Source organism: Hevea brasiliensis, unplaced genomic scaffold (genome assembly GCF_030052815.1).
Source record: "Hevea brasiliensis isolate MT/VB/25A 57/8 unplaced genomic scaffold, ASM3005281v1 Scaf1, whole genome shotgun sequence".
Classification (NCBI taxonomy): domain Eukaryota; kingdom Viridiplantae; phylum Streptophyta; class Magnoliopsida; order Malpighiales; family Euphorbiaceae; genus Hevea; species Hevea brasiliensis.
In genome coordinates, this window is record NW_026614585.1 from 4,973,790 (window position 1) to 5,045,878 (window position 72,089).

General features: G+C 33.3%; 3 protein-coding genes across 3 annotated transcripts; 2 read left to right on the plus strand and 1 right to left on the minus strand.

Moving 5' to 3' along the window:
• The first annotated feature begins 21,885 nt into the window (after positions 1-21,885).
• On the plus strand, positions 21,886-22,712 carry LOC131176355 (uncharacterized). The gene is made up of 2 exons (XM_058141446.1): positions 21,886-22,645; positions 22,708-22,712. Exons 1-2 carry the CDS (start codon positions 21,886-21,888, stop codon positions 22,710-22,712), a joined length of 765 nt encoding a protein of 254 aa, XP_057997429.1.
• A 6,508-nt stretch (positions 22,713-29,220) lies between these two features.
• On the minus strand, positions 29,221-29,921 carry LOC131176356 (uncharacterized). The gene is made up of 2 exons (XM_058141447.1): positions 29,909-29,921; positions 29,221-29,759 (listed from the first exon to the last, which is right to left on the minus strand). Exons 1-2 carry the CDS (start codon positions 29,919-29,921, stop codon positions 29,221-29,223), a joined length of 552 nt encoding a protein of 183 aa, XP_057997430.1.
• Positions 29,922-33,220: 3,299 nt separating this feature from the next.
• On the plus strand, positions 33,221-56,321 carry LOC131176337 (rust resistance kinase Lr10-like). The gene is made up of 4 exons (XM_058141410.1): positions 33,221-33,295; positions 35,753-35,791; positions 40,985-41,035; positions 55,058-56,321. Exons 2-4 carry the CDS (start codon positions 35,788-35,790, stop codon positions 56,197-56,199), a joined length of 1,197 nt encoding a protein of 398 aa, XP_057997393.1. The 5' UTR covers positions 33,221-33,295; positions 35,753-35,787; the 3' UTR covers positions 56,200-56,321.
• The last annotated feature ends 15,768 nt before the right edge of the window (positions 56,322-72,089 follow it).

Consider the following 72,089-nt stretch of genomic DNA (forward strand, 5'->3'; position numbering starts at 1 on the left):
CATACATGCATATTTAACTAAATTGATTCCATACAAACTCAATCACATTCACACAAGAAGTAGAAAGAATTATCTAATCTAAGTCTTGTATACGTATTATCTTTTTAATTTACCAAATTACCCTATATGCATCTTTTATGTGAAAAGTTCATTTGAAAACATTCAAGATGATTAAAATAAAATTAAAATCCTAAACTAAAGAAAGAGGGAGGAGAATAGAAGTAAAACTTTAAAATGGTCTTTTATAACCCATAATAAAAAAATAAATAAAAATAATTTTAAGATTATGATAAGGCCTTAGACTCCTTAACTTCATACAAGAGGCCTTAGAGTTCCATCTTGAATTGGGCCAAATCCATCAAAGAGTCCAATTTGCTTTCTTTCATTGCTATTCGGTTTTGGGTTTCTCCTTTTGGGCTTGGGTTTATTTATTTTTGTTTGTCATGCATTTGCTCAAAATAATATAAAACATAAATGATTAAATAAATATAAAAAATTAATTCAATAAAACAAAAAAAAAGTCAATGTAAAAGTCAAAATTAAAAGAAACCTACTCAAATTAGGATTTAATTAAGAATTTTGGCCAAACCAAATGTCCAACCTATCTTCAATTTTAAAATATAATCATTGTAGGTCCAAACAATGCAATAAACACTAAAAATTAAGAAAAAAAAGTGGATAATGGATAAAATTATGAAAGAGACCTAATTCAACTAAAATATGAAAATCTAGAAATTTCCATATCTAGATAGAAATAATGAAAAATTTGAGAAAAAATAGAAAATAAATCATAAAATTGCACAAAAATTGTCACATAACCTTGGCATGCCAAAATAAAACATGGAAAATGGAAACTTGCAATTTGAGTTCATATGTTGTATGCATAAAATGATAAAATACAATATAAATGCAATTAACTTGATTCTACATCGTAAAATTGAAAATATATTAAAATAGCAAAACCACATAAAATGACATGATATTTTATGAAATAAAAGTTAACATGCCATATTTAGTCCTAGGGAAAAATAAACCAATCAAAGCGATATGGATTTGCATGAAAACATCAAATAAGACACAATTTTCAGAAATAGAATAGATCTCACAACAAAAAATAAAATAATTACGCATGCTAAAATGTATGAGATCATTCAAATTAAAAAACATGGATTTTAAAAGATAACATATTAAGGTTAATTTAAAAAAAGAGAATCAAATTAATTGACTAAGATTAATCGTAGAAATAGATTAAACAAAAATGGGTCTATGTAGAATCAGTTCAATCAAAGTTGAAAATTAGAAAATTATAACTAATTCTAGAAAATTGATTTTGAGATGGTTCGAAAAATAAAAGTTAAAGTAAGCACCTCTGTCGACACCATATTTTGGCCGATCCCCAGAATCAATCCCCAGCACTAAGTCTCTCCTTGCCATTTAACCATATTTCCGATCTCTCTTTACAGAGAATGGAATCAATGCTAAGCCTCGTATCAGTTAAAGCCTTGCCAGTCTATTAAGTCATTTACCGATCTCTCAAACTCATTGTCCAATCTCCTGACCAGTCAACTACATTCCCGATCTCTTTTGTCAAACAAAATTGAACTGACACTAGATCTTTGTTACTAATTTTATTGTCGATTTCTCTTTCCAAAGTTTAAGAACAATCAAAGGTTCCGTTCCGGCTTAATAATGAGCCCGATCTTAAATGTTCAAGCCAAATTTTTAATCTTAATTAAGTCCCGTTTAGCGTAGGTTCCTTACCGATCTCATGCTCATTGTGTTTGCCGATCTCTCACACTTAGGTTAATAATCATTTTTAGTTATCTCAACATACTCAGACAATCAAGTGTTTAGAAATTTTCCGATCACAACTATTCATCGAACAAAAGAGGCATTTCATTTCATTTCATTTCATTTCAAGAATTTGTACAAGTCATTCAACTAGAGGATCACCCCCAGCCTGATCTACATTTTGTCCGTCTCCCCTCTCACCCTCAGCCTCCTCCTCACTCTCCTCACCTTCATCCTCGGGAGCCAGGTCTGCCATCCAAGAGAAGTCCTCTTCCGGGTAACGCTTCTTGAGTTCGGCCAAGAGGTCCTTGTGAGCATTCACATAAGCGCCGGCCACTCCAGTCACTATCTCTTCTTCTTTCGCCTTGAGCTCCTCAGCAAGGTGAGCGAGTTGAGCAGCTTCGTCGGCCCGGAGCGCCTGAACTTCTCCAAGAGCATGATCCCGTTCAGCCAGAACATGAGCTTGCTCGGCGAGCTTGTCCTCATAGTACTTCATCCGCCCCTCAATTTCACATATGTAATCCCGAGCGGATGAGAGTTGGGATCGGAGAGAAGACATCTCGTGACCCATCTTCTCGACTTCCTTGCCCAGGCGATGAGCTTTCTCCCGAACAATGTGCTGGTTCACCAAGCACTCCACGTTCAGGCTCATGGATCTGGTCAAGATGTCATCAAGAGTATCCGGAGACAGCCTATCCCGGTCTTCCCGAAGGCAGATGGATGACCCCAGGACCTTAGCAAAGCCTGGATTTTCTCGAACTGTTCGGTTCTTCTCCAGTGAAGTAAGCAGGACCTGAACGCCCCGGGAAAGGGGCCTCACAGGAGGCTGAAAAGGACCCCCTTCGGTGGTCGGAACAACTGGAGGAGGTGGAGGCGGTTCTTCCCGGCGAGGAGGAGATCGGATCACTTCCACCTCGGGGATCGGCGATCCCGAAGGTTGAGACGAGCCTTCTCGTATTTCCCCGGGCTCATGACGAGGTGTCTGCATCTCCTCAGCCCGTTTCATCTCCCGTACCTTCCGAGAGATCTCCCTCTTACGTTTTCGGCTCTCCTTGGAGGCTTCGCCGCTAGCCATACCTGCACAAAAGAGAGGTCAGTGAGATCGCTAAGGTCCTGAGATCTGTGATTTAGAAAATACCGATGCCGAGGGCAGAGAGCGGAAGCTCGTGATCTTGGCCGGTGATCAACTCCATTGTCCAGTGATGAAGTTCGGTAGTCACTGCATCCAGACAAGAGAACTTCTCCCTGCTCGCCTGTTCTTTCAGCTCCATCACCATCAGGCCTTCCTCCCTATTCAATACGAGACGCTTCAAAATTAAGGGGCCTTGGTGTAGCCAGCTACGAGGGAAACCCTCAAAGCCGTTCGGAATTTTGCTTCTTAAAATGAAGAAGCGGTTCTTCCAATTTTTCAGGGAAGAAGGCAGATCGGTGAAAAGCCCGCAACGTGGCTTAGCCTGGAAGAACCAGTACTCATCGTCCTTTCGACGGGTTAATCTATACAGTTCGGCGAATACTTTAGGCGTAGGACGGAATCCTTTATCTCGGCAGATACCTCGGAAGGCTACTAATATCCGCCATGAGTTCGGATGAACTTTGGCAATGCACACTTGGAAAATTTTAGAACTTCTTTGAAGAAGTCATCGAGAGGAACCGCAGGCTTTTAATTGTTCCTCGTAGACCATGATCATATCGTTCTCTTCAAAGAAGTGATCGGCTTGATCGCCATGACACCGGATGAGTTCATATGAATCGGGCCGATGTTGTACTCGGTGAACGATTGCGGGTCGGTTTCTTGCAAGATTGACGGCAGCTCGTCCATAGGAAGGTTCTCTCTCCCTGAAGAAGGCGTGTGCCTTGATGATGATGCTTGCCCCTGAGCTGGAACCGAGACCCTAGGAGGTTCGGGTCGCACGCTCGGCCCAACCACCTCTGCTTCATCCGATGACCACGAAACGTGAACGGAAAGCGGGCTTGCCGCTCTCTGACCTTCGGCACCACTCATTTTCAAAGGAAGTAAAGAACTTAAAGTAAAAGAAGGATCAAAACCCTTACCGGAGCTTGATCGGTGTCGGAAGAGCTTGAAAAATCGAGAGAATTTTGAAGTCGCTCACGAGGTGCTGAAAAGGACGTAAGAGAGCAACTGGCTAACCCCCACCCCTATTTATACTAGTCCGAGCATTTAATGCTCACGATGTTCCAGGTGGTGCATCGGATAGCGGGACTCGCCAGCTGTTCTGACACGTCTCACGAATATTCCCAAGATTCCATGAAGAGATCGGTTAATTATAGAGCGGCAGATCAAGGTGTTTTGAATTAAGGATCGGATAAGTGTCATTCAAATGAAGAATCAGATCGGATAATCACATAAGAAATCGGAAAATAATTAATGCAGTAATAATAAGATGATAATGGATAAAATAAAATCTTTATTTCCAAAAGATCGGATTACAAAATTTGGGCGATCTCAAGAGATCAGATTACATAAACAAAAGTCAGAATACATCATTTGGTCGAACTAAAGATCGGATTACATTAAAGATCTGATTACATCAAAAGGCCGATCTCTAAAGATCAGCGGAACATCCTATCTAAAGGGGCCTATGTCAAAGCCCAGATTGTGACTGATCCAAAGGGTGTCATCGACTCGAACCGAGCCGCTGTCGGAACACCCAATGTGGAGGAAAGCCGCTGTCAGAACACCCAATGTGGTGAGAAGCCGAAGGAACTTGGAAGAGCAACCGCCAAGGGTCAGTGGAACATTAGCAGTTTTCTCGGCCGAAATTGGTTCGCCGATTATACCGGTCGAACGACTCGAGATCGGCACGGTCGAGGTCCGCGATCCAGATCGGTTAATTGGTCCAGTTCTCTCACCATCATTGGATAAGGTTATCACGATTATTCGATCACCGGGATCGTAAATTTTCAGTCGGGGAATAAAGCGGTCCATCGGAAAGGGATCAAAAGCCACAATCGTGGGTTTAACTATCACGAGCAATAGAACAGAAAGTAAGAAGGGAGAGAGGAAAATCGAATGAGGGAAGTTTCTTCCGCTGGGTATATATAGGAGAAATCAGCATTTATTGCTAGCGAGAAACGGCGGACGCTTCGAGAACCAAGGAAATTAATGCTTTGACCGACCGCCCGATTAAGGAAAGGATCGAATGATAGAGATCGGAAGAGGAGACCGTATGAAAGATTGAAAAGGAGCGTGTCAAGAAGATCAAAAAGAGGGAGATCGGAAGGCATAAAGAAAAGACAAATCCCAATAACCGCCGAATCGTAACCAAGGTAGTTAAAACGTTGCAGACGAGATCTCCACCGCACGCCTGAGAATCACCCACAATGCTGACAGGTGCCAGAGTATGTCATGACAGTCCTGTATATCCCAATCTCCACCGTTGATCTCACTTGCAAGGACGAATCCAGAGCCTTTAGATCAAAGGAGAAGACGACAAGACCGGCGCCTTTTATTCCCAGCCCTTGGATCGCCCAGGTCAACGAAGTTTCGAACCGTCAGATTAGAAGAGGAAAAGGACATATATTCGAAGAGATCTCACCGTCTGCTCGATTCTCTTTAATTCTCGAGCCTCAGATCATGTCCTTTGAAATCCTGACCCTCCATCCCCCTCAAAATAGATCTTGACCCTTCACGGAGAGCACCCGATTCCTATAAATACCTATATGAAAACTGTTCAAAAAAAGGAAAGGACGAAAGGAACGAAAAAAAGGGGAAGTAGTTACTATAGCGGAAAAACTCTGAAATTTAATTCAGATCGTTATTCTGCTTTCATAAGAAGGACTTTTGGAACCAGTTTCCTGAAGTGTTTTCTTAAAAGATTTTGAACACTGAAACTCTCCATTTTCAGCTCGTTCATTATCCCGTAGCGTTCACATTCTTTGGTTCCTGGTTATCTTTATTTTCACTTCCGTCGTCCATGCTCAACCTCATTTAAACTCGGGTACAATTCTGACTCGATTGCATTTAGTGAAGTACTCTTTATTCCAAGGCGAACCTTAGTCCCCCGGCTATCAACTTGCAATCTTATTATGTTTTGTGGTTCTGTAATTAGTTCACTAGATTCAACTCCTTACAGGTCAGTGTTCATATTGCCATTTCATTAAGTTTAGTTCTTGTTTTACGTATTTCCTTTCTTCTCTTTATGCATGTTATTTTCTTTAAGATCATATTACGCTTAAAAAATGCAAAGATAGGTTGTGCTCTAGTTTGCTTCGCTACCAATCCATATTTTTGTTAATCTTTATTATTTCTGAACGAAAGTCATCTAGTCCCGAGTAATGTATAAGTGGTTGGAGGAAATATAGGTAACAGCAACTTAAGAGTCCCTTTGAAATAATGAAAGGTCTAAATAATAAGACAGGAAAATGGTTAAGCCGAGTCACTAGAATAACTCAATAGGTCATTGGGCAAGACGTCATAAGACAGAGTAAAACCAAGCCCTGGATAATTAAATGAAATAGATCGGTTATCAAAAACGCGGGTGAGGTGATCATGTAGGAAGGTCGGAGGATTCGGTTTGGTATTCCCTGCCCAGTCCTAAGATACCAACAAGCCAAAGAAGTCTTGCTCAGACCCCCTGACACCTTTGAACGTCAGAACCCTTAGCCTTAGGTCCTCTCGATAGGTAAAATTTAGAGAGATCGGAAAAATCCTTATCCGACTACCTTTTAAATAAAAGAGAGCGGAAAGGAGTCCTTATCCGATCCTCAACCCAAAATTTTAATAAATATTAAAAGAGATCGGAGGAGAGTTCTTATCCGATTCTCAATCCAAAATTTTAATTAAAAGAGATCGGAGGAGAGTTCTTATCCGATTCTCAATCCAAAATTTTAATAAATATTAAAAGAGATCGGAGGAGAGTTCTTATCCGATTCTCAATCCAAAATTTTAATTAAAAGAGATCGGAGGAGAGTTCTTATCTGATTCTCAATCCAAAATTTTAAAAAGTGATCGGAGAAGAGTTCTTATTCGATCCAAAATTCGAATCTTAATCTAAAAGAGATCGGAGGAGAGTTCTTATCCGATTCTCAAACTGAATTTTAACCAAATAGCCCCTTCAAACAAAATTAACATACAACAGTAACTCACTAAGGTTGTCTCATTTACTTATGTATCTGGGAAATCCGAATTTAGTGAAAAATCAAATATTCCTTTTTGTTAAAAGGATTAACATTTCCATTCAAGCCCTCCTAACTAACTTATAAAGAATGCAAAGTTAAATCTACTTACCCTTATTAAGGGACGAGGTGGGGTGCCTAACACCTTCCCCACCCGTTTACGGACCCCGAACCTAGAATCTCTGTTTTGAAGTGGTTTTATTTCAATTTATTTTCACAAATGGTTTTTTTTAGTTTCCCTCAAAATTAAAGTGGCGACTCCTCATTCTTTTCCACTTCGGTGAGGGTTTGTTCAGGCGACCACAAAATCCCTTGCGACAACCTTTAAAAATCGAATAAAATATTTCTAGATGTGAAAAATGATTCTTACAATGATATTTACAAGAAACAATATAAAAGACAAAATACATGCACATAAGAGTTATTTTAGTGCCCAATCAAATTTACCTTATTTTGGTGCTTCAATTGTTGGATCAGAGGTCTTCTAGGACACCCAAAGACTCCTTGGATTGGTGGAAAATAGATATGAAACAATGAGAATGCAATTGGAGGTAAAGGGCATCCAAAGTGAACTTAATATAGTAATCAGCTAGGGCTAGTTTTTGCTAAAGGGTAGCAGCTGAATAATGGCTTCAATGGGACTTTAGGAGTGTTCTAATTAATTTAGAATCTTCCTAAAGTGCTTAGCAAATTAAAGTTGATTAAAAATCTTTTAGGATGGATATTTATAGGAAAACTTAGGCTAGTGTGATAAGATTAGGTTTATCATGTTTAATAGAAATTAAATTACTTTCTCCCTACCTTTATCTCTGAATTTTAATTAGCCTAAGATAATGGCTGACAAAAATTATTTTATTTATCTTTTTAATTAATTTTGAAGATAATAAAGTCCAATTTAATCAAAATAAATATTTTATTTTAATTATCCTATCTAACTTAGGCTTGGTGGTGAGGCCTAGTGTGCTTGGTCATTAATCAAGTCTAATCCATTGCTTCCTTGGCCCTTTAAGGATATTGAAGACTTTGGTCTATGGCCTGATCAAATGGCTCAAGCTCTAGGTCTTAGTCTAAGTCAATTTTGTAAAACACTTTAACCTTATTTTCCACTTTATTATTTTTTAAATAATTTTCAATTATTTTAAATGTCCTTAAAGTGTCACAAAATGCCTCTAAATCCTTACATTCTTCATTATAGGGCTCTTTACTACCTCTATATAGCATGTATTCAAAGGAGTTAAAAAGGTAAGTGTCCACAACTTTGTGTGAAAAAGGAATGTCAACCACCGCAAACTCAATATACATCTCTCTTTTGAATTGTTCATCCCTAATAAACATGGTCATATTGTTAGTGTCAAGTACAGTAATGGATTTATCACCCAAACTCATTAAAGGATATGGGACTTTTAACAAATCTTTCTTTTGGAGGCCAAGTTTATCATACACATCCAAGGTAAATTTAACCTAGCATACGTTCGAGTATTACATGTGAAATGCCTCAAGGTTCCATCCCTGACCAATCACTTAATTTTATCTTGTAACTATCTACAATCATTAGTGTTATGGCCAAAATCATAATTAATTCTACAAAACTTATTATGATCCTTACTATCTGCAGTCCTTGGATTTAACCTCTTTGGGTATTTGATTAATTCTCCATTCTTCTGAATCCACATGAGCACTTTAGACCGATACTCATTTAAAGGTATATAATTCCTGAACTTATCTCACCCTCTATCCCTATCACTAATGGGGCTAATTTTTTATTTTCAATGTTGTCCAGGGTAGTCTTTTTCTCCTAAACCCTAACCTCTTTATTTAATTTCAATGATTGTTTCTCACCATCCAACCATATAAACTTTTAGGCATGCTCCATGAGCTGATAGTAATTTCAAGGTAGATTTTTTCATTAGGAAATCAACAAATTTAACATTGTTTGATCGCCTTCTTAATTGCTTCACACGTGGTCTCATGAGTTAGATTTGGATGGCCTCATCATTAAAATGGTTCACATAGCTTCTAAGTGACTTGTTTTCTTTATGTCAGACTTTCTACAAATCATTTGATAGCTTTTTGAGTGGAATGCATGTGATGAATTTTTATTTAAACTTGATCACCACGTGTTGGAAATTTGTGATTAAATTGGGAGTGAGATGTTAATACCACTTATAGGTGAGTCTAATTAGGGTGGATGGAAAAACTCTACACAAGATGAGGTCATTCACATTTTGCAGTTGCATGGTGTTTTTGAAATTAGCCTGGTGACTCTTCAAACAGGACTTGCTATCATACTTGTCCAAAGAAGGTAATTTGAACTTTGGTGGGAAAGGTTCTGCCAAAATTGCATCTGATTAGGAGGAGTAATCACCCACACCAAAGTCATTATTAGGATTGTAATTGGGCTAAAATTTAGAAGGTACTTTGACTTTTCCCAGTCGATAGCTACTCTGGTTGAATTAACTTCAATATCGCCATTTCTTTGCCTTTTGATTGCTGGGCATTATTAGGATCTGGAATTGCACTATTCTCAAGAGCTTTTCAAATTTAAAGTTATATGTTCTGGTTCTTCAAACTTATGTTCTTTGCTTCCAAATTCGTGTTGTGTTACTGTAACACCCTAAAAATTTTAAATTTTATTATTTTATGAGTAATATTGATATTTTAATTTTATTTAAATTTTAAGAAAATTATTTGAGATTTTTCGGATTTTAAAAATCGGATTCGATTTTTCGAAAATATAAACTTTGATGATTTTTAAAAATTAATTTAAAGACCACGTGACAAAACTAAAAATATATTTGGATTCTACGAATTTTTCTGAGTTTTTTGAAATTTTTTCGAAATTTTTGGACCTCGTTTTTGGTCCCAAGGCAGTGTAAAAATTCAAAATTTTGTATTCCGAATCAAACCGGACAGGATCGGATCGGTCGAATCGGACCGGCCTTTCTTCTTCCTTTTTCTTCCTCTCCCGCGCGCGTTTTTCTTCCTCTCTTTCTCTCCGCTTTCTCTCTCCTCCCTCCTCCCTTGCGCCGCCCTTCCCTGCCACCCAGCCGGCGCCCATTCCCAGCCTGACTCGCCGCGCCGCGTAACGCGGAAAAAGGCGCGGCGGCGCGACGCGCAAGCGTGCTGCTTCATCTTCCTGGCCGAAATCTGGCCGATCCAGCCACCAATCAGACCGGGTCTTGTGTCTAAATCCGTCTACTCATCGAGAGCTTTCCATAGACACCAAAAACACCGAAATCCATCGAGCGGTTTGTCCAATTTTTACCCGGGAAGTTTTAGCCCATTTTGACTTTTGGGCTAGATTTCTCACAAACCGTGAACCCCACTAGAAAATCGAGGGTACCAGAGCGCTCCACTAGTCGAGAGCTTCGCAGCGATATAAATTTCAAATTTTTCCAACACTGTTTTCGGTGGGTCCCACGGAACTTCGCAGTATTTTTCCGAGCATTTAATGAGCTTAGAAAATTCCAAAAAATTTATGTACTAACCCCCGTGTTATGGGCTTCATGTAGGTATCTTCAATTCGCAGAAATTCGACAGTTGTCCAGGTCTGTGAATTTCCGGCCAGACAGACCGGCTACAGGAAAAAGTCTCCCAATTGAGTCGAGGTTTTGGCTACCCCACCATTATCAGACGTCCCGAGCGCATCCCATAAGTCGGAATCGGTAAAGGTAAACCCGAACCTTATTTTTTCGTAATTTTCTAGTGCTTATATATGATTTAAAATCCATAAAATATTCGTGGTAGCTCAGAAAATTATAATTCTTTTTGCAATAGCCTAGTAATATTGCTAAGGACTGCGGGGCAAAGTTTTAGAACTTTTAGAGCTTGTTTGGGCAATTTTTGCAAAAATGATCAATTATAAGGACTAAATTGAAATTTTACATATTGTGATGGATGACTGATTTGATGGGCCCAAGAGGGGCTGTGTGATGTGATTGAGTTGTGGATATATGGGTTGTGAATATAGAAGTGTGTTTTGAGCTCTTTTGCAGGTTGGGTAGGTCCTAGGTATAGGGGAGACTCTGCCGGATTTTTGGCACGACTTAAGACGTATTTAGTCTTTTCTTGATTTGTATTGAGTCAATTGTATTAAATAATTGTAATGTAATTATCAGGTGAGCCGGGACAGTCTTCTTCCTCCGCCCAGCCGCCACAGTGATTACTATCAAGTCTGTGAGTAAAATATTAATTTTAATTATAATTTCGATATTATTATATGTTCAAGCATGCCCATGCATCACTTATATGCATATATCTATGTAGTTAAAATCTAGGCACGATTTATGTTGCATTCATAACTGTTAAAGTGCCATGAATGTTGTTGTGGTAATTTGGAGCAGTGTGCGTGCGTTGGCGTGCGTGTGATGTGGTGTGGACTATGGATAGGACAGGTAGACACGGCTTGAGATCTTCGCTGGGACCCGGTCCTTCGGGGTAGACACGGCTTGAGTTCTTTGCTGGGACCCCGATTTGGTATATTAAGCGAAAGTCCGGCTTGAGTTCTTCACGCACAGTTGGAATTAAGAGAGTCGTATAGGATCGGCTCCATATATTATGATTGATATTATTGGGTGTGTGAGTGCTCCAAATTACCTTTTTGCTGTTATGATGTGAATTTATTGCTGATGTTGCATTTCATTCTACAGGGTGCATTAGTTTTAGATAGTTATAGAGATTATGGTTAAAATTGATATTTTACTCTCTGAGTAGAATGCTCACTCCTGTTCAATATTTTTCCAGGCCACAGGAGGATATTTTGAGGTTAACCTGCTTTTCTCCCTCACAGGTTATTTATTCATGTTTGTGTAATTCTATAAATTTGTAGAATTTCCACATGTGTTAGAAACCTTCATTTAAATTGGGTCTGTAATATAAATTCTTATTTTGGACCTGTAAACTTATTATTTTATGCATGTTGATGGACTGAATGAGGGAGCAGAGCTCCCATTTATTTTATGTTGTTATGAGTATGTGGAGGGTGAGCTGAGCTCCCCAAATTGATATATATATATATATATTGTGTTTACAGGTCGGGTGAGTCAAAAACTCCCCATTGAAAGGTCCATTTTATGGTTGGATTCTGTCCGGTTGATTTTTTGAAATTGGGCCCAAATGGGCCTTAGAGTTGGGTTAATGAATAGTTAGGCTTACTACGGGCCTCGGGGGCTTTAGGCTGGCCCAGGCCCTAGTGCCGGTCCGGCCCATAGGTTGGGTCGTGACAAATGTGGTATCAGAGCTTAGGCTCCAGATTCTTAGGGAATGTTTGTCTAAAATGTTGGGAAGAGTCTACTAGGAGTCACATGCGAAAAATAGGGTCCACATTCGTCTTGCATTGTCATCTTTGCTTTTAGTTTCTGCTTCATATAATTATGTATAAATATGAGTCTATAGAGCTGTGTAACATGTTGTTTTGAATATTGTGGGCTAATGCTGCTGAATTTCAGGAAAATGCGTAGAAGCAGGAGAGCTGCCACTGCACCAGAACCAGATGTGCCTGACGAGGTGTCAGCACAGGATGAGGCGCCTGCCCCGAGGAGGTAGGGTAGGAGGCCTAGAGCTGCTCAAGTAGAAGAGCAGCTGCCGCCAGTTCAGGATCAGTCTTTTATGGCACAGGGTCCTATGGACCCAATGGCAACTTCTCTAGCTGGTTTGCAGAGAACCATCGACATGATGGCACAGTATATGGTCCACCCTCCACAGCAGCAGCAGTCCACCGCACCAAGAGGAGAACCTTACAAACAGATCATCAATTTCAAGAAGTTGGTGCCTGGTACTTATGATATGTCAGACGATGCATATCGATTTTTGGATTCCTGCAGACAAGCAGGAACAGAGTTGCAGTTGACTGATAGAAGACTTATAGAGTGTATGCAGCATGTCATGGGGCCTATGTTAAGACAATGGATGAATGACTACGTATTACCTCGGATGGAGGGTTTGTCGTGGACTCAGTTTGTGGAACTATTCATCAATCGATTTGTACCAGAAAGTTTCAGATACCAAAAGAAGTGGGCCTTTGAAGCCTTAAGACAGAATGGCAGGTCTGTAGATGAATATGCTACAGAATTTCTGGAATTGAGCAGGTATGCCCCTACAGCAGTAGCTATAGAAACTATGAAGGTAAAGAGATTCCTAAAGGAGCTTGACAGGAGGTATGCAAACCTGTCTATGATGTCTGATCAGTCTTTTGATGTGGTGGTTGATCGAGCCAGACAGATTGAGATTAGCTATGATGTGGATGACAGCAGAAGAGCAAAGAAAAACAGAGCAGAGGGTTCTTCAGGTGTTCCCCACTTGGGTGCTCCGGATAGTGGTGGCCAGAGTAATTACAGAGGGAGAAGTAAGAACAAGAAGAGTGGTTTTAGACATAAATCCCGAGGGTTCAGACTAAGGTACAGATCCAGCAGTGGTCACGATTCGAGCGGTTACAGTGCAGTTCAGATCCTCCTTGGCACCTTGTGCATGATGTGAAGAGGACATTCAGGACCTTGTATGATGGGTTCAGGAGTATGCTTCAGGTGTGGCCAACCAGGTCACTTTGCTAGGGAATGCCCCATTTTCAGTGAGCCACAGATGGGGTCACAAGGTTCTATTGCAAATGTTCCTCGTCAGTTGTATCCGGTGCTTCGGCATGGCGGTGATCGATTCGATGGCTGAAGTGGAGACAAGGGGCGTGGATTTGGAGGCGGTCGGAGGTAGAAGTCAATATCGAGTTACGCCACTCGGGGTAGGTCAGCTCGGGTTTTCACCCTGACCCATCAGGATGCTCAGGCTTCAAATGCAGTTGTGGCAGGTATTCTTTTGGTCTGTTCCTATGAGGCTCGTGTTTTAATAGATCCGAGTGCTACGCACTCATTTATCTCCCCTGTGTTTGCCATGAGATTGGGTAGGAGCCCTACAACTTTAGAATGCCCTTTGTCTGTAGCTACCCCACTTAACGACAACATAGATGTAGATATGATTTTTCCAGGTAGTCCAGTAGTAGTGGATGGAAAGATCCTTCCAGCAGACTTGGTTCCTCTACCAGTAATGGATTTTGATGTAATTTTGGGGATGGATTGGTTGGCAACTCACTATGCCACTTTAGACTGCAGGAACAAAAAGGTGTATTTCCACATACCTGGTGTGGAAGAGTTTAGTTTTGATGGTGATAGGAGCGTGGCTCCATATAATTTGGTGTCAGCAATTAGTGCTAGAAAAATGTTGAGGCGTGGATGTCAAGGGTATTTGGCATTGGTGAGAGATACATCTGTAGAAGGTGTCAACATGGAAAATGTTCTCGTTGTCAGAGAATTCATGGATGTCTTCCCTGAGGAGCTTCCAGGGTTGCCACCAGAAAGGGAAATAGAGTTCTGCATTGACATTGTTCCGGGTACAAACCCCATATCAATGCTGCCTTACAGGATGGCACCAGTAGAATTGAAAGAGCTAAAAGAGCAACTACAGGAGCTTTTGGACAAGGGTTTCATACGTCCGAGTACTTCACCCTGGGGTGCTCCTATTCTATTTGTGAGAAAGAAAGATGGGTCATTGAGGTTGTGTATTGACTATAGACAGTTAAACAAGATGACTGTGAAGAACAAGTATCCACTTCCTCGGATCGACGATTTGTTTGATCAGCTCCAAGGGGCTAGATTCTTTTCCAAGATAGACCTGCGATCAGGCTACCATCAGTTGAGAATCATGAATGAGGACGTGTCCAAAACGGCATTCAGGACAAGATATGGTCATTATGAGTTCTTGGTGATGTCTTTTGGACTTACTAATGCACCAGCAGCCTTCATGGACTTGATAAACAGGGTGTTCAAGCCATGTTTGGACCGTTTTGTCATCGTATTCATAGATGACATTTTGGTATACTCTCAGACCAAGGAAGAACACGTGTGGCACTTGAGAATGGTGTTGCAGACTTTGAGAGAGCACCAGCTATATGCCAAATTTTCAAAATGTGAATTTTGGCTAGAAAGCATCTCATTCTTGGGACACGTGGTTTCTAGTGAAGGCATTCAAGTAGATCCCAAGAAAATTGAAGCTGTAACTGATTGGCTTAGGCCTACAACAGTCACTGAGGTGCGAAGTTTTCTGGGTCTAGCTGGCTACTATAGGCGTTTTGTGCAAGATTTTTCCAGGATAGCGGCTCCCCTAACTAAGTTGACTAGGAAGAATGTTCCATTCATTTGGACAGATGACTGTGAGGAGAGTTTCCAGAAGCTTAAGGAGTGTCTAACCACTGCCCCTGTGTTGACACTACCTACGAGCGGTGAAGGATACACCGTGTACTTTGACCCCTCCAGAGTTGGCCTAGGGTGTGTTTTGATGCAGAATGGAAAAGTAGTGGCTTATGCCTCAAGGCAGCTGAAGAGGCATGAGCAGAACTACCCCACCCATGATTTGGAAATGGCGGCTGTAGTCTTTGCACTAAAAATCTGGAGACACTACCTGTATGGTGAAGTGTACGAGATATACACCGACCACAAGAGTTTGAAGTACATCTTCCAACAGAGGGATTTGAACTTGAGACAGAGAAGATGGATGGAGCTTCTGAAAGACTATGATTGCACCATCTAGTACCACCCTAGGAAGGCCAATGTAGTAGCAGATGCTTTGAGCAGAAAATCTTCTGGCAGTTTGGCGCACATTTCAGCAGAGAAAAGACCATTGATTCAGGAAGTACATGAGTTGATGGATCAAGGTTTAATCCTAGATCTTTCAGATGAAGGGGTATTGTTGGCTCATTTTTCAGTGAGGCCAGACTTGCGAGACAGAGTTAGAGTTTCCCAGCACAGAGACCAAAAATTGATGAAAATCATAGAAAGAGTACAGTAGGGTGAAGGTGGTGAGTTTGGATTTGCCAATGATGGTGCCCTAGTGCAAGGTTCTAGGATATGTGTACCCGATGTGGACAATCTCAGAAATGAAATCATGCGAGAGGCACACTATACACTGTACAATGTCCACCCAGGCTCCACCAAGATGTACCATAATGTGAAAGATAGCTATTGGTGGAATGGCATGAAAAGAGACATAGCAGACTTTGTGTCCAAGTGCTTGACTTGTCAGAAGGTGAAGTTTGAACACCAGAGACCGTCAGGGAAGCTGCAAGAGCTCCCTATCCCAGAGTGGAAGTGGAAAATGATTACCATGGATTTTGTGACTGGGTTGCCTCGTACTACGCGAGGATATGATTCGATATGGGTAATTGTAGACCGCCTAACTAAATCAGCTCACTTTTTGCCTATGAAGATCACATATTTTGTTGCACAGTACGCCCGGCTTTACATTCGAGAAATAGTCAGATTGCATGGAGTTTTGGCTTCCATAATATCTGACAGAGGGCCCCAGTTCACTTCTCAATTTTAGAGGAAGTTGCAGGAGGCACTTGGTACACAGTTGAACTTTAGTACTGCTTTCCACCCTCAGACGGACGGACAGTCCGAAAGGACAATCCAAACACTGGAAGACATGCTTCGCATGAGTGTTTTGGATTTTGGAGGTCAATGGGATGATCAGCTAGCTTGGTGGAGTTTGCCTACAACAACAGTTACCATTCCAGCATAGGGATGGCACCCTACGAGGCACTATATGGAAGAAAGTGTAGGTCTCCTTTGTGTTGGACGTAAATGGGAGAAGTGAAGGTGCATGATGTAGACCTAGTGCAGTACACTTCAGAGATGGTTCCTTTAATCAGGGAACGATTGAAAACAGCTTTCAGTAGGCAGAAGAGTTATGCAGACCCCAGACGGAGCGATGTGGAGTTTGCAGTAGGCGACTATGTATTCCTGAAGGTTTCTCCAATGAAGGGAGTCATGAGATTTGGAAAGAAGGGCAAGTTGGCACCTCGGTATATTGGACCTTTTGAGGTTACTGATAGAGTTGGAGCAGTTGCCTACCGGTTGGAGCTACCACCCAACCTTTCTCATGTTCATCCTGTGTTTCACATCTCCATGCTCAGGAAATACATTCCAGATCCTTCTCATGTACTACAGCAGGATGTAATAGAGCTAAAAGAAAACTTGACATTTGAGGAGCAACCTATAGCCATAGTGAACTACCAAGTGAGACAGCTAAGATCAAAACAGATCTCTATGGTTAAGGTTTTGTAGAGGAGTCAGTCAGTGGAAGAGTGCACCTGGGAGTCAGAACGGGACATGCGTAGCAAGTACCCTTATCTGTTCAATGTGTAATCATGTACTTTATTCTGCCTTGTGTAAAATTCGAGGACGAATTTTCTATAAGGGGGGAAGAATATAACACCCCAAAAATTTTAAATTTTATTATTTTATGAGTAATATTGATATTTTAATTTTATTTCAATTTTAAGAAAATTATTTGAGATTTTTCGAATTTTAAAAATCGGGTTCAATTTTCCGAAAATATAAACTTTGATGATTTTTAAAAATTAATTTAAAGACCACGTGGCAAAACTAAAAATATATTTGGAGTCTACGAATTTTTCTGAGTTTTCTGAAATTTTTTCAGAATTTTTGGACCTCGTTTTCGGTCTTAAGGCAGTGTAAAAATTTAAAATTTTATATTCCAAATCGAATCGATCGAATCGAACCGGACCGGATCGGACCGGTCGAATCGGATCGGCCTTTCTTCTTCCTTTTTCTTCCTCTCCCGCGCGCGTTTTTCTTCCTCTCTTTCTCTCCCTTTTTCTCTCCATTCCCTCCTCCCCTTGCCGCGCCGCCGCTTCCCCTGCCACCCTAGCCTGCAGGCGCCCGTCCCCAGCCGCCCCAGCTCACCGGCCGCCGCCCAGAACACTGAAAAAAGGCGCCCGAAGCGACGAGACGCCCAAGCGCGCCGCTTCATCTTCCTAGCCGAAATCCGACCGATCCGGCCACCAATCGGACCGAGTCTTGTGTCTAAATCCATCTACTCGTCGAGAACCTTCCATAGACACCAAGAACACCAAAATTCATAGAGCGGTTTGTCCAATTTTTGTCCGGGAAGTTTTAGCCGATTTTGACTTTTGGGCTAGATTTCTCACAAACCGTGAACCCCACTAGAAAATCGAGGGTACCAGAGCGCTCCACTCGTCGAGAGCTTCGCGGCGATATAAATTTCAAATTTTTTCGACACCGTTTTTCTGTGAGTCACACGGAACTTCGCAGTATTTTTCCGAGCATTTAATGAGCTTAGAAAATTTTGAAAAATTTATGTACTAACCCTCATGTTATGGGCTTCGTGTAGGTATCTTCAATTCGTGGAAATTCGACAGTTGTCCAGGTCTATGAATTTCCGGCCAGATAGACCGGCTATCGGAAAAAGTCTCCGAATTGAGTCGAGGTTTTGGCTACCCCACCATTGTCAGATGTTCCGAGCGCGTCCCCGGAGTCGGAATCGGCAAAGGTAAACCCGAACCTTGTTTTTTCGTAATTTTCTAGTGCTTAAATAGGATTAAAAATCCATAAAATATTCGTGGTAGCTCAGAAAATTATGATTCTTTTTGCAATAGTCTAGTAATATTGCTAAGGACTGCGGGGCAAAGTTTTAGAATTTTTAGAGCTTGTTTGGGCAGTTTTTGCAAAAATGATCAATTATAAGGACTAAATTGAAATTTTACATATTGTGATGGATGACTGATTTGATGGGCCCAGGAGGGGCTGTGTGATGTGATTGAGTTGTGGATATATGGGTTGTGAATATAGAAGTGTGTTTTGAGCCATTTTGCAGGTTGGGTAGGTCTTAGGTATAGGGGAGACTCTGCCGGATTTTCGGCACGACTTAGGACGTATTTGGTCTTTTCTTGATTTGTATTGAGTCAATTGTATTAAATAATTGTAATGTAATTGTCAGCCTTCTTCCTCCGCCCAGCCGGCACAGTGATTGCTGTCAAGTCTGTGAGTAAAATATTAATTTTAATTGTAATTTCGATATTATTATATGTTCAAGCATGCCCATGCATCACTTATATGCATATATCTATGTAGTTAAAATCTAGGCACGATTTATGTTGCATTCATAACTGTTAAAGTGCCATGAATATTGTTGTGGTAATTTGGAGCAGTGTGCGTGCATTGGCGTGCGTGTGATGTGGTGTGGACTATGGATAGGACGGGTAGACACGGCTTGAGATCTTCACTGGGACCCGGTCCTTCGGGATAGACACGGCTTGAGTTCTTCGCTGGGACCCCGATTTGGTATATTAAGCGAAAGTCTGGCTTGAGTTCTTCGCTAGCACAGGTTGGAATTAAGAGAGCTGTATAGGGGATCAGCTCCCATATATTATGATTGATATTATTGGGTGTGTGAGTGCTCCAAATTACCTTTTTGCTATTATGATGTGAATTTATTACTGATGTTGCATTTCATTCTACAGGTTGCATTAGTTTTAGATAGTTATAGAGATTATGGTTAAAATTGATATTTTACTCTCTGAGTCGAACGCTCACTCCTGTTCAATATTTTTCCAGGCCACAGAAGGATATTTTGAGGTTAACCTGCTTTTCTCCCTCGCAGGTTATTTATTCATATTTGTGTAATTCTATAAATTTCTAGAATTTCCGCATGTGTTAGAAACCTTCATTTAAATTGGGTCTGTAATATAAATTCTTATTTTGGACCTATGAACTTATTATTTTATGCATGTTGATGGACTGGATGAGGGAGCAGAGCTCCCATTTATTTTATGTTGTTATGAGTATGTGGAGGGTGAGCTGAGCTCCCCAAATTGATATATATATATATATTGTGTTTACAGGTCGGGTGAGTAAAAACTCCCCGTTGAAAGGTCCATTTTATGGCCGGACTCTGTCCGGTTGATTTCTTGAAATTGGGCCCAAATGGGCCTTAGAGTTGGGTTAATGAATAGTTAGGCTTACTACGGGCCTCGGGGGCTTTAGGCTGGCCCAGGCCCTAGTGCCGGTCCGGCCCATAGGTTGGGTCGTGACAGTTGCATCATTTGTTTAAGAGTTATGAAAAGTTGTGATGGAGTATTGTTTGCAATTATAACGCCATTAATGGTGCTATTACTGGTGGGAGGATTGAAAGGTAGTGGTGGTGGATCAATGAATGGTGGCAGTTCTAAAGCCATGGTAAATTTAGTGGAGAAAAACAGTAGTCACGTAATTTATTTATTGATAGAAAATTTTTTTTAGGCAATCTTTCCCACAGACAGCGCTAATGATGTTATTCTTTTTTTTTTTTTGTAGGTATAGGATGATGGTTCTGAGTATTGAATCTACAAGATAACAATGGAAAACATAGGGTGAGTTAGTTATCTACTGCTTCGATGCTTAAGTCAGAGATGGGACTAAACTGAACTGTAAATGGATAGAATTGATTAGAGATGCACATGCATACCTAATGGCCTTTATATAGGCTTTGATATAGATTCTTATTAGGATTAGGAGTTTATAATTGATTAGGACTATAGAGTCTACTTTTTTGAGAGTCTTATGGATGTTAGGACTATAACTGCGACTATTATCTTAAGATCCTTATCTTTTCATGTGATCTGAGCATCTAGGGATATGCTTTAGGCAAGTAACTTTTATTCGAGTGTCAAGGGCAAATATTCTAGTGACTTGCAGTAGCTCAGACCTAGATTTGGCATCATTACCCGTTATTCATCTATCCGTTACTTGCATTCGGGTACTATTTTAATGGCTGTAGTATTAGGGCGGTTTGTCGATTGCTGCGGTTTGGCAAAAAATGCAATACCAAGTGCTAGTGGGATTTCGCCAATCCAAAGGTACTTTCTCCAATTACCGAAAATTGATCAATTTAATTTTAATCATTTGGTGTTCAATCAATGTGTGGTTGATGCCAAAATGAAGCTTGAGGAATGGGGATAAAGATCTCCTAGTCTACTAGTCCACCATTGTTTGGCCAAAAAACACCACAAACGGTGGTGGGAACCTCATTGTTGATCTCACTTTTTTGACAACATCAAGGGTATGACTAGTTGGAAAAGAGTGCCCAGATGGAGGGAAGTCTAATGCTAGTGGAATCATGGTCATAATCAGTTGGAAAAGGCAACAATGTCTCATCTTTCTCTCTCCTTCATTTTCGTATGCTCCTGCTGCCTATTATAGTCAATATCGGATCCTCAAGTTTTATCGGCATGCACTAGATAGGGGTGTGGTTTCTTTGGCAATGGATTAGGTGGACTGCCGAAGGAAAAAGTAGTGCAAAACGGCCATGGTTCTATCGAGGGAAAGAGAATCAAGGAGTGCCTGGCCATTGCATGCATTTTACGTGTATATTTTTTTTTCTCAGATATTAATAAAATAATACTAATAATAATATAATTTATATAAAAAATTATTATTTCAAAAAGCTAAGTTGTTAAATGGGGTATTCAATTTGAAATATCATGATTCATATTGGATTCATTAAAAAAAAATCATTTAAAAAAATAAATTCAATTGTTATATAATCATATTATTTTTATATAATTTTTATTTTTTAAAAAATGAAAATTTTTAAATTAAAAAAATTCTTTCATTTATTTAGATTATTTAAAATTATAAATTTATAAAAATTCAATTCAATTAATTTTTTATTTGTTAATTCTTATGTTTATAATAAAAGAATTTAATTATTTTTAATTTAAAAAATTATTTTAAAAAAATAAAAATTAAATATAATTTTATAAGAATTTAATTAATTTTTTTATAAATAATTTATTCTAGTGATAGTCACCGCAATAATTTCAAATCTGAAAAGAGACGCAATTGATTCGATGCCGAGACCAAATCAATACGCGTTGCTTGGCACTTTGCTATTTGTGCTGAATTGTCATCAATTTGCAAGTGGAAACTGTCCCCGTAATTTTCAATGTGGAATTTGCATAGTTGATTTTTTCTTTTTGCTTTGATATATTTTGTATCAGTCCTTTCATATTCCTTTAATCAATCAAATACAGGGCATTGTCTTCCCACAGTTATTCATCCTCAGCAGCAACTCTCTCTCTCTCTCTCTCTCTCTCTCTCTCTCTCCCTTCTCAAAATGTTAACAAGTACTAAGCTCCTCTTTGCGGGATGTGTTATCCTTGTTTTTCTAGTCCAATTAAACCACACCTGTCATGCTATAAGCAACAATTCGTGCCCTTCTTCCTCTTGTGGCCACATCTCCAACATAGACTACCCTTTCCGATTGAAAACTGATTCTGCAAACTGTGGCCGGAAAGAGTATGAACTTGCTTGCGAGAATAACGTTCCTGTAGTGTACTTATCTTCAGCAAAATATTACGTCAAGGAAATCAATTACAATAACTTCACAATCCGACTGGCTTATTTCGATGTGCAAAACGATAACTACTGCTCTCTACCTCTTTATCCATCAACAACCAGAAATTCATACAATTCGTATGCGGAATCTGATGGGGACTATTTATATCAGGACTTGGTTTTCGTAACTTGTCCAAAGCCAGTAATTTCTGAAGTTTATGTGGATACTTCTCCTTGCAATATCACTTGCAATTCCTCTTCTTCCTCTCCTAATTTGGAAATGAAAGGTTATTCATATGTTAAAGTTGGGTCTGATGATGCAATGGATTTGAAGGATTCTTGCCGTATCGAGCGAATCTATATTACGTCTTTGTTGCCAAAAGATGCAAAGAACGTTTCCTATGCAGATGTTCACCGTAGTTTGGTATATGGGTTTGAGCTTTCATGGTTTTGGTGGGGATGCTGTTGGAATAACTCAGAAAACCTTTGCAAGCTTGATGCTGCCACCAGCATCCGCCACGGCTGCCATTCTGGAAAGGGTAAGTTGTTTCAATTTTTATTATTATTATTTTTTTAGTACTCTTGTTTTTTCAATTAGAAGGCTAGATGGTCCTGATTACACCTACACCTTGATGAGATTGGACAAAATTTGTGGGATAGTTATATTGATAAGGTTGTACTTAGCGAATGGGAGCGGATGTGGGAGTCCAGCCTCGCAAGTAGCCTCGGTTTTGGTCCTAGCAAACTTAGGTCTAATATCTAAGCTTTAGTCTCTAAAAAGGGAGACCTAAAAATGCAAGGAGCTATTCACTTAAGGCTTGCCCTTTTTTTTTTTTTTTAAATAAAAAAGTTAATTAATATATAAAAAATATTTTTTATTAAAAATTACTTTTTAAAAAGATATCTTCATAAAAATATTTTTTATTAGTACTGTTGTTTTTTTAAATTAGAAGGCTAGATCCCAAGATGTCTTGAGTCACATCTTGGTGATGTTGGACAAATTTGTACCGTAGTTATATTGATGAGGTTGTATTTAGCGGCTAGCGGATGCGTGTCCAGCCTCGCAGGTCGCCGCGGATTCTGTCCTTACAAATTTAAGACTTAGGTTAGGTCTAACGTCTAAGTTTTAGCCTCCAAAATGGCATATTTTTAAAAATTAAAATTTAAAAATATTAAAAATAAAGGTTTTTTTTTAAATAAAGTAGTTTTATATTTTATAGTTTTTTTTAAGTAGTTTTTTTTTTAAATTAAAAATATTAAAAATAAAGTTTTATATTCATATGTGTTAATTTTTTAAATAAAGAGCTAAAAATTTACTTTTTAATTTTTCAAAATTTAAGTAAAATTTGAAAAATATTTTTAAATTATTTTCACTGTTTGTCTTCATATATGTCATTTAACTTAATAAGAGTGATTAAAAATTTGCCATATAGTATAATTTCTTTTTTCATCTTTATTTTTATATTTTTTATATAAAAAATTAACATTTCATATTAAACATTAAATTTTAATTAAATATTTTCAAATTTTAACTATTGAAATCTTATCTCATAAAAAAAATAATTATATAAAATTCTTTTATCTTTTAAGAATTTAAAAATTCGTAAGTTTATGATTTTAATATTATAAAACCTTGCTCATTATATTATATTATATATATCTAACAACCAATAATTTTTTAATTAAATTTTTTTGTTAGATTAGGAAATGACTGAATTATTTTTTTAATAATTACATATATATATATATATTAAAATAATTATTTATAAAATTTATAAATTTATTTTAAAGACTTTTTTAATATTTAAAATCTAAATATTTTAATAATGATATTTCAAAAATTGTCACATGGTATATGTGTATTTTTTTTCCATTTTCTTTATCATTTTATTGTGTATGCCACCTGAATTTAAAAAAAAATTAATTAATCAACTTATTTATTTATTAACAATTAAAAAAATCATAATTAATTAAAAATTTTATTATTAACAAAATTTTATTATATAATTACAAAAATATAAAATACAAAAAATATACATATTAAATTATGTCATTAAAATAAAGTAATATATAATCCGTGCTTGGATAAAATGACTTTAAGAAAATGGGGATTAATTATTCAATCTCAAATTTTACAAGAATTTGATTGAATTAAATTAAACCATATTAATTTTACAGATAAAATTGGATTGTCAATTTTAAGCCTAGGAAGTTAAATTATATTAGCGTTTCGATATTAAAGAACAAAAGAAATTTTGGAAGCAAGTCACAAAACCTGACCTCCAATATATTAAGATGCAGCTAAGGTTGTAAAAATAAATTCTTAATAGAACATAACAATTACAAATATAATGTGAATCATAAACATAAGATTTAGCCATCATCCTAATAATGGATTTTGAACAAATAAATTCTTATAGATCTAAAAAGCGTACCTGATGCGGAGTTTAATTGAGTCATGCTAATAATTGATAGAGACCCTTTAATTTAATAAATTGATTTCTCTTTTTGACCCTTCTTGATTGACACACAAGACTTTAGTGATAGAATACTTTCTTGAGATGACTCTAATATCTTTGACTTTATGAAAGAGAATGTGTGTAACCTTATAGATTGAGAGAGAACTAGCTCATTTATATATATATATATATATATATATATATATATATATATATATATATATATATATATATATATCCAAGACTTAATTTGGTACGTCCATCAAGTATCCTTATACAATTAGAATTAGGATTTACTTCAATTAAGGTAATCCTTGTATAATTAGGATTTATATTAATTAAAGTAAATATCAATTAATATTAGGCCACATTAAACAAATTGATTTTGGCCCATATAATAATATTAATTGCCGGACAAAATCTTACATTCTCCCACTTGGCACAATAATTAAGTGATGTAAACTTTAATAACATAAACATTAGGCGCACATAAAATAAACAAATCATTTCCATAATATACCTCATAATTACCTTCCTATAATAAATTACTAAGTGTGGGTTATGGTGGTTGTACATTGTTTAATCATATACTTCCTTCCATATACCACAACACTAGTAATTTACCATAGTAGGTTCATAATATATATATGTTTATCACATCATGGTCCACAATAATGTCTTCAAAGATTTTTCCTGTTATCATTCACTCAAAATATTATATGTACACAATTATGAGAAACAGAAAACACTTTAATGTACATAAAAAGTACATCAATGAGCTCAGAGTGTCAAAGACAATACATTATATATTAATACAACAAGACTCATTATAAGAAAATATTCTTTAAATATCTTAGGTTAAGTATGTAATTAACGAATCTGCTATCATGAGATCAATACTATTATGCTCAATAGACACTCTTTATTTCTGAACTTTCTCCTTAATGACAAAATGCTTTAATTCCATTTGCTTGGCACCTTTAGCATATTTATCATTTATGGAGAAAATACTATTACAGAATTATCACAATAAATTCTCAGCGGCTTGCTAATGGTGTCAACTACCTCAAGTCCTGAGATAAAATTCCGCATCCATAATGCATGAATTATAACTTAAAAATATGCCATAAATTTTGGTTTCATAATGGATGAAATAATGACAAACTTTTTTTTTGGCATTTTTCCATAATACTGTTCCTTCAGTTAATAGGAACAAGTAGCCAAAATAAACTTTTATTGTCAACACATCCAACTAAATCTGAATCTGAATATCCAATCACTTCTAAATGATTAGATATCCTATAAGTAAGCATAAATCTTTAATTCATTACAGGTACCATAAAACTTTCTTTGCAGCTTTCTAGTGATCAATTTCAGGATAAAAATTATACAGGCTTAAGCATATATCAAATTGCCCACAACTGAAGCATAAGGAATTGATTCCATTTCTTTACATTCCATATGATTCTTTGGACTTTGATTGAGACTAAATTTGTTCCCTTTTTGTATGGGAACAATTCCTATTGAACATTTATGCATATTAAATCTCTCTAGAGTTCTATCAATTTAGGCTTTCTGAGACAATCCTAACAGTTTTTATGATCTATTACGGAATATTTCTATTCCAATCACAAAGGATGCCTCTCCCATATCTTTTATTTCAAAATTCATAGGGAGATAATCTTTAGTCTCACATAATATGCCCAAACCATTTGCAGCAAGTAAGATATCATCAACATATATAATTAAGAAAGTAAACATACTCCCACTGATCTTAAGATATATATATATATATATATCATTAATGACTTTTTCTTTAAATCAAAAGACTTTATAGTATCTTTGAACTTAATATACCACTAGTGGAAAGGTTACTTAAGTATGTATATTGATTTCTTAAGTTTACACAACGGCCTTTTCCTTTAACTGAAAAACCTTCAGGTTGGTCCATATAAACTTCCTCTTCAAGTTCTCCATTTAGAAAGGCTATTTTCAAGAGTTACAGAGATGAGAATGTTAAGGTGGATGAGTGGTTATACTAGACTAGATAAAATCCGTAATAAGAGTATTAGAGAAAAGGTAGTAGTGGTGCCGATTGAGGATAAGTTGAGAGAAGAGAGAGTTTGGTCATGTGAAGTGTAGACATACGGAGGCTCCAGTTAGACAAGTAGAGCTCATTAGATTAGAGGATAGAAAGAAAAGAAGGGGTAAAGCTAAACTGACTTAGAGGAGAGTAGTACAACATTACCTATAAAAGCATTACACATTTCTGAGGATTTAACCCAAAATCGTTTAGAATGGAGAAAGAGAATCCATATAGCTGACTCCAAATTCTTGGAATAAAGGCTTAGTTGAGTTGAGTTGAGTATTTTCACATCCATTTGGTGCAACTCTAAGTCATAATGAGCTACCAATGCCATGATAATTCTTAATGAGTCTTTCTTTGAGACCGGTGAAGATGTTTCTTTATAGTTACTACCATCCTTCTGAATATAACCCTTGGCGACAAGTCTTCCTTTATATCATTTGATTTTGCCATTCGAGTCCCGCTTGGTCTTAAAGACCCATTTACACCCAACTCGTTTAGATCCTTTAGGCAATTTGACAAGATACCATACTTTGTTTTGTTCCATAGATTTTAACTCATCGTTCATAGCATCTAACCACTTATCAGACTCATTACTTTCTATAGCTTGTGAAAAGCAAACTGGATCTTTATTAATTCCTATGTCAAAATCTGACTCTTGCAAGTAAACCACGTAATCATCAGTAATTGCCGATCTTTTTTCTCTTTGAGATCTTCTTAATGGCATTTCTTGTGGTTCACCTTCATTAGCTTTTTGTGGGTTAGCTTCTTCAGGATGTGTTTCATCATTATGTCATGTAGCATTATTAGGTCCTTCAACAACTACTGGAACAACATGTGGAGCAAGAGTAGATATTGTAACTTTAATAGGCACATGAAAATCAACTTTATTTTCTTGTATATCCACATCTTATCTCTCAACACTCCCACTAACTTCACCATTCTCAAGGAATCTTGCATTACCAGTTTCCACAATTCTTGGACTATGGTTTGGGACATAAAACCTATATCTTTTAGATTTCTCTGGATAACCAATAAAGTATCTACTTATCGTTTGAGAATCTAATTTCTTTTCATGTAGATTATAAATTCTTACTTCCGCTCGACAACCCCAAACATGCAGGTGCCTTAAATTAGGTTTCCTTCCAGTCCATAATTCATAAGGTGTTTTTGAGATTGTTTTACTAGGAATCCTATTTAATAAGCATACAGCAGTTTTAAGTGCATACATCCACAAAAATATAGGTAAAGAAGAGTTACTCATCATACTCCTAACCATATCCATTAAAGTTCGATTTCGCCTTTCCGCCACTCCATTTTGTTGAGGAGTACTTGGCATAGTATACTGTGCACATATGCCACGACTTTCTAAGAACTTTGCAAATGGACTAGGACATTATCCCATTTCAGTGTGTTTTCTATAGTATTCACCACCTCTATCTGACTTTACTATTTTCACTTTTCTATCTATTTGCCTTTCAACCTCATTTATGTACACTTCAAGTGCATTTATTGATTAAGATTTTTCATTAAGCAAATAAATATGTCCATAACATGAAAAATCATTAATAAAGGTAATAAAGTACTTTTCTCCACTAAAAGATGGATCATCAAAAGGCCCACATATATCAGTGTGTATAATTTCAAGAAGCTGACTGCTTCTTATGGCTCTTTTCTTATTGTGTTTGGTTTGCTTTCCCTTAATGCAATCCAAACACACATCAAGATCAGTAAAATCTAGACTCGGTAGAATCTCATTCTTTACCAACCTCTCTAATCTTTCTTTGGATATGTGACCCAAACGCTTATGCCACAAAAAAACAGAATCTTCATTCAGTCTACTGCGCTTAATTCCAATATTGCTAAAAGTGACAAGCAAAGATTCAGCAAAATTATCATCAAGTTTTAGCCTCTATAAACCATCAATAAGAATTCCAGAATCAATAATGGAATTATTATTAAATAAATTGAAACATCCATGTCCAAACTTAACATTAAATCCAGATTTATCAAGTTTTGAAATAGAAATAACATTCCTAGAAACTGAAGGTACATAGAGAGTTCGTAAAAGATCTAAGTGGTAACCATTGTCTAAGATCAAATGGTAAGTCCTCATGCCTTTAATTGGGGCCTTCATTCAGTTCCCCATAAATAGGAAGTCTTTAGTTGGGTTTGTGGTTTGGATCATAAGAAATCCCTGTATCAAGTTGGATACATGAGTAGTAGCACCAGAATCAAGCCACCAAGTATTATTAGGAACTTCAATTAAGTTTGATTCAAAACATACATAAGCATAAGGATTACCTTTCTTTTCGAACCAAGCTTTACGTTTTAGGCAATCTTTTTGATAGTGTCCTACTTTCTTACAGAAGCGACACTTATCTACCATTTGTTCCCCTTTTTCAGTTTGAGAAGCATTTGAAGATCCTTTCTTTTTCTTCTTAAACTTGTTGGCCTTTGGTTTAAGTCCTTTACCAGCTCCTTGACCCATAATGTTGACAGAATGAGTCCCTTGATTCTTTAGTCTCGTTTCCTCCTGAACTAGCTTACTGGCCAATTCATTAACATTCTACTTATCCTTAATAGTGTTGTAATTAATTTGAAATGGCCCATATTCAGGAGGTAGTGAGTTCAGAATGAACTGCACCAAGAAGGAATCATCCACCGCCATCCCTAAGGTCTTTAGCCTTGCTGCAATATCACTCATCTCTATAATGTGCTCATGCATACTCTTCGACCCATTATACTTCATGGTCATGAGTTGTGCCATTAGAGTACCAGCGAGTGACTTGTCTGCAGAACGAAACCATTCTTCCACAAAATTAAGGTATTCTTTTGTATTTTCAGTTTGTGGGATTGTTGTCTTGATGTTGTTGGCAATAGTCATTCGCAAAAACATAAGGCTTAATCTATTTGGCCATTCCCATTGCTTATGGTACAACTTCTCTTCTTCACTACTTGTATCTGTAATAGCAGTGGGTTTGTCTTCCAATAATGCTAAGTCAAGTTCCAAGACACCTAAATGGAACTTGACTTGCTCACACCATTCAGAGAAGTTTAGCCCATTGAATACAATAACAGATGAAGCTTGCGAATGAAGAGTAATAGCTACAAAATATTTTATACATACTCAAATTAAAATAGATTCAGACAATTCAAACAATTAGAGTATACTACAGTTTTCCTTTAGGTAGATACTATAATATATTTTCCTAAATTAAATGCCTTTAAACTTAATTGGACAATAATTAACTTACATAAAATGTACATGTTGTCTTTGGACATCCAACATATTTTTGATAAAATATTATTGTCTTTATAATTCTTATTATCATAGAATAATTGATTTACCTTTGGGTAAAATCTTTAAGTTCTGATGACTAATGGGTATCAATTAATCCATTTTTCATCATCATAGGCATCTATTGGTATGGATAATTGATAAGTTTTATATCCATGTAAACATCATTCATAGCTTGGCCACTTTGGTGACTAACAAACTATTAATTTTATTTTATTTTAATTTGGTCACTTTGGTGACTAACAAACTAAAACAAATATCATAAGGCATGTATATAAATTATGTATCTTAATAAACCAAATATTTATTCATTCATTAGGTTTAATTACAAATCTTAATTAGATTGGGTAGAAAACATATTTTTTTTTTATTTCTTTTGAGAAAATATGATCTCAAACTTAAATCTCTTTATGACACGATTTTTCATCGTGTTAATAATCCTCATGCCCAAAACTTAATTGGGTCAAATTTTAATAATATTTTTTAATTATTTTAATCATTAACATTAATCATAAAACTTTCACGATCTACACTTTAATTCTACCCTTATCTAATAACAAGTGAGATCTTTAATATTATATTCATCACCATAAATTTAATGGGGAAATTTAATTATTCAAAACCTAGGGCTCTGATACCATATGTAAAAATAAATTCTTAATAGATCATAACAATTACAAACATAATGTGAATCATAAACATAAAATTCAACTATCACCCTAATAATGGATCTTGAACAAATAAATTCTCACAGATCTAGAAAGTGTACCTGATGCAGAGTTTAATTGAGCCATATTAATAATTGAGAGAGACCCTTTAATTTAATAAACTAATTTCTCCCTCTTGACCCTTCTTAATTTGCACACAAGACTTTAGCGGTGAAAGACTTTTTTGAGATAACCCTAATATCTCTGACTTTATGGAAGAGAATATGTGTAACCTTATGAGTAGAGAGGACCAGCTCATATATATATATATATATATATATATATATATATATATATATATATATATATATATATATATATATCCAAGACTTAATCTGGTACGTCCATCAAGTATCCTTATACAATTAGAATTAAAATTTACTTTAATTAAAGTAATTTTTGTATAATTAGGATTTGTATAAATTAAAGTAAATATCAATTAATATTGGGCCACATTAAAGGAAATGAGGAAGTACAAAAGATAGTGAAGAGAAAAAGGGAATGGTATAAGAAATTACCTAAATGTGATAATAATGAGGCATATGAACAGTACAAGATAGCAAAAAAAGAGACAAAAAAGGCAGTTAGTCAAGCAAGAGCACAGGCCATTGAAAAGTTATATGAGAAACTTGGAACTAAAGAAGGGGAGAAAGATATTTATAGATTAGCAAGGAGGAGAGAAAGGAAATGTCAAGATCTCAATCAAGTTAGATGCATTAAGGATAAAGAAGGAAAAGTGTTGGTGAAAGATGAGGACATTAAAGAAAGATGGAGAAATTATTTTAATGATCTCTTTAATAATAGTCAAAATGGTAATAGCGTAAATATAGATTATAGAACAATAGAAAAGAATGTGAATTATACTAGAAGGATTCGATCTTTAGAAGTAAAGGAAGCACTTAAGAGAATGAAAGTGGGTAAAGACTGTGGACCCGATGAAATACCAATTAAAGTGTGGAAGTATTTGGGAGATATGGGAGTGGCATGGTTAACTAAATTATTTAATAAGATTCTAAACTCAAAGAAAATGCTTGATGAATGGAGGAAGAGTATTTTAGTACCTATCTTTAAAAATAAGGGAGACATACAGAGTTGCTCAAACTATAGGGGAATTAAACTCATGAGCCATACTATGAAGTTGTGAGAGAGAGTTATGGAGCATCGACTACGTCATGATACTTCTATCTCTCTCAATCAATTTGGTTGCATGCCCGATCGTTCAACTATGGAAGCGATCTTTCTCATTAGAAGCTTGATGGAGAAATATAGAGATGTGAAGAAAGATCTACACATGGTTTTTATTGATTTGGAGAAGGCTTATGATAGTGTTCCAAGAGAGGTCTTATGGAATGTGTTAGAACAAAAGAGGGTATCTATTAGGTACATACAAGTATTGAAAGATATGTATGAAGGAGCAACTACTATTGTGCGCATAGTGGGAGGGGACACAAGAGATTTTCCAATCTCAATTGGATTACACCAAGGATCAGCCACAAGCCCTTACCTTTTTATATTAGTTTTAGATGAACTGACGAAACATATACAATAGAGTATTCCTTGGTGCATGATGTTTGCGGATGATATTGTTCTGATAGATGAGACACGAGAAGGAGTCAATAGAAAGCTAGAACTTTGGAGAAGTACTCTAGAGTCAAAGGGTTTTAAGTTAAGTAGAACGAAGACAGAATACATGCATTGCAAGTTCAGTGAAGGCCAAACTGGTGATAGGGAAGGAGTTAGTTTGAATGGAGTGGTACTGTTCCAAAGTAACCACTTTAAATATCTAGGCTCAGTCCTTCAAGTAGATGGGGGATGTGAGGAGGATGTTAGTCATAGGATTAAAGCCGGATGGTTGAAGTGGAGACGTGCCACGGGAGTTTTATGTGATCCTAAGATTCCCAATAAATTGAAAGGAAAATTTTACTGTATAGCCATACGACCGGCTATGTTATATGCTAGTGAGTGTTGGGCACTGAAAGAGTCGTATGCATCTAAGATAAGAGTTACAAAGATGAGAATGTTAAGGTGGATGAGTGGCCATACTAGACTAGATAAAGTCCGTAATGAGAGTATTAGAGAAAAGGTAGGAGTGGTGCCAATTGAAGATAAGTTGAGAGAAGGGAGAATGAGGTGGTTTGGTCATGTGAAGCGTAGACATACGGAGGCTCCAGTTAGACAAGTAGAGCACATTAGGTTAGAGGATAGAAAGAAAAAAAATGGGTAGACCTAAATTGACTTGGAGGAGAGTAGTACAACATGACCTAGAAGCATTACACATTTATGAGGATTTAACCCAAAATCGTTTAGAGTGAAAAAAGTGAATCCATATAGCCGACCCCAAATTTTTGGGATAAAGGTTTACTTGAGTTGAGTTGAGTATAGTAATATTAATTACTGGACAAAATCTTACAAGGGCATAATATAATGTTAATAAAATTGTAACATACATTATTCTAACATTTTCACAAATCTGTTTTTAGGCCATGCATTTTTCATGATTTTTGGGACATCATCATATATCACTTGTTTATTTTTATTTTTTATTTTTTTTTCAGGACGGCTTCGTATTAATCTATATCCTCTTCTTTTTAAGCTGGATGGCAGTGCACTTGGTAGTCTACTCAAGCGACTCAAATGTAAGAACTTATCTACTTTGTGTGGAAACTTCAGGGGATATTTGTAGATTATTAAGAATACAATTCTGGAAAAAAAAATGCTTAAACATAGAAAATAAAGAAAAAAATTTTCAATAAAAAAACTGAAAAAACAATTTTTTTAAGGCAAATTTTTAAAATTTCGGCAAATCCATAAAAATTAAACGGGTTTAAGCTAGCAAGATGTTTTTTTTTTTTTACAATAAACTGAGTTTTTGAAAATAGATAAAGAAGGAAAAAAAATTTTTTTAACTAAATAAGAAGAGAGCCTTTTCTTACCTAATTTTTTTTTATAAAAAAATTGAATTTATTAAAAGTAAATAAAGAAAAAAAGCAAAGATTAATCGTTAATTATTATTTAAATTAAAAAAATTTTCTTGTTTAAATTTAATTTAGAATAAATTCAAAATATAAAATATATTGTGGGACTCGTTTAAAGCTAAGAATTTCCCCTGGATTAAATTTAAAGTTAGAAATCAAGCATGGAGAGAGAGAGAGAGAGAGAAGCGGCGTGAATTATGTCCATTCTTATATACAAGTGCAAAACACTACCAACAAGAACGTGTTACGGATACAAGAAGAAACTTTGAATTATTATTATTTTTTATGTCTAACAAGGAGCAGTAAAAAAAAAAAGAAAAAAAAAAAGCAAACATGGTGAATATAAGAGGATAATGTAAGGTTATGCAAAATGGAGTGTGTAGAATTGATTCCGATGCCGTGTGAAAGACATACTCATAAAAATCAATCAAACTTGCTTTTTCTGCTCTCTTCTTCTTCAATCAATTAAGCCAAAATCCAATCTCCCAAATCCAAAATATAAAGTCCCCAACAATTGTTTCATAACACTCATAAGAAGTGAGAAATTTTTTTTCCAGTCACCAAGCTATTGCCTCATCTATTTCCTCCTCTACAGCAAACTCAGTAGCACTTCTAGACATAAACCTAATAATCTCCTTCTATAGTGGTGTCAATCTGGTGCAGTAGCTCCTTTGTTAGTTTGTTTATTTATGGTTTTGGGACATCTTTGCTGTCGGGGATTTGTCTCATCTTGCTTCTTCTCTTGACACATATATTCAATTTTGATAAGGAAGGGCTTTTTTTAGTGATTTTTTCTTTTAACCCAATCAAAAAGATATGATGAGCTGAAAATTTCAACAAAAATTTACTCAACTATGTATAATTTGTGAGTTTAGAGGGTGTTTTTTATGGAAGGATTCACAAAATTCTTAAATTTTTGGTTGTTTTCCAGGCTTATTGATAGTGGGGATGATGATTAGTTTAAGGAGGATAAATGGATTTGAGTTTGATTTAGAAATAAGTACAAATCAGTTGTTTTATTTGTGCGTTGTGTGGGTTATTATTTTTTATTTAATAATATAATTTAATATATATATTTTTATATTTTATATTTTAATAATTATATTATAAAATGTTAATAATAAGGTTTTTAATTAATTATAATTTATTTCAAATGTTAATAAATAAATAAATTGATTAGTATATTAGTTATTATTATTTTTAAATTATTTGACATGTACAAATAAAAACAATAAATAAGGTAAAATGCATGGCTATTTTTTAAATATCATTATTAAAATCTTAAAATTTTAAATATAATAAGAAATGTTTTTAAAAAATAAATGCTTAAATTTTACAAATATAATTTTTTTAGTGATTAATTATTTAAATATAAATATGTATATATTATTATAACTTTTAAAAAATCACTCTTTTTTAATTTAATAAAAATGTAGCTAAAAATGGTTAATTTTTAAAAATATTATCAATAAAAATTTAAAAATTTAAAAATTTTTAAAAAATATTGTAAAAAGAATTTTAAATAACTATTAAGATATTTATGTGAGATGCAATTTTAGTAGTTTAAAATAAAAAAGTTTTAGATGAAAAGTTAATATTTAATGTGAGAAGTTAATTATTACCTAACAAAATAGACACATGCTCTATTTTTAGGCATCTTTATTTTGATTAGGTGTGTATGCATAATTTTTTAATAATAAAGCATTTTTTTTAATTTGATAAAAATGATGTTAAAAATGTTAATTTTTAGAGATATTATGATTAGTAGAAATTTAAAATTTTAAAAATTTTAAAAAATTTAGGAAAAAGAATTTTAAATAATTAATAATATTTTTATATGAGATAAGATTTTAATAGTTGAAATTTAAAAAGGTTTAGATAAAAAATTAATTTTTAATGTGAGTAATTAATTATTGTATAACATAATATACAAAATAAAAATAAAAATATGTGCCAGATGGCATTTTTTAAGCACCTTTATTTGATCAGGTGACAACGCTAGCATAATGCTATTTTTAAGACTTAATATATATATATACATAACCATGCATATTGTGGTTCATCTAGCATTTTTGTTAGGGTTTATCGCTAACATAGAACTTGTTTTTGTCGATATAGGGGAACCGGCTCTCTATACTCGCTTGAGGACTAATATGGGTGAGTAATTTTTCTTTTTATCTTAGCTTTGCTTTGTTTACTTATTTATATCATGACTTTTCACTCTCAAATGATTTTTTTAGGACAACAAAATAGAGAGGAATCACAAATGCAACGTGGATTTGTTTAGTAGTATTGTTGCATTATGTCATTATAAAAATATTAATCACAAAATTATTATGTTGAAATATTGCTTATCTATTTGATAATAAAATTAAGAAAAAATAATTTATTATATATTTAGTTAAAACTTCCCTTTAAAATGTTATGATCAAAATATTTAAAACGAATATATAATCGTACATATAATATTTTAGTTTTTTTTTAAAATATATTTACATCCTGTGTTCAACAATTAATAAATTACACAAAAAAAGAAAAAATTAGAAGAAAAAAAAATCAAAGGCCATTCTTCATTTTCTTTCTTAGGCAATTAAATTACATGCAAATGCAAGTATAAACTTTTTATTTCCTTTTTCAAATTTTTTTTATTAAATCTACAAATTAATATATATTTTATCTAAAATTAAACTTCTAAATGAAAAAAAATTAAGTCCATTCAAAATTGTTGGAAGAGACATCAAATAAGAAAAAGGAAAAGTACACTTTAGTAAATTGTATTATAGCACTTTTAGTTTTCAAGACTTGTACTTTGTTTTGTAGCAAACAAGTACATGTAATTTTGCATTGTTAGGTGGTGCTAACCTGGCATATTGACATCAACTCCACGTCAGCTCTGTGTCTAATGTCAGTGCCATAGCAGTAATTTTTTCCTTATTTGCAACAGGCTATCCTAAATTGGAAAAAAAAAAAAAGGCAAAAGTTTAAGCCTTGAATGATAAAAGTGCAAAATTCCAAAAGTACATAGAAAAAATTTAGGAAAGAGAGTGAGATGGAGAGAGATAAAAAAAAAAAAAAAAGAAAGAGAATGAGGAATAGGAGAGAAAGAGTTAGAGAAAGATACGAACATAAAGAGAGACACGGGAAAGAGAGAGACAGAATGGGAGAGATGTGGGGAGGGAGAGAGACACTAGAGAGAGGCATGGGAAATAGAGAGACAGAGTTGGAGAGATATGGGGAAAGAGAGAGAGAGAGAGAGAGGCTCTCTCTCAATTTGTCTCTCTCTTTCTATTCATGTCTCTCTCTATCACTTTCTCTCTCATGCCTCCTTGTCTTTCCTAATTTTTTTTTATCTCTCTCCATCTCCATCTCTTTCCTAAGGCACTGTATTAAGCATAGAATTTAGGTGAAGTTGACGTCAACATGCTAAGTCAACACCACATCAGCGATATGTAATACCAATAGCACTTTGTCCTTAAAGTATAAACAACATGAAAGTATATATCCTTATTTGCAACAAAATAAAGTATATGTCCTAAAAACTAAAATTGATATAGTATAGCATATTAAAGTGTACTTTTCACCAAAAAATATTATTTCTGCCACTAGGTGCTCCATCATCTCTTAGGTGAGACTTGTTATTGCATTTGATGGCAATTAATGGATTTGATAATGCAATGCTCCGATTTGTCCAATTCCTGGTCTCTTCCTTATTGTTGAGAATCGCCATTTGCATGTTATCTCCAACCCAATTTCTTCTATTGAAATTCGAAATGCTCTTTTTCACATGCATCCTTAGAAAGCCTTGGGAATTGATGGGCTTAATGCTAGCTTCTAGCAGAGGTATTGGGGTATAGTTGGGGAGGACGTTTATGGTGAAATAGGATGTTCAAAGGAGGTGTTGTGGAAAGGGCGATGAATACTACGTTGATTACCCTTATTCCTAAAGTTCCCAATCTAGATTCTTTTGCTCAGTTTAGATCTATTAGTGTATGTACTATTATTTATAAAATTATTCCAAAGTGTTGGATAATAGATTGAAGTTGCTACCAATTTTGATTGATCCTACTCAAACGAGCTTTGTGCAAAGTACGATAATTACTGATAATATTATTAGGCCCAGGAAGTGGTTCATTCTATGCATTGTAAGGTTGGTTGGAAGGGTTATATGGCTATAAAGGTGGACCTCGAGAAGAGCTATGATAGAGTATGATGGGCTTTTTTTGTTTGATACTCCTGTGGAGGTTGGTCTACCTATGAAGTTTGTAAATTGCATTATGAGCTGTGTTTCTTTCTGTTCAATGAGGGTTTTATGGAATGGTGGGATAATTGAGGGAGTCCACTAGGGGGCTTCTTTAAGAGATTCCTTATCTCCATATTTTTTTTGTTCTATATATGGGAAGGCTGGCCATGGAATTCAGGAGGTTGTTTAGCATAAGGCTTGGAGACCTATTAAGTTATGTAGAAATGGTCTTGCTCTCACTCATCTATTTTGTAGTGGTAAAATTGTATTTAGCTTAAGTTTGTAGGAATTATTTAACATATATAAACTCAAAACTGTTGCTTAGACTTTTGGTAAACAACAAATTGGAAAAGCATCATTTTTTTATGCTTCTCATAACCTTGGTTAATGTGGACTAAATCCTAGGTTTAAAAAATTAACCAAATAGATTTGAAATGTTTATTCTTTTTTTAATCAAAATTGGCTTTTCTCCTATGAAACTCAATATCAAATGGAGCTTTAGTTAGTCAGCTTAGGTTAGTTACAAGTCAATAGGTCATTAGTTGGTAAAAGAATTTTTTTTTTCCCTCTCTCTCTCTCTCTCTACCTTGTGTGTTTTGGCTTGGTTTTTTTACTTGCATATACATTCTCTATAATGAAGCAATTCATTCTCAAAGATCAGTAACTACTCTAAATTTAAAGATTTCATGGTATATGAGTAGGTTTTAAGAAATTGATTTTTCTTTTTCTTTCTTCCTCAATTGTTCAATCTCACTATTAAAGTAGTAGATAAACTTGAATGCAAACATCAATGGAAGAACATACTGTTACTAGTCGGAGAACAAGAATAAACACAAAGCATTAAAAATGATAATCAACAAATTTTGTCAAGAGATAGTGAGATCAAAGAGAGATGGACATGCTACTTTGACCAGTTGTTCTTTTGATAGAGAAGAACCTTAACTACACTGTAGAATCAGATTTCTTAAAGTTAAAAAAGGCCATGAAGAATATGAGAATAAGGAGAGCTTGCGGCCCATATGGTATCCCTATAGAAGAATGGAAATGAAGGTTGAAGTAGTTTAGCTAACCAAGTTATTCAATGGCATACTATAATCTAGAAAAATACCAAATGAGTAGAGAAAAAACACATTGGTTCCCATCTTTAAGAACATATGTTTTGAAAGTTATAATTAGATTTCTTTCGGTTATATTAATTACACTTGTTTTAGATTTGAATTGTTTATTTTTTTTTTTCAACCTTAAATTTGAGATAAAATGGATAGATGATCAAACCAAAAAAAAAAGTTAATGATGTGAATTAGAAGTATAAGTAGAGACCGAGAAACTCTAAAAATTAAGATAATAACATTAGATATATTATTTAATTATTAAATATTTTATTTTTTTATGAATTATAAATATTTTTCTATCAATACAAGCTTGGTAAAATTAATGAAAATATTAAAAATTATCGAACACAATAATCAAATTGAAGGGATTGGCAAAAATTAATAATGAGCAAAAGATTTGAATTATTTTTGTGAATTGATGAATTTAGTTGTTTTAGTTAAATTTATTGCTAAATTTGAATGTAATATGTAAGATTTAGGATCAAATTAATAAAATCAAAAGATATGGTTAAAGCTGAAAAAAACATACAAAAGTTTGAAATCTTTTTTTTTATCATTTAACTGTTTTTAAATAAAAATATTTTTCTTTTAAATGCCATATAGATAAATATTTAAAATATAGAGTACCAAATGCATGTTATATATATATATATATATATATATATATATATATATATATATATATATATATATATATATTTGTTAAAATCAAAATTAAAAGATTTATATTATCAATAAGAATATTATAAAAAAGTTATTTTACATTAGTCGATTAGTAGATTTGCAAATTGGTGTAAAAGACTTGGAGGCAAAGCATAGAGTATCATATAGGGAAGCCTCTTCTCAATGTTAGCCAAATATGATAATAAAATAATAGATAATCAAACTATTAGTTGGAGGTGTGATGACACTATTTCTAAGGATAATTTTGATACAAGCCATTATTTTTTAGAATTTAAGAATTTATAGAATTATAAATAAATTTTAAAAATTGAGTCTAATAATTTTTAAAAGAAATAATAAAAATAATAGAGTAAAATAAAAAAAATATTGAAAAAAAAATGAGAAGAGAAGAAATGGCTTTTGGTGATGTAAAGAAATGGCATTTGGAGCTATCTATTTACAAGCAAATAAATGAAATCTAATTAGATCAAAATATAATTAAATTATTTAAAAGAAAAAGGTTTCCGAATAAACGGCCACAGTGCAGTTTGAAAAACAATGGCCATAACATATAATTATTATTTTCTTTAAATTATTTTTAGATAACTACAACAATCAATTGTTGAGCAAAAATTTGAAACTCACCACTTTGATTAACTTAATTAATATGAATTTTCGTCCTAAAAAGAAATAATTTTCACTTAAAAATTAAATTAACAAAAAATGATTTTTTAACAAAAAATAATATTTTAATTCAAATAATTTAAAATTACTAAATCTGAATTTATCTGAAAAAAACATAATCGAAATAATCTATAATTCAAAATAATCTAAATCTATATGATCTGAACCCGCACCCGCAGGATGTATCATTTCACCAGGTCCAGGCTTAATGCAATTGATGTATTCATGTAAATATTATTCAACTTATTGAAGTATCTTTATAGTTTGATTAATAATAGAATTATGTGACATTCGTGCACTTAACTCTAATGAAAATAGTAATTCACGTAAATGTTATATTGTTTGGTTTAATTTTTTGTGGGTTTATTACTTCCGGGTTGGATAGAGTAAAGGTGGTGATGAAGATAAAAAACAAAGTCCAAATTCCTAAAGGTGGGTTTCATGAAGCAAAGATTTAAGAAAACAAGGCTTGAAATTGTAAATTTGTTTGTGTTTTTATAATTTCATCTTTTTTATTTTAATTTTTTATAATTAATTTTAATTATGTTCAATTAATTAAAATTTGTTATTATTAATTAAGAATAATTATATCTTTATATGTATCACTTCTTACGGGGTTTTTTTTTTTTTTTTTTTAACACCTTTGTACAGGTTTTAAGGGTTGTGTATTGGGCCTCCTTCGTTATCTTCTTGTTATTTTCGGTAAGATTTTCAATTTCTCGACTTACAGTTGAAGAATTTTTCTACTATATTTTGCCATAAAACATTAAAGATAAATCGGCATAAGATTTTTCTATTGAAGGTGTAAGGTTTTTATATCTCTTCAGTGTGTCTTAATAGAGGCGAATTTGGGACAAAACCGGACAAAACTGTTTTTAATTTTTCTCCATTTTAGGTTAAATTTATAGAGACGTATAGAAAAATTATTATATGTTTCTCTGCTAAAACTGTTTCTAGAGTTGGAAAATTTTGAATGTAGCTATTAGCTTGTTTTGTATTTGGTAGAAAACAATTATAACAATTAAGACTTAATCTCAAATTAGGTGGAGTCAATTATATAGATTCTTTTTTGTCATATAGCTTTGTTTGAGACGAACCTTGCATCAATATTAAAGAATTGTAAATCTTTTGGTACTACTTTCATTCATGTTATTTTAGGTATCCTTTTTTTCTCCTCACTATTTCCACTATTAATTTATCACATTTCTGCATAAGAGCATTTGATTCTCTGTGTTAGACATGATCAAATCATTTTAAACGATACTATCTCATTTTATCTCCAAAGTCTGCTACATGCACTCTTTGGTGAATTTAGTCATTTGTAAACTTATCCATTTTCATAATACCAAATATCTCCATCTTAATATTTGCATCTCTACCACTCTCATCTTATGGATATGTTGTACATTAAATGACCAACACTCACTCCCATACAATATACCTAGCTTGACCTCAATTCTATAGAGCTTACCTTTCACTTTGTCAGGGATTTTATGATCGCATAGCACACCTATCACAATACTCCTCCATTTCGTTTATCTTCTTTTAATCCTATGAGTTGCATCCTTGTTTGTTACTATGTTTTTTGGATGATAAAACCTAAATACTTGAGTTGATTTCACTTAAATAGAAAAACTCCACCCAATCAAATATCCCCTTCATTCTTTTTTCTAGGGCTAAACTTGCAATGCATATATTCCATCTTCCTTCTACTTAGCCGAAAAACTTACTCTCAAGAGTCCTTATCCACAAAGCCAACTTTTAATTAAATTCTTCACTAGTCTCATCCACTAAGACAAAATCATCTACAAATAACATGTACCATGGAATATCATTTTGAATATGACTAGTTAACCCATCCATAATTGAATTAAACATGCATGGACTCAAAGCCAATCCTTAATGTAAACTCACTGAGCTTGTTTGTATCTCTTCCCACTGTTCTTACAATTATAATAGGCCCCTCATACATGTCCTTGATGACATTTATATATTTGAGATCAACTCCCCTCTTTCCAAGCACCCATTAAAGAACTTCCCTTGATACTCGATCATATACCTTTTCTAGGTCTATGAATAGCATGTAGAGATCCTTTTTCCTCTCCCTATAAATTTTCATTAATCTTCTTAACAAAAAGATAGGCTATGTTTTAATCTACCAGACATAAAGTCAAACTGGTTCTTTGATACATTAGTAGTATCTCTAAGTCTACATCCAATCACTCTTTCCCATAACTTCACTGTGTGACTCATCAGTTAAATGCACCAATGGTTAGTGCAACTTTTCTTAAAGATAGGAATCAAAGTGCCCTTCCTTCATTCATTTGTTTTCTTCTTAGATTTAGTATGCCATTAAATATCTTGGTAGCCAAGCTACTCCAACCTCCCCAAGGTACTTCAATACTTCTATAGAGATACCATGTGGGCTACAAGCTTTCTTGATCTTAATATTCTTCATGGTCTCTTTTACTTTAACAGACTTAATTTTATGACTGTAGTTGAGGTTCTTTTCTATCAAAGGAACATTAGGGTTTGTAAAGTCATCCTCGTTGCTCACATTGAACAACTTATCAAAGTAGCATATCCATCTCTCTTTGATCTTACTATCTCCTAACAAAATTTGTTTATTATGATCTTTAATGCACTTGACCTAATTTAGATCCCTACCTCTCTTTTCCTTTAGTCGTGCTAGCATATACATCTCCTTCTCCTCCTCCTATGCCCTTAACTTTTAGTACAAATTGACTAGAGATTTACCATGAGCCTCACTAACTGCTTTGTTATATTCTCTCCTTGAAAACTTTTATTTCTCAAAGGCAACCCCATCTTTTGTCGTACATAACTTTTTATACAATTCTCTTTTCATCGTAATGTTTTTTCAAATGATTTCACTCCACTACCAAGACTCTTGTGAGTGTGGTCCTTAGCCTTTGGATAGACCTAGTATATCTTTGACTACTTTCTTAATGCAATTCACCATCGCCCTTCATGCTGTATGAATGTTATCATCTAAATTTTTTACACATTTTATCAATAAATTCTCCTTAAAAGCTAATTGGTTCATGCCTTTTAGGTTCTAGCATTGAGGTTTATATTGCATAAATCTCTTTTCATTTTTCATTTTGCTTATAATGACCCAGCTAGGGGGCTATTACTGACATTAGGGAACTTATCAGCTTTAGGCTATTGGAACCCGTAGCAAATCTAAAACTTGTTAAAAACATCACTTTATTTCATATTGATATATAACTTAAGCAACTCAGTCACTACTATACTTTAGCGTTCATTTTGTATCATAAAGCATTTCATTTAAAAGAGGCTTTAAATTTGAGCCTTCTCAAAACATTCATGAATGCTAGAGTATAATCCATCTATTCATACATAATTCATAAAAAAAGTACTTTAGATTTCAAAGGAAACATAAACATTACTGAACATTAAATTTTACATAGCTTGCTTTAAAAAAGCCAAGCATAGCAAGCTAAGTCTTCAATTATACATGTCCAAAAAACTAAACTAAAAAATGCATTTGCTAATGATTTATAGTTTTCTAACAACTTTTGCTGCTATCTCTAATGACCAAACTAATAGTTGCAATATTTACATATTGTTAAATTCATGCACATGAAATGCAATAAGGCATATGAGTTTCAATACACAAAGAATTAACATAAGATAAATTTATCGCTAGTGATTTCCCAAAATCAAGTGCCCGACTCATAAAGATGCTCATCGGGACTTCCACTTATCACATATTATATTCCAATATGCCTGGCTCATAAAAATGCTCCTTAGGGCTTCCTTTATCATAAACAGTGTGCCACGGTCATGGATGAAAACTTACTTCTTGCAGAGTTTCCACAACCGTCATTACCATAGCCCAATGTCTAGGTTCGGGATAGTGGGTAAGTAAGAGGAAGGTGTTAGGTACCCCTTACGCCTGGTCTAACTTCGTTAATTCGAGTGCTAGTCCTCTACTAATGTTTCTAGAAGTCTTGTTTACTATTCCTTTATTAAACTTTATCCTAAAAAATGCAATTCTAATCCTACACATGCAAGTAATTCACAAAAAGGTTATTGTTTACACACAATTTTCATGCACAAGTAATTCCTATCTATGGGGTTGCTAATTATTTAAATGATATTTACCAGATGACTAAAATTAATTTATTATTGAGAATTTAATTTACAAATAAATTCAATTTCAAATAACCCTACTTTTCTATTTAACCTAATTAATTAATTTTCTCCAAATTACCCTAAAGATAATTGAACTAAGACAATTATGTACATGTGTAATTTATTCTAATATCACATAAGGCCCAAACAATCACAACCTAATAAAGATTTCTAACATGCAAATTTATTTTACAATTACCAAGTGTTAAATTAAATTTATTTTACATGCCAATGTTAGTTTAATTTACAAACAAGATTAATTTTAATTTACAAAGTATTTATTTAAATTAATTACATGCAAAAGTCAGTTAAATTAAAAATAAAGTTAATTTTAATTTACTAGATAAAAATTCTATTATTACTACAATTTTATGCCAATGGTTATTCGAGGAGTTTAGAGCTACTTACCTATTGGTAAATGCAGTAGGTATTGAGGTAAGCTACCCTTAAAAAAGGGTCTTCTCTTCTAGTATGGTAATGATATCCCTGGCTTATTCCCGTTTAGCTCCACATAAGTTCCACGCAAATGCCCTCTTTGGTACTTACCTTAGGGCTACTTACCAATTTTGTTTGTAATAAAAAAAATAAAGAAACTAAAGAAAATAAAAGAAATAAAGAAAATATTAATAACAATTTACATTGGATTCTAACTCTAGTCTCCTAAAGGGTTAAGATTCCTAATTATTTACAATTACCTAATGGTCTAAGTCTTCTAACATGATCCAAACACTTCATAACACTTATTGAATTAAAAGAACACAGAAAAATAGATCAAATATCAATTAAAACCCAAGAAAATATAAGAACATGCATAAATATACAATTTCCAAATTCTGGCAGATTGACGGTAGCAAGAAATTTGATTTTTTAAAAATAGTTAGACATTCCTAAAAATCATAAAAGAAAATTACAGAAGACAGCCTACATATCATACAAGATCATAAAATTTATAAATCAAACAAAACACTAGCCGAATGGTCTACATAAATCATAACTTTTCTAAGTGACAGAATCGTACTACTTTTTTGTAAAATTTATAACTCATTAACCACAACAGATATGAATGCAAAACTAATTGGAAAATATTCATAAGATTCTGAAATTAATTTTAGACACTAGATTTACACAAAAATATCAAGAAACAAGGGAGATATGGGCTCCACAAGTCGGGTATCTTGTAAATCAGATTTTACAGGAATCCTAACTTCAAATAGCCATATCTTACAAAATACAAAAGCTTTTTCAGTGATTATTGAGCCTAAAATTAATAGAATTTCGTGAAGAATAGGAATATAATTTTCCTAAAATTTTTATAGATTCAGAAAATAACAAAAAATAATAAAAATGGAAGAGACCGAAAACTGAATATGTGCAGAATTGTTTATCCCCTCAAATTAAACATGATTACATGATCTATATGAATATATAAGATAAATTAAAAACAATGAATATAGAATTAAACATTACATGGCATAGATCTTGAAAAGAAGATAAAAGAACTAACCTTTAAGAAATATCGCTAGAAAGAAAGAAGAACTAAAAGAATTTTTGTTATTTTTCTCTTTAATTTTTTTTTCTTCTCCTCCGCTCTTTTTTTTTTTTTTTTCTCTTTTTCCTCCTTTTTTATTTTTTATCAGTGGGGTATTTATAGGGTTTTGGGAGAGAGGTGTGATAGGGTTTGGAGTTCTAGGGTGATAAAGTTTAGATAACTTAAACAACTAGGATTGCAGAATTTGGGTGAGACTGAGATATGGATGAAGCGTTTCAACCAATAGGAAGAGAGGGGTAAGGGAAGACACCAATAGAAAGTGAGGAAGAGGTGTGGTAGGGTTTGAAGTCCTAGTGTGATAAGGTTCAGACAACTTCAACAACTGGGATTGAGGAATTTGGGTGAGACTGAGATATGGGTGAGGTGTTCCAACCAATAGGAAGAGAGGAAAAGGGGGTGGCACCAATAGGGAGTGAGGAATAGAGTGGGGCCAATGGGGGAGAGAGAGTTTGTATAGGAGAGGGATAGAGAGAAAGATATTTTTCTTATTTTAATTTTCAAAAAATAAATTAAATGGGTCCCATTTAAAATTCCTAACTAGGCTTTCTTAGGCCCATGGAGCCCAATTAAACTTAATTAGATCCATTTAAGAACTACCCATATTAAATTTAAACAAAACAAAATTTTATTTAAATTTAATTAAATTAATTTCCCCAAAACTTTATTATTATTTTTTTTTTCAAGATCATGCCACGGAATTAATAATTCAGCTCCATGCCTCCAATTACATTTTACAGTCATATAATTTTTCATCATCGGGTTTGCCACGGCCTTAATGCACATACTCATCACAAAATAAGGGTCTACACTATGCTATCATGACCAAACTCTATAGGCCAGACTGACACTAGGACTTGGGCCACATAAAGCCTTCGAAACTCGCAGTAAGTCTTACTGCTTCCAAACCCATGATTAGACCCAATTTCAAAGCCTAACAAACAAAACAAAATTACATAAAGTATTATAAAATAATTTGGGCTAACTCAACCCAATGACTATAAAAAATCCACAACTAGGGGAGCACGACTCAACTGTGAAACCTAACATGCACAAATCATTTAATGTCATTAATTTTCATTAATTAATACAATATATATATATATATATACACACACACACACATACACTGGTATCACAACAGAATTCTAATAATTAAATAAATAGATAAATATATAAATAAATAAACACAATAAAAACTACTTACTAAGAAGTACCACAACCTGTAGAGAAAAATGCAGGTTAGACACAAAAAATAAACTTACTCTTCCTGTAACCTGGGAAAAATATTTGAATAGGAATGATGTTCGACTCAAAGAATTTAGATATTGATTATAGATTTAATTTTTATAACTACCTTAAACTAGTATAATTTTATTATGAAATACACATCCATCACATATAACTAATAATTCATTCAATATTCACACAAGAAAATAATTTGGATCTGCACATGCACTCAGTGTATCACATAAATACATAAATATGGGGGCTGATCTGCTATATAGCTTTCTTAATCCAAATCCCACTAGTGAACTTAACTCAATTCGGACTTTCGCTTAAATTCAAGTGCGGAGGCCGGCGAGATCAACTCAAAGCCATGCCTCACCCTAACTTTCCATATCCATAAGGACCAGGTTCTAGTGAGACTAGCTCAAGTCGTGACTACTCATCCAATCTATATCCATCATATACCATATATATATATATATATATATATATATATATATATATATATATATATATATATATATATATATATAACAAAAAGCTCTAATTTATTCTCAGGGCGGTAATCATAGACAAATAACAACAATTTAATATCCAGCAGCCAAAATGCCCCTAATATACATTAACTACTTATGTGCATAATTAAATATTTATAAAATGCATGAGCATGTCAGATACATAATTAATATTATAATTACAAAAATAATCAATATCTAACTCATAAACTGGTTGACTCGACTGTAGCTGATCTGGCTAGAAGGAGAAGGTGGCTAGCCCCAATCACCTATATAGACATGATAATCTCTACCAAAAGAATGACTACAATTAATAATTAGTTTAAACTATAGAAACAAGAATAATTTCTAAAGTCGTGCTGAAATTTGGGTAGAATTTCCCCTACAATTGGACCTATGCAATTGGACCTAACTTCCCTGCAATAAAACTTAAAAATCATAACACACAAGGCCTCAGGCCCACATCAACAATCATAACATGTCCATCCGGGGCCTACAAGAAACCTAATTTAGCTCCAAATCTCCAATCTACAGCTTAGGTCCCTAACTCCTCTACAGTCCAAAAAAAACTTTCAACCCTTCAAAAATTATGAAAATATTCCTAGAGGTCCTTTACATTGTCCTTGTATTAATTAAATTTACTTTACTTAATTTTACTAAGTTAGGAATATTTTATAGATTAATTAGCTAGCTTAACCAAGGTAAAAACTGCACAACTTGAGTTTAAGACTACATTTACACATTCTGCTACCTGAAGTGTGTGTGGAACATTTGAAAATGTTGGAAATGACTGTAAACATGACAACCTGGGATGGCCCGCCAAGTGTCCAGACCGGCTCGAAAATTTTGTCTCGAGCACCGATGAGCTATTGCCAATCCAATCACACCCAAATAAAGCCCACAAATAGTTAATAATTATCATATAATTATTTTTAATTTTACAAGAATAAAAAAGGCTAAATCTTATTATTAACCAAGTAGCTAGTTGGTTAGATTTTTTTTTCTCTTTTTTTTTTCTTTTCTTACCAAATCTTATTATTATTATATATAAAAATAACACTTTTAACTTTTAATTACATATATTTCATTAAAATGCTTTTACCAAATCTCTAATCAAAATTATATTAAAGTATTATCAGTGCTTTCTAATAAACTCCTTAATAAATTATATTAAAATAACTAAATAATAATAATAAGGTTAAGCACAACTTAATATTACATAATATAATTTATTAATTATAAACTAGATCAACTTATTGGTCAATCATCTTACTTTGAAATGAATTTTTTTTAATTAATTACACAATATTAAAATAATATCAATATTTATAAAAATTCTATTATAAAAAAAAAAAATCAAGGTATTACACCACATCCTCAGAGAACCATCCTCTTTCTTTACAAACAATACCAAAGAACCCTAGGGAGAGGTACTTGGTCTGATGAACCATTTGTCTACAAGATCCTGCAACTGCTCCTTTAACTATTTTAATTTTACAGGAGTCATTCTATAAGAAGGAATAGAAATAGGTCAAGTACAGGTACTAGATCAATCTCAAAATCTATCTCCCTTTCAGGTGGCAACCCAAGTAATTCTTGTATGAAAACATGTAAGAACTCTCTCACCATTAAAACTGACTTCAATTCGGCTCCTTTCCCACTGACTTCCTTGACATGAGTTAGGAACCCTCTACATCTTTTTCTGAGCATTTTTTAGGTTTGTAATGCAGAAATCATCCCTTTTACTACTAGTGCTTGATCTCCTTGAAACTGCTTCTAACCTATTTTGTCTCGTAAATTTTACTACCTTATTCCTATGGTCTAAGGTAGCATAATTAGCTAAGAGTCGATCCATCTCTAGAATGACATCAAGATCTATCAACTCTAAAATCACAAGTTCAACTAGAAAGCATATGTCCTCAACCAATAGGAAAGAGTAACAAATCATCTCTGTCATTGAAGGGTCACACTTGGGTCCATTAACCAACAAAGGGCACTCTAATATTGAAACAATCAATCTTAATCTTAATCTTTGGAGTATATCACGGGTAACAAAAGAATGTGAAGCACCTAGATCAATTAAAACATGCACACTTAAGCTTCCTATATTAATTTTACCTAATACCACTATGTTGAAGTGTTTACTTCCTACTGTGTCATTGTAAGATTCAAGCCGATGCTATATAACCCTTTCCTTGAGAACCTACTATGAAGGAAGAAGCCCCTCTTCCTCTTCCTTGTCCTCTACCTTGATAGAAAACCATGGAAATTTGTCTTGTAGCTGGTTGAGCTACACTACCTTACATTGCTTATTGTTGTGAGAAAACCCTTTCCATGTTGAGACACTCCCCAACCATATGTCTTTCTTGGCAACACCAGTAACATTCAAATGTCTCGAATTTATAGGGTCCCCTATCGGGTTTTCCATATCTCATGCATCTCGATGTATCTGAACCTGAACTAAACCCACTTCCCATTCTAAGACTAGACTTGATCCTACTCTAAAACTTATTCTTCCTCTATTTTCTAGCAAACTTCCCCCTTTTTTCCTTTTTTGTTCCGGATGAAGAAGTGGCTTTAGTCTGGTGACTGAACCTTCCCACATCTATGGCTTTAAGGATAAAAGATTATTTAGTCTTATAACTTTTAAGGTCCATTATTCCTTCAATGATAGCTCTAGCCTCAATTATCCGTGTGACATCTATTATGGTATGGAAGTCATAGTTTTCTATAGCCAAAATTAGTGAGGAGTAGCGTGAGTGTCATCTTTATGTGTACAATTTAGCTTTCTTTTTATTGGTGTCATACTTATGCCCCAGAAATTGTAGAAGGTCCACAAACTTTTCTATATACTCATCCACACTCATTTTGGCTATTTGCCATAGCTGCTTAAACTCTACCACTTTTAATTCTCTGGAGCTTTTTAGAAAAGCCCAGTTGGTAAATTCTACAATGAACTATTGCCAGGTCATGCTGTCTACCTTGCTAATAATATAGGTCCTATATTACTGCTTAGCTAACTTACACTTCGGTATAAGTCAGCCATCCGAATGGCTCTACAATCACTAGCCTTCAATTCATTTGTGATAGTCTTAACTGTCTTAATGTACTTAAAAGGATCATCTCCTACCTTGTTCTTGGGTGCATCCAACTTCAGGTATTCTATCATCTTAGCCTTGCATTTATTACCTTGACTAGCCTCTTGAGTTTAAACTGTTGGAGCTACAGATAGTGGTACTTACCCTCCTAAAACTCCCTCTATGGGGTTCTAGGTCCCCCTGGCAGTTGAAGGGTTCTGGGGGTACTGTTGGGGAACATATATAGGGTAAGGGTTAAACTGTAGAAAGATAAATGGGCAAGGCATGAAAGAAGAGTGCTAAGGATAACCTATAAACCCAGTGTTTCTAGTGCTTCCTTATTGTAAATTATTATACCCAAACCCATACTCTTGACCTTGGGATGGTGAGACACATATTCTGATTCATTCCCCTCCTTTACATTTATATCTTCCACCCATACCAAAAAGGCCAAGGTCCTCATACTACTATTAAGACTCATGAGGACCCTTTTTAGCATCCCTGACATTCTAGGTGCATTAGACATATCTCTACTAACCTCTAAAGACTATTTAGGCCTTTTAAGGACTCTCCCTTACCAGTTCTACTTGATCTACCCTTAGTAGCGAGAATAGCGAGTAGTGTTCCAATGCCCTCATTTTCAAGTAGTGCACCGGTCAATCATGAAGACTGTCTTGAGCCTCGCATCTTTTGAAAGCAAACAGGAAATGTTCAACATGCATAAGGTTCATGTGAAATCACATGAATAAAAAACATAGCATGAAACATAAACACATCATATCATATAAGACCAATTCTAATGACATATTTTTCCTAATTTAACACACTTTATTTCTTTTCATTACTTGGTCTTACTAGCATTTAGGTCTTTTTATCTAAGCTATAGTTCTAATACCACCTTTGTAATGACCCAACTAGGGCGTTGTTACCAGCGTTAGGGAATAAGCCAGTTAAGGCTGCCAGAACCCAGAGCAAGCATAAAACCTATTAAAGCATCACTTTATTCTATATTGACATATAACTCAAGCAACTCAGTCAATACTATGCTTTAGTATTCATTTTGTATCATAAAGCATTTTATTCAAAAGTGGCTCTAAATTTGAGCCTTTTCATAACATTCATGAATGCTAGAGTATAGTCTATCCATTCATATATAATTCATAAAAGAATGCAAAGGGAAACATTTACAATTGGACTTACCAACCATATTTCAATATGCTCAACTCATAAAGATACTCCTCAGGACTTCCTTTATCATAAACGGTGTGCCAAAGGCTTATTAGGCCTCACTTGGACTTACCAACCACATATTATGCATGATCATATCATACACATAAACATCATGGGAAAATTTGTAGGTAATGTCTATCGATGCATTTATAATTATGCACTAATGCAACATTTTCATGCTCTAGATACATACACCCTAATAAAATGAGAAATGATGCATGTGGATACTCATATATTGAACTTGCAGATAATTAAATTCATAGTTATTTTTTAGGGTCAGTTTTACTCACCTCTTGTAGCATAAGACACACCAAAAATGTATAGTTTTACTCACATCTGCGGTTCTTAAGGTCATTAAAGTTCGATCCCATAAAAGACGAAGTGTAGTGAGCTATCTGGATCTCTTCGACTTTATACCTACATCCTACTATCAATTCTAGGTCAATTAGGTACAAGAAAACAAGTTTTGGAGCCTTGAAAATAAAAGAGAAAAGCTGCTAGTAGAAGTAACTTCGACTACTAAGGTAAGGGACGTCAAAAGCTAGAAAAGCCACTGAGAAATAGAAGTAACTTCGATAGCTGAAGGTTCAACTTTTGGTTGCTAAGCCTAGAAATTTCCAGATTCTCACTTTAAACTTGCGCACTTAATTAGCTCCAATTAAGCAAACTTAACCACGTATAGATCCAAAAACATGATTTGAAACAACGAGCACAATTATACCTGTACTAATAACCCTAAAAAGATTGAAATTATGATATGCATCAATCAAACCCCAATTTTGCTTAAAAAAACATGAAATTTTAATTCTTTTACTCCAAAATCTTGAAATTTCTAAATCTTCAAATGCAATAAGAGTTGTTGCATTCTATTCCCATTTCTAATGCACTAGGAACTCAAGAAACTAAAAAGAACTAACATGCACTTCCTAATTAACAAAACCCATTTAAAATTGAAATGTTTTCCGCTTTAATCAAAACCCATTAGACTCAATCTCTTTGAGAAGTTAAAACCTTGCTTTTTACTTTGCTCAATCATATTATTTCAAACCATCAAGGGAAAATTCATTTCAAAACCACACATTTAAGAGAAAAATGCTTACATTTTTAAAGCTTTGACTCCTACACCCTAATGGTATGAACTTTCCCTTGGCATAACTTTAACTCTTACTTAAATTCTAACACAAAATTCATTTAAACTTGTCAAGATCTAACTTAAAAAGAGAAAGCATGGAAGAAAGCTGAAATTTGGAGTGTCAACTATACCTAAATAGAGAAAAATGAAGAGTTCCTCTCAATTTTCACCTATTTTGGCCCTTTATATACCCGCGGTGAAAGAGGGACTTGGGCAGCCAAAAGAGAAGCTTTCAGTAATCGAAAGTCCTTCTATCCCCTTTTCCATTTTTAACTCTAAAACTTCAAGTCCTAACTTACTAAGCCCTCTATCATAACACTTATAACACACTTAAAGCTCTTACTACTATTTTCACCATCCTCAAAACCCTAAGTCTCATCAGAATTTCAATGTTTATAAGAATTTCAGAATTGGAAACTTGGTGGATGTTACACTACTCTTTAACTTAACATCTAAAACAACTAACCTGTGCTAAGTAGTTAAAGCCTTATTAAGGATAATTTTGCAATTCTGACATAAAGTTTTGTACCTTTTCAAGTGAGGACAGCCTATTTGGTTATGATTACCTCCACTTTTAAAGGTAATCAAGTGTGATTCCCTTTGGTGTTTGCCAAAACAATATCATAAGGTAAAGCAAAATCTAGAATAGTTTTCCCTTCCTCATTCATACTACCATATCCAAAGCCTCCATGCACCTATTCAAAATCATCATTGCTACTAGCCATATGTCCATTCAAATATCTTCCAACAAAATACTCATAATCATTGAAAATCCCTTCAACCAAAGCATCCATTTCATCTCAAAACTTGCTTTTACATTCCTCTTACAAACCTATTTAAGGTACATACATGCTAATAGTGATAATAGTCTGTTTAATCAACACTAATTTCAAGGAGATATTTCTATCACCAAATCTTTTCACTTCCACCACCTTATCTTTAAGTCCTAGTTCTACTAAGATTCATGGTTCTATTATGATTCCTACCCCATTTTAATTCTTCTCAACCTCGGTGTAACATAACTTATAACTCATATCACCAATCTCAGTCGCCTTTTCTCTCTTCCACTTTTTTTTCTTGAAGACAATATATGTTAACACTCCTCTTCATAAAATCCACAATCTCCATTAACTTAATTTATAGTCAATGATCCTATATTCTAACTACCTATGTGAACGCTACACTCCTGGACTAGCTTTTTTATCTGCACTCATCCGTCAAGATGCGAACATGCTTTTTTTTTTTATGCCACATCCTAGTACTAATTTGATAGGATTAGCTTCTTTACCCCCACTTGTCCACATGCAGGAACCTCCATGCCTATACTCCAATTCACCCAGGCAACAATGTGTCAAAAAATGTTGAAAGTAGAAAAGGCACTAAAATTTATTTTATGTTAAATTTGGCACTAAATTCTTATGTCACATTATTTAAAAAAGTACTGGATTACAGTGAAAAAGAGTATTGGGGATATTAAATAATTAAATAGTCACTTACAAGCTATGAATTGAAGGTGGATTTAAATTCATATTCAAACAAAAAAAACATAAAAAAAAATAAATATAATGTGAAATTCAAATAACTAGTCATTTCAAATCATAATCAGGAAAAACATTTCTTCATTTTAATTCTCATTTATCCAAATAAAATTTAAAATTTTATGAAATCCATTTATATTGAACATACTCTTCTAAATAAACCCATCTTGCGTGGAAATAAGTGCAAGGCACATCTTCCTTTGAGCAATATGCTAATTTCCATATTGTTACAATTGATGTTTCCTCTCACTTCTGTTTTATATATTTTTGTGCACAGTGTTGTGTCGTGCTGCCTTATTCCTGGGTGGGGTTATTTTGGCTGTCCTATTTTTTATAAATATATGGCGAAGGAGGCATTTATCTGAATATGGTATAGTTGAAGAATTTTTGCGAAGTCATAATAATCTTATGCCAGTTAGATATACTTATTCAGATATCAAAAAGATCACTAATTGTTTCAAACACAAGTTGGGTGAAGGAGGTTATGGCTCTGTATATAAAGGAAAACTTCGCAGTGGTTATTTTGCAGCAATAAAAATGTTGGGTAAATCTAAAGCTAATGGTCAAGAATTCATTAATGAAGTGGCTACAATTGGAAGAATTCACCATGTTAATGTAGTGAGGCTCATTGGATTTTGTGCTGAAGGATCTAAACGAGCTCTTATATATGAATTTATGCCTAATGGATCTCTAGATAAATACATATTTTCTCAAGAAGGTGGCATCACAATAAGCATTGAGAAAATGTATGATATTTCTCTCGGAGTAGCTCGTGGCATTGAATATCTACATCGAGGTTGTAACATGCAAATTTTGCATTTCGATATCAAACCACACAACATTCTTCTTGATGAAAATTTCATTCCAAAAGTTTCAGATTTTGGATTGGCAAAGTTATATCCAACAGATAATAGTATTGTGTCTCTCACAGCAGCAAGAGGAACAATAGGTTACATGGCTCCGGAGTTGATATATAAAAGTATTGGAAGCATCTCTTACAAAGCAGATGTCTATAGTTTTGGAAAGTTATTGATGGAAATGGCTGGTAGAAGGAAGAATTTCAATGCATCTGATAAGCATTGGAGCCAAATATACTATCCTTCATGGGTTTATGACCAATTCAATGAAGGAAAGGACATAGAAATTGGAGATGCAACAGAAGAGGAAAGGAAAATAACAAAAAAGATGATTGTAGTAGCATTGTGGTGTATTCAATTGAGGCCTAGTGATCGTCCTTCAATGCATAAAGTTGTAGAAATGCTTGAAAGTGAAATTGAATGCATAGAAATGCCTCCAAAACCTACTTTCTATCCACAAGAGATGCCAAAAGAAGATTTTGAAATCAAAGCAAGCAAAGAGTTATCAAATATACCACAAAGTTATTTAAATTCTATTAGTTGGATGTTGAATGGACGTTGAATTGTGTATTTTCATAAATATTAGCCATAGAATTTTATTAAAAAATAAAATTGTATTTATATTTGAATAGAGAATGTTTATGTCAAAATTTTCTCATATATATGAACTTTTTTCTCTCTTCTCTTTTCTATTTATCTTTGAAATTTCCTAAGTTTTACTGAATTGCTCACTCTTCGTAATTTATATTAATTTGTACTATAAATAACAATAAAAGAACGTAATATTGTTATGTGCCTGATTGAATTTACCTTGGCGAATACTAATCAATGTTTCCTTAATGATAATTAAATTATTAAGATAATCACTTAATAAGATATTGTCTTTTAAGTGATAAGGCTTTACATGAAACAACGAAGGCACACTAAGATTTAGAAGCTCTATAGAAGAAAAAAAAAAAATCGACTTTGTGTTTTTTTAAATTTATCCTATTCTTTTAATTTTATTAATTTTAACTTAAACTATAAAATTAATAATAAATTATCCAATTTAACCGATGGTGCATATTTAAAACTTGCAAATTATCTTAATAAAATGATTTCTATTTATACTAACTAGCTTTAACTTAATAATACTTTTTCTTTATATTTATTTTATTTCAATTTCTATATTCTGCTAAATTTTTAAGCTACATTTTTATATTCATCTCATGCATTTAAATAAACTAATTTTATAGAATGCGCGTTTCATGTTGTTTGTACCCATTGTAAATACTCATAATTTAATTTTTTTATTTATAATTTTCTATTAATTTTTAATATATTATAACAATAATAATTAAATTAATAATAAATTAAGATGTGATTTATTTAATTAAATATTAATGTAAAATAAATTATTTATAAAAATTTTAATTTACAAGATTAGTTCCCTCAACAATCATGTCTTACTGTATTTATGCATGTTCCTCAAAGAGTTACCAATAAATGTAAAAAATAAACTCGATATATAACACACATCAGAATATGTTCGAATCATTTTATAAGTCTCACTCTAGCATAACAATTATTGCTGATTATAAGGCATGGACAAAACAGTTCATTAAAAGAAAAGTATAAAGCTCAAAAAAATACCCAATGCTTTCATTATAATAAAATGGCAACAGTCGGTACCATAATAAAAGTATAGCCTAATGGGCAACAATGAAATGCAAAATGTTTGCCCTGGGTATGGTACCTCAAATATTTAATTAAGTAGATATTTCATTTATTATATTCAAATTAAAAATAATATTATAAAAGTCCTAATTATTTATTTAAAAAAATAATTTATTAAATATATAGGTTAATGTATATTAAACGGTTAACACAAAAAACTAAAAAAATTATAAGAGTTAGTGGGAAAGTATAGGAGGAAGTGCATAATTATTGGCTATATACATTTAATCATTCTTAATAAACAAAATAGATATATTGCTCGAGTAAAATAAATCCCAATCAATTAAGAGTATATAAATGGGAAACAATTAAAAAAAAAAAAGAAAAATTGTATTATTATTATTATTATTATTATTATTATTATTATTATTAGAAAAGTCTATAGAGACTTGTATTTGGAAAAAAAAAATCTAACTGACTTGCTTTTTTTAATTTTTATTTTAATTAAAATTTTAAGTTACTAGAATTTTAAATAAAAAGACTTGTAATGGAAAATTTACTTTTTATTTTACTTTTATTTTAATAATTATTATCTTAACATTGTAACGATTTGTTTATTTTTCAAGTTTTAACTTTAATTAACGCCAACCTACATGTAAATAAGTTTTCTTCCCTTCTATTTCGTCATTTCAAAACTTAATTACCTCAAATATGAAATAATCATTAAAGCAACAATGCAATATTGGGTGAAAATGGTTAGGATCAATTAAATCAAAACTAGAAAATAAATAACCAAATGTGAGAGCAAATTAGAGAACAACAAAATCATCATCACAATACAACATTTATTTTGTCATGGAATATGCAATAAAATTAGCCTCTCTTGGAATCTTTTCTTGTTAGTCATGTTGAAAAATGCCGATGTGCTTTTCATTAAGAATATCTTCATCTTTGAATTTTTTTCCAATTTCCACACATATCTTCTCCTTGTATGCATTCCATTGGAAATGCATTGTTAGCATCTGTTTATTTATAGCATCATCCTCTGGGAGGGCAAGTCTTGCTGGTGCCCTTGTCCAAATGGGGAGCAAAAATAAACCGAATCATATATTGAACTAGGGGAAACTAATCACTAAATGCGCCTTTTGGTGGATTAGCCAAGAGAGTTGAAAAAACTCTGGGATTAAGAGTGCTCGCTTGAGAGAAATTCTAGCATATGTGACCTCTTGTGAAGTTCTCCATTCCACCTATGAGACAAAACCGTGATGCTCAAGATGAGATAGGTTAAAGCAGATAATTCCTCTAGTGGTTGGAGACGGGGCATTACACGACCATCCAACTTCTCAATGCCAAAGAAGCATTTAGTATCTCATGTTGTAACCAACTACTTTCTTCAAAAGATATTAAATGCTTTTCATCAAAATTTTTAAGCTTATCCAAGTTAATGAAATATACATCCTCAACCCTTTACATAATTGATATGCCACATCACACCTCAAGCACCAAATTTCATCGGAATTTTATTTGCAATAGAATTGCCAAAAATTAAAAATTTTTCTGAATTGTCAAAATTAAAAAAACGTGATAAAATCACAAAGATATGTGTATTAATTTATCAATATAGTCCATAATATTTTTTTTTATATCAATTGCATCCAACAAACTTACTGTGTATTAATTTATTATATTTTGGATGAACCAACATCAATATAAATCTTACATTAATTATTAGACTCCTTCAATGAACTCACCTCTAAAGTCTTTTTGATATTACTTTTTTTTTTTTTTTTCCTTTGAGACGAATCTAGAATAATTTTAATCGCTAAAGATCAAATTCAAGCATATAATATATATATAATAGCAGTTCGTAATCTTTATATATCTAGCAACGTATATATAATTAAATTTAAATATTGTAATAACACAACAGTATATAAATATTTTTATATAATGATTTTTTTACAAATAAGAATTTTAAATTTATATAAAAATTAAAATTAATTCAAATAATAATATTAAAAATAAAATAAATAATGAATAATATTTTTGGAAATCTCAATTGTTCCTCCTCCTTCATACATTTATATATATTACAGAATTATAGACATAGATTATAGATTATGAATAGATTATAGATAATTGTAAATATTATTTTCTTAAAAATTTTTTTTATATATAAAATTGAAAAAAATCTCATGAATTTTTGTGAAAGGAATTAACATAAGTTCTTTTTGAAAGTGCTGAAAATATAGAGAAAAAATAATTTATGTTTACTAATATTGTAAATAATTAAATTATATAATTTATTTTTCAATGGATATAATGGCAAATTATTTATAAAGAAGCGTTTGCCAACCAGCTCTTTATGGGGGTAGCGTGGTCAACAAATAAGTCAACTACTAGGTGATATTGTCGCAATTCATTTTAGGGATCAGATCAGCACTAAGATTAGATTAATTATAAAAATAATGTTTCAAAAATTTTTTTACTAAAATAATTTGAATTTGAAATAATTTATTAAAATAGTGTTTGTAAAAAAGAATATTATTATTGGTGAAATTCAATTTAACTATGTTTAACCTTTTATTCCATTTAGCCAAAAGTTTTGATTTAAACTCAATTTAGCTCAAAAATTAAAAAAATTAAAAAATTAAACTTTTCAATTTTGAACCTTAAATTAAGAAATCAAGAAATCTAGTTCTAAAATCAAGAAATTAAACTTCTTGATTTTTTATTTAAATCAAAAAAATTAACAAATTTATCACATAAATTTAAAATTTTAAACTAAATTGAATTTAAATTAAAATTTTTGAGTTAAATTAGATAAAAAAAATTAAAAATAAGCTAAATTAAATTTCTTCAATAAATATAGAAGTCAAAATTAAAAATAAATTAAATTAAATTTCTCCAATAAATATAGAAGTCAAATTGAATATTTTGCCGAATACCCATTGCAAAAAAAGTTTTTAGAGAAGGCATTTAAATAAGAAAATGTCAATTTAAAAAACAATTTCTATGGCACTATATTTCATGGGATTCTTTGTTATGAAGAATGATTTATGTTCTAGAAAACGTTAATCAAATTAAAATTTTTCAGAGCTACCAAATCAACCAGTGAGAATTGTGTCAATTGCCATTGAAAATGTCAGCTTCTGTGGTAGGGATTTCCACGGTTCTTGGATCCCAAATCGAATTGATTGAGTTAAATCAAAATTTAAAAAGAACCATTATTATCTGTACCGAATCGAACTTATTTTACTATTTTAATTCTGTTCTGATTATTTATTAAGAAGCAAACCCAAATCATACCAAAATCAAATTGAAATGAAATTATACATATATTTTTTATTATTTTTTAAATATATTATACAATTTTAATAAAATTATATATTTTTATATGCAACTAAAAATTTATATCTATATAACCAATGATGGAGCCAGCATTTTGGCTTACGGAGACTCAATTAAATATACATGATTTATTAATAAATTACTTACTTAGATATTGATTGAAGGGATTGATTAATTAATTATGATAATCATCTTATAATTATAAAACAAAAACATTTAACCGATATAATAATAAAAATAAATATTTTAAATTTTTTTAAATTGATTTGTTAAAAATTAAATGAAATTACTATTAGTTCAAAAATGTAATGAATAATTAATATTGTGAATTGCTAAAATTAAAATATATTGATGGCCTAATATTAAAAAAGTTGTTCAATTTATCTCAAATATATTTTTTTTAAATTATAAAAAGTAAATTTAATTAAAATTATAGATTAAATAAAATAAATAACATGATTTAACTTCTAATATTATGAAAGAAACTTCTTTTTTTCTAACTTGAGTGTGAAGGCATTTTAGTAAGAAAAAAAAATTAAAAATAGTAATGAGATCATAATAAAAAAGCTATTAATATTTTAAATTAATGAAAAAATATGAGAAAATTATGTTAGACTTTTTTTTAATGATATTATATAATAATTTAAATTTTAAAGAATAAAAATTAGTAATTGTAGATTTATTAGATGAGAAAATAATAAAATAAAATTGATGAAAAGTATAAGACTAAATAACAATAATTATTTGAATTTTTTTTTAGTCTAAAAATTTATATTTTATTATATCATTTTTTTAATAAAAAATTTATAATTTTTTTTTATATAAAATTACTATTAAACTCATTTAAAACTTTTAAAACTCTCAAGTTCTCATACTCATTAAAATTTAATGTAAGAATAAAAATTGTTTTTTTTTAAATTACCATTAAATCCTTAAAAATTTTTAAAATTTCATGGGGGCCCAATGCCTCCCTTGGCCCCCGGCTGGCTCCGCCCATGTATATAATCTAATTTAATACGTTAAATCGTTTTATAGTCATTAATTACATGATAAATTTACTGTAATGGCCCGGCCCACTAGTGATATTGTCCGCTCTGGGCCGAAGCCTTCACGGTTTTAAAATGCGTCACTAGGGGTTACGAACCACCAACTTATAAACCCAGCATCTCTCCCGTGTTTTGTCGATGTGGGATTTGCCTAGGGTGTTACAATGTAATGGCCCGGCCCACTAGTGATATTGTCCGCTCTGGGCCAAAGCCCTCACGGTTTTAAAACGCGTCACTAGGGGTTACGAACCACCAACTTATAAACCCAACATCTCTCCCGTGTTTTGTCGATGTGGGATTTGCCTAGTGAAATTGTCCGCTCTGGGCCGAAGCCCTCACGGTTTTAAAACGCGTCACTAGGGGTTACGAACCACCAACTTATAAACCCAACATCTCTCCCGTGTTTTGTCGATGTGGGATTTGCCTAGGGTGTTACAATCCACCCCCCTTATGGGACTCAGCGTCCTCGCTGAGGTTTGCCCCACCATCGTTCAAGGTTGCACGTGGAGCGGCTCTAATACCAATTGTAACGATCGGGTTCCCACCACTAGAGGAATTGTCCGCTTTGGCCATAAGCCTCACGGTTTTGTCCCATAGGTAGAATGGAGAACTTCCCAGGAGGTCACCCATCCTAGGATTTCTCTCAAGCGAGCACGTTTAACCATGGAGTTCTTCCAACTCTCCAGGCCATTCCACCAAAAGGCGCCTCTAGTGATTAGTTCCCCCATCTTATATATCATTATTTTTTGAACCCAAGACCATCTCCGTGCTTTGCCGATGTGGGATTTGCCTAAGGGATCTTTATTCTACAGTGAGTTATGGCCAAATGACTGTTCATTTGGTCATTATGCAGAATATGCTTGCAGGGTATCCGGATTGGGGCCAACTTTTGGTCCTCTTGCTTTGGTCTTTTGGGCATGGTTTCTTCAGCAAAATTGTGCCATTTTATGTCTAGTTTCATGTCCAATTGGCCAAACACCAATTGAACTTACACAGCCAAAGATATGGCAGTCCAAACAAGCTGGACTCACAGCCTCCCTGCTGCTGTCACTAGGCAGCCTACCAAAACACTTTGTAACACTCTAATGCATTTCAAATTATGGTTAACTTACCTCAAATGGTTACTAATTGACCATTAAAATGTTCACTTACCACTTCATAAGCCAAGTCTAAATTTCACTCTTCAAAACCCTAATTTCCATTATGAGTTTTCACAACATACCTTAATTAACTACTAGTTCATTATCCTTATATTTACATACTTTAAACCTAATCTCTAGTTCACTCCAAGTCCATCAAAAAACACTCAATCCTATTTATTCCTTAGGGCTGCCGAAATTTATGGCATACATACACATAGATTCCATTCATTTAATTCACAAAATCTTACTCACTTTAAGTCTTTAACATGGAATAAGAGAGATTTAGGTATAAATAGGCACTAACCTCTTGTAGGGCAGAATTTTCCCAAGCTTGACTTCACTTTCTTTCCTTTTCTAGGCTGCCAATCACTTTCCCAAGATGAGTGGACAAGTTTTAATGAAGAGTGTTTAGGGTTTAATAGTGTAAACAAGAGGGAAATGAAGCTTTTGTTGCAAAATCAATGGAGGTTTGGGCAAGCTAGGTTTCGGCTGGTTTTGGGGAAGGAGATGGCTGCTGGCTTTTTGATTTATTTTGGTCTCAATTTATCTCTTTTATTAGTTAGTTAATTGGTTGTTTAAAGGTGATTGGTTATAGCTTTTAATGACATCACATTATGTCATAATTAAGCCTTTTTTTTCTCATTTTCTTTTCTTTTCTTCTTTTCTCTACTCATTTCCAATTTAATTTTTAGCAATATTTATTCATATTTTATGTCATAATAATTATTTATTCAACTGGACAAGTCGGCCAAAAATCACCTCTGAAGGCAAAATGACCAAAATGCCCTCTGTTTGGCTTAACGGGTCAAAATTGTTTGTACCGATTGAAAAATTTTTCTAAATATTTTCTTGGCATTCTAATGCCATAGGAACCTCAATGACCCTTCTCTGGAGTCCCAAAAATTATTTTATGAATTTTTCCCCGGGTCTAGGGCTCCTAGTTGCGAGAACCGCAACTTTCCTCTGGGTTACTCATCGCTTGGGCACCGGCTCATTTGACTTAATTGTATTTTATTTCTAAAATTTTTACTAAATTTTTCTTATTAATATTTGAGTTAATTATGGTTTCTGACTTTAGTTTAAATATTTTTCCGAACGTTCTAGCTGTCCAGACCGACACCGGTCACCGGAACAGTAGAATGTACGGAGTTGCTACCGGGAGGGTGTTACAACTCTTCCCCTCTAATTTAAATTTCGTCCTCGAAATTTACCTGACTTAAGTAATCGGGGAGTTGCTACCTTCTTGTTTCTTCACTTCCTTGTATCGCCTCATCAGTGTCTGGGTTTGGCTCTTCCTGAGCTTCCATAGCATATACTTGTGGTGCCACCATGACTTCAGGCTTTTCAACTGTCTCAGAAACAATCTTCTGTGAAATGTCAGCCGTTTCTGCTCTACCCGATCTTTTACCCCTTTGAACTATAGGGGAAGGTCTATCAACTTGTACCGGAGCTATTGAACCACTCCTCTGAGGGCAATCTCTTATGAAATGATCCGTAGCCCCACACTTGAAACACTCTCCAGTTAACAATCAACACTCCCCGCACTCGCGTGTCCTCTTGAGCGATGGTGGGGCAAACCTCAGTGAGGACGCTGAGTCCCGAAAGGGGGGGAGAAAGGTCCCTTAGGCAAATCCCACATCGGCAAAGCACGGAGATGGTCTTGGGTTCAAAAAGTAATGATATATAAGATGGGGGAACTAATCACTAGAGGCGCCTTTTGGTGGAATGGCCTGGAGAGTTGAAAGAACTCCAGGGTTAAACGTGCTCGCTTGAGAGAAATCCTAGGATGGGTGACCTCCTCGGAAGTTCTCCATTCTACCTATGGGACAAAACCGTGAGGCTTATGGCCAAAGCGGACAATTCCTCTAGTGGTGGGAACCCGATCGTTACATTTACCTTTTAGTCAAGTAATATACTTTCAAGTTAAAAATTATATAATTGAAAAATATGTAAAAGATAATAGAATATAATTATTAAGGGACATGTTATGAAGTGATTTAAAATTATATTAGCTATTTTATTTTTAATTTTAATAAGTTTAAATCATAATCAAAAAAATTTTTTATGAAGTGATTTGCTATAATTTTATAATTAGAAATATGGAAATATAACGTGGCTTATTATGGATATTTAGTATTATTTTATATTTTTATGTGAGAAATATTAGTTTGATTTTATGTTGTTTTATTAATATTTTATTTTAATATTAATATCATCATTTTAATTTTAATATTATAATTTTTATTGATATTTTGATATTAAAAATATATAATTATTAATTTGATTTTATGTTATTTTATTAATATTTTATTTTAATATTAATATCATCATTTTAATTTTAGTATTATTATTTTTATTGATATTTTGATACTAAAAATATATAATTATTTTTATTTTTTTTAAAGGAATACAATAAATATGTAATTTTAAGTGTAGGAAGTGAGAATCAAAAACTAAACCAAACCAAAATCAAAATGGAAACTAAAAATAAATTAGAACAAAAAGTACCTAAAATCAAATTAAAACTAAATCAAAATTCAATTCTGATTTCAGTTAAAAAAAAGGAAATTCAATTTCAATTCCAATTTTTATAAAAACTAAATCAAAATCAGAATCAGAATCACATGCTCCTATTTTACGGCAATTAAATGCAATTGTGTATGGCTATGCAATTGTACCTTTCAATAAAATAAATAAGCTCTATCATACAAAAAGTTGTCAAGTTTACTTACTCAGTTTTCCCTCTCATGCAAAAACCCAGCTCCTTTTATTTTTAATTTTTTTTAACACAGGAGAAAATGGGACCCGTCATTATTTTTTATATACTACACCCATGGTGTAGCTGACAATTATCTCTTCTCCTTCTCTAAAAGATAAATTTCTGTGAACAAAATATAATGATCACAATTGCATTCGATGACCACCAAAAGGTTTATGATAATAAATAAGTTATAATAACCTATTAACAATATAATCTGAACATTATTGAATACTCTGAGATCAAAAATAATTTATCATAAATTTTTAACTTTGTTACAAAATTATACTCACACATCAGATAATTAAATTATATTCTTTTAAAATATTTAAAATTATTTGAGTAAACAATTTTATGAAAATAATTTAATGATAATAATATTCAAGAACAAAAATTATAAATTACTATTAAAGTTATAAAAATTAATTTGGCCCTAACCATATTAGATCAAACATATTAATCTATAACCAACCTTGTATCATTAGTTTATATTTAATCAAATGTTATCCACGAATTAAACATAAAATTCACAATCTAAATATACCTGGATTGCAGATAGTTCCCAAAAAAATTATAAAGAATAAAGTACCTGATGAAAGCACCTTGATAGGACCAAAAGCACACCAAGGAAAAACACCAATATAGAACCATAAAGAAAAGACCATTTTTCTCTCTTGTGTCATCGAAATTATGCCAAAGAATACATATCTTTTTTTTTTCTACTTTTTTTCTTTGGTTTAGATATGGCTTTATTCTCCCATTTTGTGTCAACTTGTATTACCCTATTATAATACTTTATGCGGTAGAAGTAGAGAGAATTGCTAATTCTCATTCCAATAGGAAATCTACCCATAATGGACTCTTATAACAATAAAGTTCTAAACTGTATATTTTGGGCTTACTTAAATAATGCCCCATTATGGGTGTTCACGCCTTCATCTCCACTCACTCATGATGGGATTAGCTTTCTTTCTCGGTTACTATAATCTTCATACTTAACAAACACACTATGTAACTAGTGCATACTTCGAAAGCTTAAGTGTTATATATCTGTTAGGATAATATAGCTCCTCGAATGGTGAAAATGGAGTAGATGCAGTATGTAGTATCCTAGATCATTATATCACATTTACATTTGTTCTGATCTCATTAGATGTATTTTGAGTTCATAATTATGTCATATTCATCGATAAACATAATTGATCGATCTATGAACGCAAACTTAATGTGATAGTATTCAATGATCTTCCTCTTCTCCCAATGCTCTCAACCTTAATTTAACTCGCTAATCTAGTAAAGCCCTGCCATACTGTATCTTCCATAGTCCTTTGGCAACACCCTAAGATAGCAAATATTAAACTAAGTCTCATGTAACATATCAGAGTCGTGAGGGTACGGACTAAGATTACTCATAATCTTTTAGGGTCTCACACAATTACAAGTAGAGATCTTCACTTGTATTTCCCTAATTGGACACTATCATATGTGGTTTGAATCACATATTACAGTATCAACTCCTTTCTCATGGAGTGTATGTATTTACTCTAGATACCATAAAAATGATAATTTAGGCACTCCTAATTCCCAAATTTGAGTTCCCTTATCTACTCTGTTCATTCAGAACTCATATCTGGTATTTAAGAGAGATAATGTGACTTATTCATGTGATGTTAATGTACTTATTATAATGACCCAATGATCTCGACTTTTCGAGATGACTTTGTGTGTTATGAGTTTTGAGCCCTCAATATTATCTCATAAATAATATAAAGCTTATAATTGTCTTATCTTCATTTTCTCTTTAGTCAATCAAGGCAACTGCCTGTGTGAGAAGCTAGTCTTTTTATCTATCTGACATACTGCTTATAGTGAAAAAAAAAAATTATGTCCTTAAACATAAATAAAAATATGTATGTATATTTTGCAACAAATTATAATTAGGTGCTAATAACATTACCATAATAATGTGTCTTACATGAACATAAAAAAAAAATGTTCTAGTACATCTAACATCTATGCAATCCTAATGATTTTACACGCCTATAGAAAATATCTTTTGCTATAGGCTTAGTAAATGGATCTGCTATCATCGCATGCATAGAAATATACTTTATGTTCACTTTTTTATGTGCAACCATATCCTTAACAAAGTTATACTTGATGTCAATGTGTTTGGTTTTTCCATGATACTTGGGATCTTTTATATAAGCTATTGCTGCTTGACTATCACAATAAACAGTCATAGTTTCAATAGCACAGTCAGAAATTCCCAAGTGTACCAAAAATCACTTTAACCAAATAGCTTCTTGCGTAGAAACTGAGAACGCTACGAACTCAGCTTCCATTATTGATAGAGCTATACATGATTGTTTCTTCCTGCACTAATATATGGCTCCATTATTTAGTAAAAAGGCATAGTCAGAGGTAGATTTGTAAGAAGGCATAGGCAGAGGTAGATTTTCTCTCATCCAAATCACCTCCCCAATCAGCATATGTATAGCCTTTCAATTGTAACCACTTCCTTAATAACATAAATGAGTAATCAGCTGTGCCCTTAAGATACCTTAATATCCTCTTTACTGCTTTTCAATGTGCTTGCCCAAGATTGTGAAGGAACGGAAGCGTGAAAAACACAAGTTTATACCATTGAATTCAAAAAATTTTCACCTAGGGTCACATGCATCATGCAAGATTTATTTTTATCTATTTGATTTCAATGATAAAAAACATATTAAAACTCTTTTAATATGTTTTTGGATCTGTATTTGCCATTTAAGATTTTAAAATTAATCAGATTAATTTGAGAACCCTAGATTAAATCAAGAATGATTACACTAACCTCTTGATGCACTGCAGCGTGTCTGCGCCTTTGAGATTCGTCTTCAAGACACCAGATGTTGTCCCTCTAGCTTGTCCACACCAAGAACACCTATGGCAGCCCTTGAATAGCTTCTAAAGCTTTTCTATTAATTAGAAATTCAAGTTCTGCCTTTTAAGAGATTAAAGATGTAAATAGGACACTAGAAACAATTTCTAGCGTTCTTAATTCAAGAGATTGATGGCTAATCTCTTTGAATTGATGAGAGATGAAGAAGAATAGATGAAAAGCCTCAAAGTGGCATGACAAAGGAGAGGAGTGGCTGCTGGTTACTTTTTCTTTTCATAACAACACTTAAATAGCTAGGTTAACACATTAAACCCTTGCCACATGTCACCCTTTGATTAGCTCTAGGTTTAAGTGACCCAATCACATTGTGCCAAGTGTCAAACCTATATTTAATCTTGATTTTAATCATCTTACATGATTAAAAAAAATATTTGGCAAGCTTATGTGTAATCCCATGTGTCACCATCTCATGGTGCCACGTGTCACCATCTCATGGTGCCACGTGTCACACTGTGAAATGACAAAAATGCCCCTGTGTCTTAATTTTGAGTTCTCAACCCAAAATAATTATTTCTCTTCTTCTAATTAATTTATATCAAATATAAATTAATTAATTAATCTCTATTAATTAATTTCTCATTAATTAAATTCATATTTAAACACTTTAAATATAAATTTAACTTATATTATACATCCAATAATCTAGATTTAGTTTCAAGTCATGCTAGGGACTTTGCAATTTAATTGCTAACCAAACCTATTTAATTAATCAATTAAACTCTTTAATTAATTAATTAAATCATATTTAAATAGGTGATAACTTGTATATATGTGTAACTTACTAGGCTCATCACTAATTGGCAATAAGATATGATATCAACTCTTAATATCATCAGAACTCTTTCTTACCATAAATGATTTCTCTAAATCATTTTATGAACCTCATAGACCATGGTTAACACCTAGCATAGCATGCCATGGCCACCCAATTAGTCATAAGGTTTACCTTAAATGAACCTATAATCATATGTTACCATGCACTAGAATCTCTCTGTTACAAAATCCCAACTCAAGCTGGAGTCATGGTTTATGTCAAACTCCATTTGCTATGAATATTATATTCTCTTTTAATTCCGGTTCTTGATTAAAAAGATTTTCTCATCAGAAACTCTTTTCTGAATAAATCTATCTGTCCTGGCCAGGAACTTGAAACATCAAGAATAATTAAATGAACATAGGATTTTATCTCTATTTACTTAGAGGAACAGATTCCATCTTGATCAACACCTACCTCCATATATAACTAGTAGGAGCCAACACATGCCCATATACCCATACACAGTACAAGTATGAAAGCGAGATCAAACTCAAACTACCTATATCCAAGATTACTGTTCTATCTCAGTCTAAAGATTATATGCAGATATGATTTATGACAAAACATTGACAAGAGTAAACTCCATGTGCTTGTCATAAGTGTCACTGGTTCGGCCTACTTATCATTTATAAGTGCCTATCATGTTTGTTATATGGCATGAGACTCACCATTCCATCTTATTTATATCTCATATAAATAACTTGGGAACAAACATGAATACAATCTTTCTGAATAAGTCATGTCCTTATTATGAAGTATCCTCGATTGTGAACCTATTTATGATACTTTGTGCTAGAAATATTGTCACTCATATTCTTAACAACTTAAGAATAATATTTCTAACAAAATATCAATGGACCTTTTCTATTACACATAAATATATTATGTAAATGGAAAAGTGGAAATGCCTTTTATTAATAAAAATATGTACAAGATACATACTAAATGATATGCTCTAGGGCATACTACTAACAGATTGGATTGATATTGACTCACCATGGCAACAACATAGCAAATATCAAGTCTTTTACGCATTATAGCATACATTAAACTCCCGACAACACTGGCATAAGGAACATTTTTCATTTGCTCTATTTCTTGAGGAGTTTTAGAACCTAGTATTTGGCTTAGAGCTTCACCTTTAGAAATGGGAGTATTTATGGGTTTACAGTCTTCCATATTAAATCACTCTAAAACCTTTTGGATATATGACTCTTGTGAGAGAGACAATAATTTCTTTGAGTGATCCCTTGAAATCTTAACTCTGAGCATATATGCAGCTTCACCCATGTCTTTCATTTCAAAATTAGATGATAATCATCCTTTGATAGTTTTGAGATACTCACTGTCATTTTCGGCTATAATTATATCATCTACATACATTGATAAGAGTACAAAGTCAATGGTCCTCATGAATCATAGTGAAATCAAATGACATGATTGCATTATGAAATTTAACATACCATTATCTTGAAGGTTGTTTAAGGCCATAAATTGACTTCAAAAGTCAACACACTTTGTGTTCATGGCCTTCTTTGATGAAACCTATGGGTTGTTCCATGTATATTTCTCATCTAATTCTTCATTGAGAAAGGCAATCTTCACATCCATTTGATGTAAATCAAGGTCTAAATTAGCTACTATAACCAAAATTAATCTTATCGAAGTAAATCTCACAATAGGTGAAAAAGTTTCTTCATAATCTATTCCTTCCTGTTATGTATACCTTTTAGCCACTAGGCGAGCTTTGCATCTTTTAATACTATCGTTAACCTTATGCTTTATCATGAGAACCCACTGGTTCCTAATTGCCCTATGTCCTTTAAGTAATTTAATAAGAACTTAGTTGGATTTCATAGACTCCTTTTCCTCTTCCATTGCCTTAATCCATTTTTCTTTAACTAGGCATGAACGAGACTCTTTTATATTCCTTGGCTTTTCCCTTCGATCTTAAAATAATGACAGGGAACCCTTGTATAACTCATTCGTAATGGCTGAGATTGATTCATTGACTCGTCAATGGGTATGTGACTCCCACTCGAACCAGGCATCAAAGTTGGACTCACTTTAAGGTGTAATGGTGAATCCAAATGAACATATTCATCTATATTCATATTGCTCCCACTTGGAAGTGTATTCGTTTGAATTTCTACATTGAAAGCATCCTGGTCATAAGTTTCAAATAGAGATAAGTCTTGACCTATCTCACCTTGCTTTGGAAAATCATTCTCTAAGAATGTGACATCTCATGATTCAAATTTAGTTATACTTCCATTTTCTTGCTTACCTATTAGAACATATCTTTTTGACTGTTTAGAGTATCTTATAAAGATACATTTCCTTTCCTTGGGACCTAGTTTTCCAAATTTGTGGGATGGATTATAAGCAAACACAGCACATCCCCAAGGTTTCATAAAACCTAGGTCTAGTTTGCATTTTATCCAAAGCTCGTACAGAGTGGAAGTAACTGATTTGGTAGGCACACGGTTAATTGCAAAAGTGGCAATTAAATCATCACCCTAATAGGTAATTGGTGAATTAGCTTAAGCTATCATTGGCCTAACCATTTCTAATAGGATCTTATTTCACCTTTCTACAACAGCATTTTGTTGTGGAGTTCTAGGAATAGTCAATTGTCGTTCTATTCCCCTTTCATCACATAATTCCTTTAATTGATCAGATAGATATTCTCTACCTCGATCGATTCTTAAAGTCTTAACTTTTCTATCTAATTG

Excerpts from the sequence above, each read along its gene's own strand:
- LOC131176355 (XM_058141446.1), top strand. The coding sequence starts at position 21,886 with ATGTTAACAAGTACTAAGCTCCTCTTTGCGGGATGTGTTATCCTTGTT.
- LOC131176337 (XM_058141410.1), top strand. Across the intron at positions 41,036-55,057 it reads TTATCTTCTTGTTATTTTCG|TGTTGTGTCGTGCTGCCTTA; the intron begins GTAAGATTTTCA and ends TTTTGTGCACAG.